The 52,500-nt window shown below is 45.0% G+C and overlaps 2 protein-coding genes across 2 annotated transcripts; both read left to right on the top strand.

Moving 5' to 3' along the window:
- The first annotated feature begins 3,158 nt into the window (after nt 1-3,158).
- LOC147633528 (F-box protein FBW2-like) lies at nt 3,159-47,288 on the top strand. The gene is made up of 3 exons (XM_086806620.1): nt 3,159-3,360; nt 46,092-46,406; nt 46,494-47,288. The coding sequence occupies exons 2-3, from the start codon at nt 46,102-46,104 to the stop codon at nt 46,972-46,974; spliced, it is 786 nt and encodes a 261-aa protein (XP_086662746.1). The 5' UTR covers nt 3,159-3,360; nt 46,092-46,101; the 3' UTR covers nt 46,975-47,288.
- LOC147633529 (uncharacterized) lies at nt 22,436-23,245 on the top strand. Its single transcript, XM_086805737.1, has one exon. It carries the CDS (start codon nt 22,436-22,438, stop codon nt 23,243-23,245), a length of 810 nt encoding a protein of 269 aa, XP_086661863.1.
- Nucleotides 47,289-52,500: the final 5,212 nt, after the last annotated feature.

Here is a 52,500-nt window from a genome sequence, read left to right on the forward strand (position 1 = left end):
AAGCTTAAAATCCAATAGATCAATCGGTACCTCTAATTATGTGAATATTGAAAGTTCGACCAATTCTAATGAGAGTCTACTATACAAAAGATATCTATATTAGATGTAGTGCCTCTCTATACACATAATTACCCAATCATGAAGTACTTTCATCCTTGAAATCGAAAAGCACTATAGAGTTTTTGTAGAACATGAGAAAGGAGAACACTTTAACAAAGCTAGTGAGACATATACCACGGGTGTTTCAGGTGAATGAGCTTCCTAGATTCTATGATGGGGATGTAATATTTAAGTTTCCTGCCACCATGGGTGCTGGAGCAAGAATGGATGGCATGGATCATAAGTACGATGGTCACATGTGGACAAAGGCAGCCACCTCGAATGTCAACTTTCTAGGGGTGTGTAGGATAAGCCATTGCATTGGTGAAATACATTGTTTACACGTTACATACCCTTGGTATTTGAACAATGGCTTCCCCAATGACATTAGTTTCAAAGGGTGCATAAAGAAAACTTGTACAGTTGGAGTCCTAGCCATTAATGATGGAAACCTCAATTGTCACTATTGCCAAAAGCCACCTACTTGTAAGGCATCTTATGCATGTTATGTGTATTATGTCATGCCTAGTGATGACTAAATAACATGGCTTCTAATACACACCAGAATTCAATCACATGGTGTCTAGGCTGGAACATCAAAGGCATTGCTTGATAAGACTAAAGCAATGGTTGAAAGAGTAATTAAAGTTGATGCAGGTGTTGGTCCAAGGAGGTGCAGATGTGTGTTTCCCCAAGGAGTTGGTGCTAACTTCATTAGTCCGAGAAGGAGATCAAGGACATGATCTTCGAGATAAAGAATTCAATAATGTGCTAGAAGAGCTTGGACCACTAGTTGAGAACAAGTGGTGAGTTAAATTAGAGAAGCATCTGTTAAGGCCATATATAGAAAGTGATTAAGGTTTTCTTGTAGGTTTCGAAGGTTAGTAGCTCATACATGCCAAGGACCACCCAAGTCATCATTTGGCTATGATGACTTGCTACTCCAAGCCCAGCACGAGTTCTGAGGATAGTAAAGAGTACCACTTTAGGTACAGTCATGTATAAGGCCCCAACTCCTTTGGCGGGTGATCGGGAATCAACCCGACACAAGAGACAACAATGTAATGTAATTGATGTGGATGATGATGCTAGTTATAGACCTCAGTACAATGTGCATGTGAGAGATAGGAAGTCTATTGGACGTCGCAGGAAAATACAATTCATGGATGAAGATGTGGACACAAGAAATGAATCGAGTGACAAAATCATAATGGAAGCACCCATATACGACATTCTGGGCAATTAGGAGAACTCCAAAGGGTAGTAGAGTAAAGTGTTTGGGTTATATAGGTAGTAGTAAGTGTGGTCGCATGATTGTAGGATGTGCAAAAGGAGTACAACAAGGTCCCATGCTGTTGGGAAGACTAGTTAAATGATGTGGTTTTGCAATAATGACATCATGCATACATGGGCTATGGACAAGAACATTGACCATCCCCCACACAATGTGCCTACTATATGGCTGGTGGTTGAAGGCACAAATCTGACAGTTGAAGAGGTAGACGCATTGGTACTTGCACGTTACAACTTACCGAGTAAGCCATTGTTGGGAATGGAGCAATAAACTCCATTGAGCTCAAGTCAACCAGAAGTGCCAAGAGGAGAAACAAACACATTCAAAAATGATATGTCACAAGATGGTCATCGCACAAGATACAGAATAGGCATTTCAGAAGAAGCTGTAAAAAGGATCAAGAAAGCACTAGATATAAATGCACAAGTGCAGGTGTTTCAATCCTCCAAACATGAGGCTTTCACCATTGAGACGTTTGGAGAAGGTTCTCATGTGGGAAGTTATAATGTACATATCAAAATACATCCATCATGCTCATGTCTAGATTTTCTGGGGAGGGTCAACAAGCAAAAACCCTACTTAACATGCAAGCACTTGTACTTTGTGTACATGAGAGTCATGGGATTGAGCCAAAATGAAAATATGTTTATTCACCCACCAATTTTGATAGAAAGGGAGGTAATTGAATGTCTATGCAGAGAACGAACCTACCCTGAATTGGTTTAGTGGACAACTCATGTTCCTAATTCAACTTTAGAAATGTATGGGATGTGCAAAAATGTTCGGGGGTATCATTTTATTGGAACAATTTCCATGGAGTAATTTTATTTGAGCTTGTATCATTTTATTGGAGAAATTATATTTTTCTAATGAGAGAGATAGATAAGAGAGACAAAAATAGAGAGAGAGAGAGAGAGAGAGAGAGAGAGAGAGAGAGAGAGAGAGAGAGAGAGAAAGAGAAAGAGAGTGAGACAGATAAAGAGAGAGAGAGATAAAAGAGAGAGAGAAATAGAAAGAGACGTAGACAGATAAATAGAGGTTGAAAGAGAGAGAGATAGAGCTATAGACTGAGAGCCTCCCATTATTAAAAACCTGCTCGCCATATTTGGTTCTATGCTCGCCCGTAATTGCTTGCAAAAAAAAAATCCCCCTAATATAATCCATATAAGCTTCAAAAGCTTTAAACTAGGTAACAGGCAAAAACCAGGAAAATAAGAGAGAGAGAGAGAGAGAGAGAGAGAGAGAGAGAGAGAGAGAGAGAGAGAGAGAGAGAGAGAGAGAGAGAGAGAGAGAGGGATGGCTTACTAGACAAGCGTGGCGTTCTGAGGAGGAAGGGGTCGCGTGAGAGATAAAAACGACGCTGAATTCAAATTCAAAATCCCACATTGAAGGAGTCACCATGCGACTTGTGAGGAAAGCTCTACATGCAGTCATGGCCCTGCAACCTGCAAGGGCAGCTCTGTAACTTACGCGGGCAGCTCTGCATGGAAAGAAGGCAACGTACCTAATGAACCTCACGGTCCATGTGGCGACAGCTCGACAAAGAGCAACTTCAAAAAAAGATGCCACGTGCGCAAGGGTATAGCCCGATAAGAAATAGAAAGAAAAGTGAGGCTCTATGTGACTACCCTATTGTGTGGAGGACCATCAACATTTATCAGCTTGTTACACGGCCGATTTGGGGGCCCAAGTTTGAAAGAAGCTAAGTGACAAAAGGGGCCACGCCGGCACTAGGTTAAAGTTTTTTTGTTGGGTACTGAATAGCTATTAAGGGTAACTGAGAGGCGGATTTTCTCCTAGAAAAATAATTGACGTTTTCTCCTAGAAAAATGATTTGCGTCTCTGAAAAATTGCAGGTTTGAGCCACCAAGGCTATTGGATTAGAGAGTTTCCACGGCGAAGCCTTTCAAGTTCAACAACAAGTCTGATGCTGAGAAAGCTAATCAAATCAGCATGCTTCAATGAAGGTACTCTTCCTCTTGCAACCACTCTTTTGATACTCGGAGATAAATGCTGCCTCTAAGGTGGATTCTGAAGAGAGAGATCCTAGCACCCTGACCCCCTTACCGGTTTTCTTAACCCTTGTGAGATAAGGAGTTGTGCAAACCTAGTGCCGTAGAGAAGCGGAGATAGAGAGGCATCCTGAAAGTGAGAGAGAAGCGCCGCATTGCCTTGTTGAGCTTAGGAAGATATATATGTGTGTGTGTGTGTGTGTGAGAGAGAGAGAGAGAGAGAGAGTTTCTGATTACTGTGAGCGTCAGAGAGAGAATGAGAGGGAGAAACGTAGATTTGCACACATTTTCTACATTCCCTTTTTTTGGAAACGCAAAAAGGGGGGAAGGGGGGGCATGTTGATTTAATCTCTTATGTGTGCTTTTCTTCATAGTGACACATGATTATCTGGATTTAGTGTGGCACCTTCTTTGCATATGTGGCTCTCTGCATTCACATACAACAGCAGAGTAGTAGTTGCTTCCACTGTATGTTCTCTTGTAGAACATCTCTCTTTATTCTTGTATATAGGTAGTTCAGGATTTTGCTGCATCTGAGTGTGTCTTCTGCCATTGCCTATGTTCTCTCTTTAAATTGAATAGGTTTGCATGGTGTATATGGATGTGAAATTACTGTCTTACTGTCTAGTTGGTGGCCACCTTCTCTTCCCTTATAGGAGTCACATGAGCATAGTCACAAGGGATGCCCGTCCCAGGCCTTGGGGACGGGGGAATGCCGTCCCGGCCTCCCTTTCACACGGGGACACATCCCTCTGCAGGGGGGACGTCTCATGTCCTGTCCCTCACCAGGGGTCGGCTGTCCCCTATCAAGGGACGCCTTATAAACATGTGGGACGGCTGGTTGGAAACGGGAAGGGAAAAAAACGAACGGGCATCGGGATCGCCTCATTTTATGTTTTTTTTTTTGTAAAAAAGAAGGCCCAGTCGTGCGAGCGTCAAGCGATCTCTGCTCTCCTCCGTCTCTACTGTGTGCGATCGAGTGTTCTCCAGAGTCCAGACTCCTCCGTCTCTGCTGTGACCTGTCACCTGTGCACTTGCTCTCCTCCTCCTCTGCTCTTCCATCTCTGCTCTCCTCCGTCTGGGTCTGTGCTGTTGTATGCTTTCCAGGTTCCTCCGTCTCTGCTATCACCTGTGCACACTTGCTCTCAGCCTCTCCTCCGTCTCTGCTCCTCCATCTTTGCTCTGCAGTGTGCAGTGACTGCACAGCAGGCTGCAGCACAAGTTCTTTCCACAGGCCTTCAAAGCTCAAAGTTCAATCACAATGGCCTCTTCCTCTCACGAGCACCAGCAGCCCGTGTTGGGGGCAAGGGTTCAAATTGGTCTTGGTGGGAAGAGGTGAATGCCCAGAGACCAGGAAGCGGGGGAGGTTCACGTCAATGGTGCTGCAAGTTATGCTCATACACACGAACAAGTGGGGCAAACAAGGTGAGAGCTCACCTTCTCCATGAGTCAGGGCATGAGGAGTAGTTTTGCCCAAATGTAAGCCAAGAGAAGAGGACGGAGCTCTTAGAGCCATAGTCACAAGGAAACTCCGTTTTGGGGCCTATCAGATTGGAAACTCCGTTTCCAATGTCACCCGTTTCTCGTTTCCTTTGTGCCATTTCTTGACGAAACTCTTAAGGTTGCATACAAAATATAACTATGTTGTTTCCAAGAAGCCGTTTCTTATCCGTTTCCATTTCCAAGATTAAGTCGTTTCCGTTTTCGATAGCCTTGTCGTTCTTGTTCCGTTTCCCGTTTCATGTGACTATGCTTAGAGCGGGCTGCAGCACAAGCGTCTCTTTACAGCAAGGAGGGCGGCACGTCTTGTGGCAGTTGACCCCGCAGCATTTGTCAGGCCACCTGTATCACAGGCATGTAGTAGAGCTTGTAGAGCTTCTGCATCACCATCAGCTAGCCATACATCGTCCACACCACATGCGTCCTTTAGCATGCCATCCACAGTTCCTGCACGTCGACAGAGCACCCTTGATCAGAAATGGGATCCCAAGAGAAAGGAGGATGTTGATACGGCAAAGGCTTGCTTCTTTTTTCATGATCATATTGAAAGAGTGCATAGAGTGGAAGCAATAGAGCACTAGAGTGTGCTGAATAGAGAGTGCAAGAGAGAGAGAGATATGGAGCATCTATGCTGAATATACTGAAGCAATACAGTCCCAAGCAAGAGACACAAGCACTCTCATAAGTGAGGGAGCAAAAGATATACAAGGCATGAAACCGGCCTTTAGAAATCTGACGGGCGGTGGAACAAACACACACACAAAACACCTCATCACCCATGGGAACCTAGAAAAGGAAAACGAACAGGGGAGCTAGAATGCTCCTGCAAATAGTACAAGGACACAGATTGGCCCCAAAACGCAGTGGCGCTCCTTGCGGTATTTCTTTATTTGAACAAATATGAGTACAAAGTACAAATTGTCGAATCCTTTACCAATAGGATTCCTTTTAGCTTTTCACCCAAGACTTTCCAAATAAGAACTCTCGCTATTACAACAAAGCATTCCATAGAGAGGCACACCTGTACGTTGCTAGAAAAGGTCTTCTCCATCTCAACCATGGATCCCACGAGCTCTTTCCCAAACAGCAATAGGGCTGTACCAAACCATGTCCTTCCTAGAGTCTCAGCTTGCGTGTAACCTCGAGAAAACTAGAACATGTTTACATGAATCGAGAGGCATGCTTTCCACACGAAACCAAAGACCTGTATCTGATAAACCATAGGCCTGTATCCATAAACCATAGGCCTGTATCCTCGATACCAAAGTCTTGTTTCTTCATGAAAGACCAATGTCCCCTTGGCTGTCAGTCCCTTGGTACCTCCTTCAGCTCACCTTCTACCCAGAGAGAGAGAGTCGTGCTGTCCAACCCAACAATCGCCTTGAGATGTCTCTGTTGGCTGCTTCCACACATGCAACTTGCCTGCATCCACCTGGCTCTTGTTGCTAACTGCAGCCCATATGCACAGCCACTTGGTCTTCCACACGTGCAACCTCTACCTGAAACCTGCCTGGCTGCCCGACTGGCAGTAGCCCATAGATGTAGTCGCTTGGTCGCTTTTTACTTGGTAGTAGCCCATGCTCAACCACCTAATCACCTGCCTGGCTGCCCATGTGCAGTAGCGCCTTGCTGTAGGCCATGCGTATTAGCACCTTGTCAGCGCCTAGCAGCAGTACTCGGCAGCAACCCATGCGTGCAAGTGCAGCAACACTCGTCAGTAGCAATACCCGCTTGCAGCAGCAGCACTCGACGGAGGTGGCAGTAGTACTCGGCCGCGGCGGCAGTAACAGCAGCACCAGCGGCGGCAGTAGCTCCTGGTGGCGGCGGCAGCAACAGATTCTGGCGGTCAGCAGTACTCGTGGCGGCAGCAACAGATTCTGGCGGTGGTAGTAGCTCTTGGTGGCGGCGGCAGCAACAGTTGCCTGGCTTCTGTGTAGCAGCACCACCCGCCGCTTGTAGCCATATGTGCAGCAGCGCCACCCGTCGCTTATAACTCATGCGTAGCGGAGTTGATTCCCACAGGCGACTCCCACACGGCGATCTCCCATACGGCCACTTCATGCTCACCACCCTTCGCTCTTTTTAAAGAGGCTATGCGCTTTTCATTAAAAACGCCAAAAAGCAAAGATTAAAAGAAACGCATGCTTTTCCAAATAATAAGATTTTCTTTTTTTAAGCCTTCAAAGGTTACTAAACCTTATAAACTTAAAATCTCTTTTGTCTCCTTTCACACTTGGGCTGGCCATTAACATTGAAAAGATGCAAGGGGGAAGAGAGCTTGAGCTCTTGCAAGCACACACACACACACTCACAAAACCCTAATAGAGAACACACAAGGTGAGAGGCTGAAAATCTTCTTCTTCTATACTCAACACTCAACACACCATATACAAGATAAGAGTACACAATAATATGAAAGGTACTCAACCAAATACATACACGGGTTCTCTATAGTGTGAACCCGACTAAATGAGCTGGCGCTATAACTATGCCAGTCTCTAGAATGGCTGTCACACAGCCTGTCATCCCACTGGCCGCATATCACCCAAGATCTCACCAACCATGCCAGTGGTGTAAGTGTGGGGCCTATCCCCCAGGCGGGTCATCAGTGGCCACCGCCTCACTAGACGAGCTCGATATCTCAACACTCCCCCTCGAGCTCAACTCCATCTCATGTACACCAAGCGAAGCCCTGAATCTGCGGAGCTTCTCTGTACCCAATGCTTTGGTGAAGATGTCAGCTACCTGATCCTCTGTGCTGACATAAACAAGGTCAAGGTCTCCTGCCAAGACCTTCTCTCTGACGAAGTGGTAGTGGACCTCTATGTGCTTCGTACGAGCATGAAAGACTGGGTTCCTGGCCAACTGTATACTGCTAATGTTGTCACAGAAAATGACAACTTGTCTATCCACAGATAGACCCAAATCTGCAAGTAGCTTTCTCAACCAAGCTACCTCACATGCTGCCATAGCAGCTCCTCTGTACTCGGCCTCTGTACTCGATAGAGCAACCGTAGGCTGCTTCTTGCTGCTCCAAGTCACAGCAGCACTCCCCAAAGAAAACATGAATCCACTGGTAGATCTTCTGTCTGAGATACTACCAGCCCAATTAGCATTTGTGTACCCATGTACACATATCTCTGTCCCAGTCTCATAGAATAGTCCACAATGCAAAGTAGACCTCACATACCTCAGTATGCGTCTCACTGCATCTAAATGCGGTTTCCGTGGAACCTGCATAAACTGACTCACCAACCCAACAGCATAGCTCAAATCTGGTCTGGTGATCGTCATGTAGATCAAACTTCCTACTATGCTCCTGTACATAGTAGGATCCTCCAAGATCTCTCCTGAATCTGCACTCAACTTGCCATTCTGATCTAATGGCACAGAAATAGGCTTACAGCCTGTCATACCATACTTGGACAACATGTCCAAGCCATACTGTCTCTGCCATAATCCAATACCATGTGGTGACCCAATCACCTCAATGCCCAAGAAATATCTGAGCTCCCCCAGATCCTTCATCTCAAACTTCTGTCTAAGCAAGATCTTTACATCAAAGATCTCTGCATCATGGTCCCCCGTAATGATCAAGTCATCTACATGGATGACAACAAGCACAACTCCTCTATCACCATGTCTCACATACAGCGAGAAATCTGCATTGGCTACATGAAAGCCAATAGTGACAAGATATTCAGAAATCTTGTCAGACCATGCTCTTGGTGCTTGCTTTAAGCCATACAAGGCTTTCTTCAACCTGCAAACATGTTCGGGGTGACCCACATCCTCATAACCAGGTGGCTGTAGCATATACACCTCTTCTTGCAAATCCCCATGCAAGAATGCATTCTTTACATCCATCTGATGTAAAGACCATTGCTTTGATGCAGCCACTGCTATCACAACTCTCACCGTTGCCATCTTGGCAACTGGGCTGAAAGTTTCCTCATAATCAATCCCATATGTCTGCGCATATCCTTTGGCTACCAATCTAGCCTTGTACCTGTTTATGCTTCCATCACTGTTATGTTTAACTTTGTACACCCACGTGCATCCAATGGCTTTCTTGCCTTCAGGCAATTGCACTAAATCCCAAGTTTCATTTCCATATAGTGCATCCATCTCCTCATCCATAGCTTTCTCCCAACACACATTTCCAACAGCCTCATCAATGCATGTGGGCTCAACAACCTGCACAACCTTTGCCATATATGCATAGTGATGTGCCACATAACCATCATAAGTAAACCTCTGCACAGGGTTCTTCACTCTCCCAGATCTTCGCAGCTTTTCATTCATGGCTTCCATAGCCTTCTTTACACCAGGTGTTCTCATAGCTGGGATCCCAAGCTCCTCATCAAGGCTCATATCTGAGCCACTAGACTCTCCATCAACATGAGAATGCCCTGCAGAAATGTCAGGCATACCAAGGGGCTCAACCACTTTCTCTTTTCCTTTACGTGATGTAGTAATCACATTTGGAGGACTGGTATTATGACGCAGCCTGCCACTCCATGGTCTATCAACAGACCCACTAGATGAGGACTCTCCTGGTCCACTCAAGGACTGTGATTGCTGACCTGCATTCTGTGCAACCACACTTCCACTCACATCAGCCCCAACAGCTTCTTTTTTAGCAGCATACCAGCTGCTCATCTCATCAAAAACAACATCCCTGCTTACCCTCAGCTCACGTGTAGCAGGGTTATAACACCTGTATCCCTTTTGCTCAAGGGAATATCCAATAAACACACATTTTTCAGCTTTTGGATCCAGCTTAGTTCTCAGCTCATCTGGCACATGCACATATGCAATGCATCCAAAAACTTTCAGATGAGACAAATCTGGTTTTCTGCCAGTAAACCTCTCCTCTGGAGTTACATCATGTATGGCTGCAGTTGGAGTTCTGTTCATGATGTATACTGCTGTAGAAACAGCCTCAGCCCAATAGCAATGCGGCATATTCTTCTCTTCCATCAATGCTCGCGCAATCTTAGCAATGTGCCTGTTTTTCCGCTCAGCAACTCCATTTTGCTGCGGAGTGTATCTGCATGTAAACTGTCTCCGAATACCATTCTTCTTCAAAAATTCAGAGAACTCATTGGAGAAGTATTCTCCCCCTCCATCTGACCTTAAGCACTTGACATATTTTCCTGTTTGCTTTTCAACCAAAACTCTGAAATTCTGAAAGTGAGTGAACACCTCACTCTTCTCTTTCATGAAATATACCCACACTTTCCTTGTGTGGTCATCAATGAAAGTGACATAGTACCTGCAGCCTCCCATAGACACGGTCTTCGTAGGACCCCATACATCTGAATGCACAACATCTAGTGCATTTCTGCTCACATATCTGTTATGTGGAAACACATGCTTTGTTTGCTTCCCAAATTGGCATGCTTCACATATTTTCTGCATACCTTCCACTTTAAATTTTGGCAGCCCTGTCACAATTCCTTTTGTCTGCATAGACTTTAATCTCTGCACATTTACATGTCCAATTCTTTTATGCCATATGTCTGTGTCTGCAACAACTCCTGAACCATTTGCAAACATCGCAGCACTCATTTCAGGCATGTCTACATTCAACGTAAACATTCTGCCCACTCTGTTGCCTTTTGCAACCAACCTGCACTTGTCTTTGAAATCTTCAACATAACATCCATCAGGGTTAAACCGAACCTGCAAACCCTGCTCAATCATCTGGCCAACTGAAACCAGATTCTTTGTTATGTTCGGTACATGAAGTACATCTACAAGGTACTTCACTTTGCCATCCTGCATAGACAATGGGACATCTCCAACGTGGGCAATTGGATGAGCAGTGTCATCCCTTGTTTCCACAAAACCTGGTCTTTCCGGGTTTTTCATCTCCTTGAACCACTCTCCATGACTCGTCATGTGGTTCGAAGCGCCTGAATCCACATACCATACATTATCTTTTTGTGCTGCATCAACATTTTCAGACATGGCATTCACGACATGCTGCATAACAAACAACCTTTCATTATCCTTATTATTTCTGCTTGAGGATGCATAGTTGTTTTGCTGCACTTTCCCATTTTGCATGTCAGCCTGCTTCTTATAACATTCTGACTGCACATGTCCAGGCTTACCACAATAATAGCATTCACGTGCATCATTATATTGTCTTTAACAATTTCCACGGCCTCTTTGACTCCCCCTGCCTCTGAATTTGCCTCTTCCACCTGCGTGTTGTTGTTGTTGTTGATTTTGGGACTGTTGTTGTTGCTGCTGTGCTGGCCATAATTCTGATTACCTGTTCGGCCACCTCCTTGACCGCGTCCACGGCCTCCTCTACCTCGTCCTCTTCCTGAACTCGTGTAGAAGGCCTGTTGCTCTGAACTGTTTTTACTGTGTGAAGACTGTTGGTCTTCACCCAGGTTCTTCTCTTCGATAATCAGCATAGACACCAAATCTGTAAAGTTGGGAATGTTTTCCCGAGTCTGAATAGACGTCTTGAACGCCTTGTATTGTGGCCCGAGACCACGTAGACAGACTTCCACCTTGTCATCATCATCTACTGAGACACCAATAGATGCAAGGGATTCCACAATACCCTTTATCTTCAACGCATAGTCATTCACAGACATGCTCTTTTTCTCCACAGTATGAAGTTCATTCTTCAACTGTATCTTACGTGCCTTGGTATTTGTTTCATAAAGCTTTACCAAGGTGTCCCACGCCTCCTTGGGGGACTTGGCATCCTGAATGTGCCCAATCATGGTGTCCTGTATACTAATGGAGAGCCAATACATAACCTTTCTGGCTCCTTGGTTCCAGTCTTTAAACTCTTTCACATCTGCAGCAGTCGGATTTATATCCGGTATCTCCGGTGCCTCTTCATGCTCACCTTCTATATAGTCCCAATAGCCTTTTCCCATCAGGAAATTCGTCAACCTGAACCTCCAAGCATGGAAGTTATTCTTGTCCAGCTTCTCAGCCACAATCTGTGTTATGCCATCATTAGACATCTTGCCAAACACACAATTTTACCAGAAACTGCACTCTGGTTTTTTCTGCACAACTGCTGTATTTCCTGCAGCGGTACTGTAGTACTCTCAAATGTCACAACCCGTGACTTCAATGTGCATACATATACCCAATGGCAACTGTAGACCTCTTTGCAGCACCCACTGTGTCTGCACAGTCAATCTGTCTTCCTGCAGTTCTTAAAACAGAGTTCTGCAGAGAATCGATGACTTATCCGCAGTGCTCGAAATCGCCTGCTTTCTGAAAAACGGAGGTCCAGACACGCCCGAAACGCGTTTTCGGCCGAGAAAATTCTGTCCTATAGCTTTACTCCCGCGAAGAAAGCTCCTCAATCAGAGACCGTTTGCCGGTGCCTCCCGTAGAGCTCCGGACAAGGGTGTAGTCACCAACACAAATAGGGAAGAGTAGTTGCAGCTCTTACCCTCGTACCGCTTCCTGTGGTTCTCTTGCTTGCAGCTCAGCCCTTAGCACGAACCAGGCTCTGATACCATGAAAAGATGCAGGGGGGAAGAGAGCTTGAGCTCTTGCAAGCACACACACACACTCACAAAACCCTAATAGAGAACACACAAGGTGAGAGGCTGAAAATCTTCTTCTTCTCTACTCAACACTCAACACACCATATACAAGATAAGAGTACACAATAATATGAAAGGTACTCAACCAAATACATACACGGGTTCTCTATAGTGTGAACCCGACTAAATGAGCTGGCGCTATAACTATGCCAGTCTCTAGAATGACTGTCATACAGCCTGTCATCCCACTGGCCGCATATCACCCAAGATCTCACCAACCATGCCAGTGGTGTAAGTGTGGGGCCTATCCCCCAGGCGGGTCATCAGTGGCCACCGCCTCACTAGACGAGCTCGATATCTCAACAAACATGGGTTTCCTTTTCACATTCAGTTGATGCCTGTCCACACTGTGCGTCCCGTGCCCGTGCCCACTTGCTTGTTGTCCAGAGGGAAAAACACAGGGTCGTAACATACCCCCCTCTTGAAAAATGGCAAGCGTCCTCGATTGCACTCAATAACACAGTAAGCATCCAATGAAGAAAGATACCCCATATGACCGAAGCAAAGTCCCTCCAGTGCATCTGGGTGATGAAACAATCATCCTGAACAATAAGGTCACACTGTCACGTCGAAGTGACAAACAACTCTTGCTTGTTTCTTCAGAACCTGTAGCAAAAAGTGTGAGGATTATGTTGTTAATCCCTCATATTGTTTACTAATTACTACTTAAGTAATTAACTTAGAGAACAAGAACCTTCAGGAGAACACTTGAGAGAAGATTGAATTGACTTGAATTGAATTGATTAAACTGAGTACAATAGGTCTCTTATATAGGAGATGAAGAGACACATTTAAAGAGGCATGTTCTTTGACGAAAGGACATGACTATAGATGAAAGGATACAACTTTAGGCTAAGGGATGTGTCTATTCGATGTAGAGGCACAACCATTCATCAAGGGATACAACCATTCGTCGAAGGGATGTGGCTATTCGATGAAGAGGTACATCCTTTGGCGAAGAGTCGCAACCAATCAAGGGTAGGGGTTCCCTTGGCTGGTTACTCCTTGCATCTGCAACAGGAATCAGCAATGAAGAGAGTATCTGATACATACATACGTCACAATTGTGACATTCCCTCCCATTTAAAATAAAACCCATGTGTCAAATGATAGACATCCGTTTGTCAAAGAACTCCTGAAGAAGATTAGGGTACTGCTGCATTTCTTCATCTGTTTGCCAAGTGAAATCAGACTCATCCAAATCCATCCACTTCACAAGAAATTCTGTAGTCAACTTTCTTCTTGTTTCTTTCTGTCGCACATCAAGAATTACTTCTGGAACAAGGATAATATGGTCATCTTCAATTTCTGGTACATATGAAGATAAGTCTGGAATAGGCGAATCTCCTTGAACATACTGTTTGAGCCAAGAAATGTGAAAAGTCTGATGAACCTTCCCCCATGAAGGTGGAAGTTACAACTTGTAACTGACAACTGAATTTTTCTTAAGAATCTTGAAAGGCCCATAGAAGCGAGGTCGCAACTTTGGAAAAACTGACTTTACTGTTTTGTAGCGGTGAGGTGCCACATATAATAAGACCAAATCTCTTGAAAATCTGCATGTCGACGATGCTTGTTGGCTTGTTTTTGATATGTTTGTTGCACATGGACCAATTTATCTCGAACTTGCACAAGCATATCTTGCATCTTCTGAACCAACTGATCTGCCAACGCCACTTTGTGTTCTAAAACAAAGTTTGTAGGCACAAGAGGAGTATGCCCATATGCTGCTTGAAATGGAGTTAATCCAATGGTTGAATGATGGGAATTATTATAAGCAAATTCCACGAGTGGCAAATAATCTTCCCATGATGCCAAATGGGATTGAATGTAATGTCGAATCATTTCTTCCAAAATCTGATTGACTCTTTCAGTCTGTCCATCTGTTTGAGGATGATAGGCTGAAGTGAACAATAAATTCGTGCCAAGAGATTTGAACAAAGACGTCCAAAAATGTCCAGTGAACTTTGGATCTCTGATAGAGATGACGGTCTTCAGCAAACCATGTAATTTGAAGACATGTTGCATGAACAATGATTCCACATGTGGGGCTGAAGCAGCTTTCTTGCAAGGAATGAAATGCGCCATTTTGGAAAATCGATCAACCACCACAAGAATCTGAGCATTGCCTTTGGATGAACGAGGCAAAGTGGTGATAAAATCCATACTGATACTTTCCCATCTCTCATTGGGAACTGGCAACGGTTGAAGTAACCCTTGAGGAAGTTGTCGAGATGCTTTCATTATCTGACATGAATGACAAGTTTTGACAAATTTGATAACATCTTGCTGCATCTGAGCAAGGTGGTACCAAACGTTATGTACTGTACGGATCCGTACGTACCGAGAAGAGGGGTGGACGAGGGAGTACCGCGGAGAGGGTGAGGGCTTCACAACCCACGGGTAGGAAAAAATTTTGCTCTGATACCACTGTGAGGATTATGTTGTTAATCCCTCATATTGTGTACTAATTACTACTTAAGTAATTAACTTAGAGAACAAGAACCTTAAGGAGAACACTTGAGAGAAGATTGAATTGACTTGAATTGAATTGATTAAACTGAGTACAATAGGTCTCTTATATAGGAGATGAAGAGACATGTCCTTTGACGAAAGGACATGACTATAGACGAAAGGATACAACTTTAGGTTAAGGGATGTGTCTATTCGATGTAGAGGCACAACCATTCATCAAGGGATACAACCATTCGTCAAAGGGATGTGGCTATTCGATGAAGAGGTACATCCTTTGGCGTAGAGTCGCAACCAATCGAGGGTAGGGGGTTCCCTTGGCTGGTTACTTCTTGCATCTGCAACAGGAATCAGCAATGAAGAGAGTATCTAATACATACATACGTCACAATCGTGACAAAAAGTCTAAAATCAAGTGGAAACACGTAACCTGTGTTAACCAAAAACAAAACCATGCATCATTCAACATATGACAAACATACGCATGACACATATATGCATTTGCAAACAATATGCTCCTCAAGATGCTCTACCCACTCCAAAATACAGTTTCAGGGTTGCTCGCAAGCCTTACACCCATGTATATCCCGTAGGACCCACGACTGATGGTACAACATGAGCATATGAAAGCACTCAATGCATCTAAACTATACATCCGCTAAGTACTTCCCACATATGTCCTTCTTAATGCTTTACCCACTCTGCACATGGCCATCCCGCAAGAGCCACATTCAATGATACACCATGAACATGGTAAAGTACCTGATGTATCATACCAATATACATGCATCTTATCCTGACACATCCAGAGTATTACCCATGTATCCCCAAGGGTACCAGGATCCAATGGCACCAGAATACAATAATACCTTAGAAAGTGTATAAACATATGCACAGATAAAGTTCAATCCATATATATCAATGAACCAAACCAACTCTACGACTACTCGCAAGACTTATGCCCATAAAGTCTCGAAGTGTTAGCTTAGGTTGCTGCAAACTTTGAGCTCAACCAAACCATGCCATTCCAAAGGAGACCAACTCCACAAATAGCATCATCTCAATATCCAATTGACCGATCCTGTGGTCAAGAACAGCCAGAACCATATGACAAAGATCAATGTCCCAATCTTCCTCAGTCATACCTTAGTTCCAAAGGCAAAAACCATCCATAGTTGCAGTTATAGTTCAAGGTGCGGCCGACTGTGAACCATACCCAACTTTACCATCTCATGTGACTAGTACACAATATCATAGCAGTCCCACAAGCAGATGTACTGTCAGCTATCAGTACCTTCGGGTGAATACAAAGATGTCACCAAGCGACTCCTAGATGAAAACTGAGCCTGTCTATAACAAGGGAGCGGAGGTGCTACCCCCCTCTTGAGCATCAGGCAATGCTCCAGACCCATGCTTTGCTGAACCTGAATGAGCCGTCGCAAGAATTGGCTCCAACTCAAAAGCATCAAGATAAAGTTGCAATACCTTAGGTGAATCTGCTAAGTCACCCTCCTCCATCCACTTTGCATCCATCGGTGAACAGTTCTTGAACTTGACAAGATAGCGACGGGAAACTTTACCTCGTACCTTTCTTTCCTTATGTGCCAGTATCTGCCCGGGAATAAGAACCTTATCAAGTTCCTCCACTTCCAACTGAGCCTCATTTGATACATCCACAGGCACCCAAAACCTGCTTGCACTCCACCCAAGTGGTAAACACAAGTTCCTGATGAAGCATAGTAGATCATCACTGCTAAACATAGAAAGAAGTTGCCTTCCGAACCCATGAAGCTTCCGTGAAGATACCACTGGTGACAAAATGTCGAAAGCCATAGCCTTTAACCCATCTCTTGCACCATAACACTTCAACTGCTTCTTGTTCCTGGCCGACTACTTCCTGTCCTTGGTGTCTTTTCTCCTGAGCTTCATCTTTAGCTTTTGCTCTTCTTCCCATATAGGCAAAGACTCATAATCCTTCACTGTCTCCTGTACTTCCTTTCCACTTTCCTCATGTAGAAGCTTTTGATGTGATGCGCCTCCTTGAGAAAGTCGACGATATCCCGACGATGGAACCATGAAACCGGCCTTCAGAAATCTGACTGGCGGTGGAACAAACACTCGCACACAAAACACTTCATCACCCATGGGAACTTGAAAAAGGAAAACAAACAGGGGAGCTAGAATGCTCCTGCAAATAGTACAAGGACACAGATTGGCCCCAAAACGCAGTGGCGCCCCTTGCGGTATTTCTTTATTTGAACAAATACGAGTACAAAGTACAACTTGTTGAATCCTTTACCAATAGGATCCCTTTTAGCTTTTCACCCAGGACTTTCCAAATAAGAACACTCGCGAAAAGGTCTTCTCCATCTCAACCATGGATCCCACGAACCCTTTCCCAAACAGCAGTAGGGCTGTACCAAACCATGTCTCCCCCCCCCCCCCGAGAAAAGATCCTTTCATTAGTTATATAAAAACGCCCGTAGGGCTACAAAAGATCCTCTCCTGCTCACAAGAAAAACAGAGCAGTGAACAAAGCAAGGCAACCCGGGAGACTCTCCCTAGGTGCTGAAAAGTACAAGCATCAGTACAAAGAACTGAGGGGCTAAATCATACAATAGGAGGGGGGAAAAGCCAAACAGGTGGCCTATAATGCCAACGGGGGGACCCCGCGTGTAGGGTATAGAAGGGGCCGCTGCGCCAGGTGGTGTGAAAGGCCTGGCGCCGCAAGATCGCCTCATCCGAGTCGCCCCGGATGCGGTCATACTGTCCTTGCAGGGTGTGGATTAACTCCTGCCAAATCCCCCGTACAGTCTCTACTGGTGGCTCCAGTCTCCCCTCAAAGGCCCTGAAACACCGGGCCCTCCAGGTGAACCAGATGGTGAGGCTGTTGAGGAGCTCCCATCGTAGATCCCTCTCCTGTGTCCAGCTGGCGGACGAGAAATCCAGTGAAGGAACAAGGCGAGGCTGGCCCCTAATGAATCTGATGGCCTGACTGTCCTGCTCCGTCTCATAGCCCATAGAAGGCCCTGACGAAGTCGACCAAGCAGCGGCACCCCACGTAAACATACCCTCTGGAGACAGGGGGGCCAGAATACGCAGCATCCGTAGCCAAATCTACTGCGCCTGAGGGCAATCCCATAGGCAATGTCTCTGTGTCTCCATAGGGTGGCCGCATCGGACGCAAGCCGCCGGAAGACCGCTGTAGACAAGCCAGGTGCCAACTGCTGAGCCCCTGTGGGGGGCGACCACCACTGGAAAGTCGAGATCCTGTGGGCCTGTCGACTAGCCCAGAGCCGGGCCCAAAAATCCTCCAGGAACTCCTGTGAAAGTCCCTGTAGCCGCCAGTGCCCCGCTTCAGCTGGAAAGACCATCCTCCTTGCCGTCAAAATATGCCGCCCCAGCCGAACAGTATACTGGAAAAAGGTGATCTCTGTGGCCTCAAGGGATGCATAAGGATCATGCCACTCGTACTCCCCAGGGTCCCACTGTAGCCGGGCCAAGGGGCGCACTACAAATGCCCATATGCGCCAATCCGGGAGCACATCTGCAGGATCTAGGTCAATATGCCACTTCCGAGAAGCGGCGGCCACTACCCGTATCCTCTGAAAGGTGCACTCTGCAACCAAAGGCGACTCCACCTCCACTCTCTGAAGTCTGCTCTCATCCTGAATCTCATAGTAGAGGCATCTGCCATCCTCAGTGCAAGCTTTGACAGCAATCAGGATCTCCAACTGTGTAAAGGCTCCCATCCACCGTGGGGCCGCTAGCTCGGGAGGCGTGAACCACTCCTCTGTGAGTGCCTCCTGAATATCCTCCCTCATAATCAACCCCCCTCTGAAGTGACTCTTCCTCTCCACCTGGATCTCCTCTGGGAGACTGCAAAAGGCCTGCCAGTCTCCAAAGCTACGTGCTGGGCTTGCCGCCAAAGGTCCCCAGGCTAGACGAGGCCGAGAACCCAGCATATGACCCTGCTCTGTGCGAACTACTGGGCTCCAGATGAGCGGCTGTCTGGCCCGCTACTCAACACACGAAGGAGGTCTCTGAGAGAGCCCCGGTCTCAGCAGCTCCCAAGCTCTCAGGATGCTCAAAGCAAATCTGTCCTCCCATCCTCTACTGAGGCCTGTCCTCCTCATCTCTATGAAGATCCATCGAATCTCTGGTGCTCGAGTGCCCCCTGCTGGGGGAGCTCGAGCCTGTAGCCGCTGCAAAAGCAGCTCTTTCCAAGGCTCAGCGCCTGGAAGCAGCCCCCGAACAATAAGCTTCCCCAATAAGGCTCTACTCTGATCGACTGGATCTATAATGCCCAAGCCTCCCTGGGCCAGCGAAAGTGTAATAACTGCCCAAGCAACCTTTGCCCGAGCTGACTTATCATCCCGCCCGGACCAAAGAAAGTTCCTGATCAGCCTCTGTACCTGGCTGATGCAAGAGCTTGAGAAGATCCAGCAAGACGTAATGTACCACAGGTCGCTAAAAGCACCTGATTTGCCACCACCACCCTCCCAGCCATGGATAGCCGAGCTGTACTCCAATACAAAAGCTTCTTCCGAATGCTCAGAAGAAGCGGGGCAATCTGTTGCTCAGGTGACAAATCTAGTCCAATCTGGCATCCCAAATATCGCACTGCTGTGCCAGGAGGAATCCATCTAAAACCGGGGTCTAGGCTCCATGCCGGAGTGGGAGCGCTACTAATCCAAAAGGCCACTGTCTTGCGCCAATTGATCAATGCTCCTGAAGCTGCACTAAAAACCTTGAGCGACTGCTCTGCCCGAAGAAGATTGGCCTCCCGGCCATGCAAAAATAAGCTCGTGTCGTTAGCAAACTCAGCATCGAGCAGGTCCCCCCCCCGGGCTGGGTGCTGGAGTCCTCTCAAACCAACCTCCTCTGTCGTCAAATACATGCTCATAGCCTCAGCAAAGAAGAGAAATAGAAACGGGGCGAGAGGACACCCCTGTCGGACTGATCTGGTCAGCTCAAAACTTAGCCCCCGACCTCCTGCAATCAACACCTGGCTACGAGCTGTGGAATATAGAGCCGCCACCCCTCTAATCCAACCTGGCTCAAAGCCCAGGCGAAGCATAGTGCCCTCTAAGAAACCCCAATCGACTCTATCGTATGCCTTCTCAAAATCGAGAAGCATCACGACCAAGTCCTCACCAAGAAATCTAGCTCGGGCCGTCGCCTCCCAGAAGGTGAAAATGTTGTCAAGGATACTACGCTCCTTGACGAATCCTGTCTGGGTAGCATGAATCAACTCACCCAGGAAGGGCTGGATCCTCAAACTCAAGGCCTTTGTCAAGACCTTGTAGACAGTATTGAGGATCGTAATAGGTCTCCAATGCCGAATATCATCTGATACTCCCTCCCCCTTGGGGATAAGAAAGATCAAGCCATCTGAAAAGCTCTGTGGCATCATCCCAGTGTCCAAAACATACTGAAAGCCCCTGCGGAGGCCTGGCCCCAAAAGGTCCCAATAGCGTGTAAAAAAGGCAGGCGTCAATCCGTCCTCCCCTGGGCAACTATGGCGCGGCAGGACCTTCAAGGCCTCAGCAAGCTCAACCTCTGAAAGAGGCTCACCCAGAACTGTACGCATACGATCTGTGACCCTCCTGCACATGGGCCCACACAGTCTGTTTGCAAGCATCCCGAGCCTCAGTGGTTGGCTCCGCTGAAAGCAGGTCTCTATAGAACCTAGTGGCAATGGATCTGATCTCCCCGGGCTCAGTAGCTACCGATCTGTCCGGCCTCCCAAGCTGGCGGACTCCTGCTCGAGCATGGCGGGGTCCAGTGATCTCAAAAAACTCCCCAGTCACTCTATCACCAAGCTGTGTCCACTGAGAGGCCTAGCGACGATAGTAAAACTCATGTCTCTGCTCCTCTGCCTCTCTAACCTCCTGGCGTGCCTGGCTCAGCTGGGACGCCACCCACTCACATGCAGGCTGCTGCTCCTGAAGGCGCTGAAGCGAAGCAAGGCTGCGTCTCAGCCGATGCTCCCGCTCGCGAGTCTCTCTCAGCCGTGTCAAAGTTGCAGCGTGCAGAAAAGAGCTAAGCTCGATGAGTCCCTGGGCACATTGGCCTGCTGCATCCTGGTCAGAGCACTGACTATCATGCCAGATCCTCTCAATGTCCTCAGTGAGACTAGGATCTGTAAGTACCCTCTCTGGGATCCTCAACTGCAGGCTGGGCTCCCGTGTGCTCTCCTCAAGTGTCAAAATAACTGGCGCATGGTCTGAAAATGAGGTGCCAACGAGAATGCCAACGGAGCCCCCTCGCTCCCCTAACCAGTCGCCCACATAAAAGCGATCAATCCGAGATAGATTAGTCCCTCCCTGTCGGCGATCCAATCGAGAGAAACTAAGATTGTCCTGAGAGCGGGAGAAGGCCCCATGCTGCTATGCATCAGTGATCCTGAGTGACATGCAAAATCGCTCCCAAGCTGCAAGCTCCGTGCCGTGCACTGTAACATGAGTGCCTCCCACCCTATCGGCCGGGTCCTCAAGCATGTTGAAGTCTCCCCCGACACACCAATGTGCGGCCTCTGGCAATGCATCCGTAACCTGGGTCCAGAACTCTGCTCTGGCACTAGCATGGTTGGGCGCATAGATGTTGAGCAACGCCCAAGAGCTCATCATGCATCCTCAGAATGATGTATTGTGCTCTACCAGGCACAATGATCCCTCGATCCACAATGGCCTCCCACCATACATATGCAATGACCATGCATACTCCTCCCTGTCCACCCAAAGGGCCAAACCCTGCAGACCAAAAGGTGTCCCATCTACCAGGCATCACCGAACCATATCTCCGGATCCTGCTCTCACCCAAGTGGTGCTCCTGCATCATCAAAATATCAATACTGCCACACCAACCAGGCATCTCTGCAGCTCTTGCGTCAAGCAACCACGATAGCGTATATAATGTGCTCCGCCAAGGCCCTGTACATTCCATGAGATGATCCTCATGGATGACCTGCTGAGGTGGATGTTGTCTCAGCCGTACGGCGGGCCTTCGCAAGCGGCTTGGATGGCGAATAGTCCCCATCCGAGCGGCTACGAATCTGCCCACCCGGTGTGCTGCAAGAATCACGGATCAGGCGCCAGTGGCTGTGTCACATGGCGACTGCCTCCCTCTCCGACAGAGCAACCTCGTGTATGCATACATATCCGGGGTCGCGTGCTAAGTCTGCCACTATGCGAACGACCAAATGACGAATCCCTGAGGCATCCACACTCCTGGGATCCAAGAAAAAATGAGCCAACTCCCATAGTCGGCCTATCACATCTGTCACCTCCAGATCGCTCACATGGTGGGAAAACTCAACTGCCTGAGTCCTCAAAGTGCTAAGAGCGAGCTCCAGAGTCCACTCCCGGTCGCATGGGCCACAGAGAGGGAACGAGAAGGCCACCGCTGAATCAAGTGCCTCCTCCCCGCGGGCCAGAGGTATCACTACATGAACTCGGATGGGTGCTGGCTCATGGGGGCAATCAAGCAAGCAGCTCTTGAAGTACTCGGAGACATGGTTTGCGTATAACTTTCTGATGTTGGGCCGGCTGAGTACCTGTAGTGCCGCATTGAGGCAGGTTTTCATTAGTGATGAGTTCACTACATCTCCGTTAGTCTCTACTATTGGAGGGTGGAAATGCAAAGATGATGCTGAAGATCTTGAGTTTTGGGAGCATGTGCGTCGCATTGATGCAATGATGCAACCCATAATGCATTTGTTGAGACTTGTGGATGGCATGATGCCATGCATTGGGAAAGTGTATGAGGCCATGGACAGGATGATTGAGAAATTGAAAGAGCTCATTAAAGAGCAAGAGCAATTTGATCATGATGACGAGGATGAGGAGGACACTCTCAAGAGCAAGTATGAGATGGTTCAGGATCTGTGTGTCAAAAGATGGAATGCATATCATTCTCCTTTGCATGCATCAGCATACATTTTGGACCCCGAATTTCAAGGCAGGGGTCAAGAAAATGATCGAGAGGTGAATAGTGGTTGGTGGATTATCTTAGAGAGATTGGTGCCAGAGCCTAGTGCAAGGCGCAAAATAAGAGACTCACTTGCAGAGTATAGATCTTTTCGTGGCATGTATGGTTGCCCCGATGCACAGGAGGATCGGACTTGGGTTGGGGCAGCTTTGTGGTGGGAGGATTTTGGATCAGATGGACCAGAGTTACAGCAACTGGCTATTCCCATTCTCAGCCAGGCTGTGAGCTCCTCTTGTTTGGAGCAACTTTGGAGCTCCTATAGTCACACTGCATCATAGAAGAGAAACTGCCTTGGCGTTTAAAAAGCCCGTGATTTGGTTTTTGCAAGTGCCAACTTGCGTATGCTGGGCAAGAGGGTGATTGCAAAAGCTGATCCTTTTGTGAAGTGGGAGCAGCAACAAGAGAAGGAGAATGAGCAGGTTGTGGTCACAGAGACTGATGTTGATGACAATGAGGCCAGTGTTTCCTCCGTACAGATTTCCGAAGAAAAACAACAAAACCGAGAAAAGAACGAAGTTGTTTCACTGTTTTGAATTTTTTTTTTCTGTCCCTTCGGAAATAACACCGCTGGCTGCCTGCGAACGTCACCATGCTGATGCCGTCGCCGCCTGTACTGCCTGTGCTGCCTGCGCCAGCCTCGCGTAGGCCTTGCCACAAGGCGGCGTGGGCCTAGGCTTCTGCCTCGCTTGGCCTGGGCGCCTGCGTAGGCTTGGCCTGGGCGCTTGCCCGCTTGGCCTAGGCGACTGCGTAGGCCTTGGCTGGGCGCCTGCCCGCCTTTGCCAACTCGCTTCAGTAGCCCACGACCAGCACGAGCATGTGACCCCGCGGAATCAACCGAATACTTCTCTCGCTCTCTCTCTCTCGTTCAACAAAAAAACGAATATGCTTTTTTTTTCTGTTTTCTCCCAACGGTTCATGCGACTGCACAAACGATTCTTCAGCCTACTTCTTACAAAGCAAATCGAGCCTTCGTATACCACCATCTCCATCATCATGGGTTTGTTTGATGAAAAAAAACACATACTGAATCTGAAAACAGTAGTATGCACAGAAAAAACAGCAAGCTTTTTGAACACATACCTTTCTTCGACCTCCTCTTCTCTCCCTACCGACTTGCTCGTTCACGAGGCATGCTCTAATACCATTGTCAAATTCCCACCGGATCTCCTCGTGATCATTCCTGGTATGAGGCTCGAAACCTGCAAACAAACAAACAAACAACAAGGGAATGCAGTCCTGACTCACCTCCCAATCATGACAGCCGTGGGCAAGCCCACAGTCTTGGCTGTCCCCACTGAGTCACGAGCTGAGCTAACTAGGTTGACGTACCGACCAGCCTCTACCACGTGACGTCCCATACCGCCACGAGGCTACCCTCACGGGTCTCGAGACTGTTGCCGGTCTCGGTTGCATAAAGCAGGTGCACGTTTGCACTAGATCCAGGCTCCAAGACCATAGAGCTCTCACAAACTCGCGAGACTCTCTATATCTCAATAACTAACCTTGGCCACCCTTTTATAGGCTCTTGGCCGGTCATCGGGCGTCCACACTTGGGCGCCTGCTTGTCCATACTTGGGTGCCCGCCCGTTAGTTTATCCCTAACTCAGCTCGTCAATCAGCCTGCCTAGCTCCAAGCTTCCCCAAACCTCGAAGCTAGTCTTGCGTGCGTGTAGCACACGGTAGATACACATTGTGCACATGACAGTAGGTCACTCGTAGAAACAACACGAGGGTTGAGCATTGAGCAAATTCTTTTTCAACATCCCTTCTCAATGTCCACCCGTAGGTGAATTACCTCTTTGGTCCAACGCAGAGTCGATGAAGATGGCGCTCTAGCAAATCTCTCCCCAAAGCCTTTGTGAAAATGTCTGCACAATTCTCCGTCATTGGACAATAGACAAGCTTCATGGCTCCATTGATGATAGGGCTTGGCCACATATGTTGGGAACTATCATTCGAGGTGTGGTATCATGACACACCATTGGCGGTGTAGCATCTCTTGGTTTCCTAGATGGTATCAAAGTAAAAGTATGCAAGAGAAATTTGAAGGCATTTGCCATGGCTGAGTACAAGTCAGTGGTTACACCCATGGAGGTTGATGCGAAGCTTTCAATGAAAGATGCTTCTCCACTTGTGGATATAAAGGAGTACAGGAAGTTGATGGGGAGTTTGATCTTTTTATCCAATACACGGCCTGACATCAGCTTTGCACTTGGTATCCTTAGCACGTTCTCAGATCGACCTCGAGAGAAACATCACTGGAAGGCAAGGATATGGGTGTTAAAGTACATCAAAGGTACCATTGGGTATGGCATCACTTACACATCAAGCAATTCCTTGACTGGATTTTGTGACTCGGATTGGGCAGGAGATTGTCATAGCATGAAATCTATTTCTAATCACAATTTTCTTATTGGGACTAGAATTACATCCTGGATTTGCAAGCAGCAGCATATAGTGGCACTTTCTTCTACAAAGGCTAAGTACAAGGCAGCATGCTTTGCTTTATGTAAAGCAATCTAGTTGAGAAGGATCTTAGGAGATATGGGTGTTGCTCAAAATAGCCTTTTTTGGGCGCATACAACACTCCCACTCGACTTCGTGCCTACCTAACCAACACTCCAGTCTTCCACAAAAGACAAGCTTGGGGGAGTTGAAGATAGGAGGATTCCCTTTGGACTATATATGCCCTTTCATCTTCCAAACTGCCTTGGCATGTGGAATTACTTGGCAACCCGTTTTCCATTTTGCAATCTCCATTACTCATGCAAGATTTGCACCTCCAACACTCCCCTCCAATCGAGCACGGAGGGAAGTGGCCTGGAGCCATGAATCGGAGCTTTGCTACCATGTTTGAATACACAACAACAGAAGCAAGATCAACACAATACAAAGCATTGAATTGTAGAAAGAAGTGGAGAGTAAACAATATTATTGTTTGCAAACCTAAAATTGATGGCGTCCGCCCACCCGTGTGCTCCGAGTAAGGAGCTTTGATGGCGATCTAGATAAACTCTAGATGGAGGATGTCTTGCTTACAAGAGTGCTTGAACAAAATGAACTCGATGATGAACTAAGGCTACCAAACTAGTCTATATATAGTACCCAGGGTTAGCATGGACATAAGTCGGCCAAGTCGGCCTACCTGACCATATCATCCGACTAGGACCATGTTAGACTACAACACGGCCTGGTAGGGACTTTGCACAGCTCCCACGGCTATCTGACACCATCTGGATCCTCAAATAGGTTCCACAACCCAAGAACAGTGTGTCCTTGGTTTGCTGTCTCGGCGGAACATCTAATCCCAAACATGGCATTCCGAGCATGAACACGTCAAGTCCCAGTGGAAGATCACATGACAGGTGTTGATCCCATGCATAAGCATAAACCAATAGCCATGGACGCCAGTCCAATGCGTACACAGTGGGAAAATCATGTACAACAACACAGTTCCAATGAACTCACCAAAGTATCAAGTCTTTCGATCCCATACCACAAAAAATATTGGTTTATAATGCCGGCAATCCGTAGATCCATATTGGCATGGTCAATGGATATGAGTTGTCATACCAAACCATTACCATAACTCTACCATAGGCTTCGTACTGGCCACACACCTTGGAGTAGAGGTGGACTTATAGTTTATCAACATTTTAGTCGTCGATAGAAAAATCCATAAAAGCATCATATTCATGAGATATCCAAATATTTCTTCTCCATAAACTTGGACAGATTCGTCCATAGAAATTGCGTGCGAAGCCCAATATCTATATAAATCTCATCCAAGAAAGAAATCTCCATAGGTATATCCAAATAATCCATGAACGTGGTCCGTAGTTCAAATAAAAATTGCTTCCATAGAGTAATGCATCATATCCCATCTGTTGAAGGTCATAAGAAACCATATAGTCAATGCTTTCCTGAAACACACTCAAGAAAACATACCATTTTCTCCTTGCAAAGATACAAGGGTATGGCATTCAAAAATCCCATGTAACAATCTTGCAAGAAAAAGATTTCTTGGCTAGTTCGTCATAGATGTATCTCCATGCAGGTTGTCTTGAGCTTGATGAAATGATCCATGATATCAATATAGAGGAGAATACCCAAGAGGCATAATAAAGCCAAGTCAATGCTTCCATGATAGATTCCACGAATCCACGAATCCATAGACCATGTTGACTTATGCTTATGCTCTTGATGCATGATTGCTCCCATAAGTGGATAGGTTGATCGTATTTAACTACACTAATAGTCAATTTTTATAACCCAACATGATCGTCTTCACACGAGTGTGAAAGAGCCAATGCTCTGATACCAAAGTCATGTGCAGGCTATTCCCTTAAGGGAAGCAAGATAAAGAATAAGATTAGAACCAGATTAGGACTTGATTCCAGCTAGGTGTGGAGTGGGAAGACACTGGAGCAACCCAAGGAGTTGTTGGCCAGTATTTATGAAGACTATTTGAGTTGGCTACAACAAATGCAAAGGACTTGTCCAAGGATCTGGCCGACAGCAGGTCGGCCAGTTCACATTGGTTTTTCCAGGCTATAAATAGCATTGTGTTGAGTTCTTGTGGGTCATTCAGTCCTTCTTGGCTTGAGTCATAGATTAGGGTTTTGATTAGGTGTTTCCACCTTTTGAGCGGTAGGCAAGGGCTAGCCAAGACTTGTACATCCTTTTTGTACGATATGAATATACTGAATTGTCATGACCCTGTGAAAATGGAACAGCACAAGTGTGGGCATGGTGGTTGCAGAGCAAAAGCAAAATAAATATTAAATGATTCATATTTGGGATGCCCGGACAAAGGAAATGATGTGTGGACATCCTCAGGTGTGAAGGGGGACCAAGAACATTAACATTTTTAATGTTTTGACCTTGGGATGGCCCCTAGGAAACTTTAATAAACATTAAAGTAAGGGGCCTAGATATTTTTGGAGAGAGGCAACTCCACTTTTGGAGTTACACGCCTCTCTCATCTCTCTCTCTCTTGCTTTTGGGAATACATGCAAGAAACCTGCGTGGAGGAGAGGAAGAGTCGACTGGACTGGTTGCTGCTGTGTGTGTGAGAAAAACAGGCCGTACAGAGCTGTATGATTGCAGGTACAAGTGGCGCTGACAGGGTACCGTACATCAGGTACCGGCGGCGGTTGTTGCAGGCGCAAGACTGTGCAACCTAGTACAGTCGGGTACAGCAGGCAGAGACTGTACGGACAGCAAGTACAGTCCATACTTTTGATTGCAGTACGAACTGCAGGACGACTGCAAGTACAGGGTGGTTGCGCACAAGCTAGTACAGGCGATGGAATCTGCAGGTACAGAAATAGTACGGGCAGGTACAGTAGGCTGACCTGTACGGACAGGTGCCGGCTTCCGTACTGTTCAGTCCTGAACAGACTGCAGATGGTGCATCTCCTGCTGTAGCAGTTGTAGGCAGAGCTTTTTCAGAGATCAGTTGGTGCATCAGTCAAGTGGTTGCAGGGAGGAAAGTACAGACAGTTTCTTGCAAGTACAAACTGGTACGATTGGCCTCACGAGTGCAGAACCACGCACTGATTTGGTAAGCTCTGAACTTGTCCATCTTTCTTTCTTTCCATTGGCTTATGTCTGCTGCAAAGTTGTGTTATCTGGCCGCTTGTGAGAGGAGGGGTATGGCAGATTGAAAGGGTGGAAACAGAGATTGGACAGTGAATGTATGTTTGTACTGAATTGTGGAACCATGTACTTGGGATATGCCAGATGTGTGCTCAAGGCTGCCCTGCTGAATGGTCTTGGCTGATTAGAGGGAAACACAGAGTGTTGCTTTTGTGGGACACAGATCTGTGTGTGAATCCTCTGTGCTAAGAGGTCTTGTGGGCTGCCAGATTGGACATACAGGTGTATTCTCCTGGCTTGTTTTGTTGTACTCAGCTTTACATCACTTTGAATTTGAATAAAGAAATACCGAAAGGGGCGCCAAGCTTTGGGGCCAACTGGTGTCGTTCTCATTTCAGATTTGGGACACTCGAGCTCCAATTAAATTTGTTTTTATATTTGGACTACAAGTGGAAGGGTGACTGCTAGTCTACCGCACTTTGGTTTCTACCAGAGGCCGGTTTCAAGGTTCCGTTGCCGGGACCCATCATCAACTTTCTTAAGGGGGTGAGCTCGTGGTTGACTCGAGGAAAGTCATCGCTGAAAAATTCAGTAGCATGTCTGATACAGAAGACGAATATTTTTATCATGAAGAGGAAGAGCAAGAGACCTCTCCTGAGAGAAATGAATCTGAGGAAAATCTTGCAGGAGAACAGGCTGCAGATGATGAGCAATATCAGGATGTAACACAGCCAGAAGATATGCCTAGTAATGTCACATGCACTCTGCACTCAGTGCATGGTGACAAGATGGCTCATCATCAGAAGTGCAGCAGTTGTACAGTTGTAGAACCCAGTAGGATGATATTTGTCGTACGCCGTGACCCCATTGTACATCCTCAGTCCAGGATAAGTCAGGCACGAGCTACGTAGGTCATTCCTCAGCCTTAGTGGGTCAGTCAGTCAGTCAAGTCCCTTAACCCACTTGGAGAGAATCATTCATGCATGTAGAGTCAGTAGAAGCCTTAGGGTTTGCATCAGAAAGCACTCTGCATCTTGCATAATATGCATACATATGCCTGTGCATCATTTAGAACATCCCCAAAGCCTTAGGGAATTTACTGGGATTTATCTGGTATTTTTTCCATATTTATTAGTATTTATTTATCATTATTTGCATTATTGGGCATTTATAAATATTAACTTTATTAAATGACCAACCTCCAGTTAGTATAAATAGGCTTGCCTAGAGCCTCTTTTCCTCATTCAGTCTTCATTGTGCTAAGAGCTCTCCTCTCTCTTGCTTTCAGCCCAAGACTAATCCAACCCTAGAGCCCATAAGCTTGCTTCTCCAGCCCTTGAGAAACCCTAGCTTCATTCAGCCCTAGGTGCTTGCATTCAGCCCTGAATTCAGCACTCAGTTCAGGCCCAGATTCAGCATACCCTTCACCTTCAGTTCAACGCCAGTTTGCAGCTTGTATTCACCTGCGTTTTCTGATCCAGCAACAGTGCTGCGTTTCTGTCCCAGCCGTACAGCAGCAGCTCCTGCAGTCCCAGATTCACATGCGTTTCAGTCCTCAGCCCTCCCCACAGCTCAGCGTTTCTGTCCACAGCGGATTCCAGCCCTGAAGCAACAGTCTACAGCAGTTTCCAGCCCTGAAACTGTTGTTTGCATCAGTGTCCAGCCTTCTGTGCATCATCAACACATTCAGGAGTCATCTGGTGAAGGTAACACAGCATTCATATGTGTTTTCAGCATTCTAACAGTGTGTAGAACAGTCCACCTTCTTCTTCTTTGAGCCTCAGGTGTGCAGCCCTTCCTCAAATATGTATGGGGGCATGCAGCCCGGTATGCATAACGGTATGTTTGGAAACATGGCTGGAATGTATGGCATGCCAGGTGTGGGAATTGGTAATGTTGACCCTATGATGGGCATGAATGCTGGGGGTAGCAATCTTGTGAAGCCACTTCCTTACGACAATCTAACGCCTATGGGTAAGGCGAAGGATTATAAGGAAGGGGGAGCTGCTGTGAAATTTGATACATTCAGTGGAGTCAAAGATAAGTTAAAGGCACTTACCTTCTTACAGCAGTTTGATGCTGCTTTTTCTGGTGGTAATTACATGGAGTCCTCTAAGGTGAGAAAAGCTGCGACTTTTCTCAAAGGCAATGCATTGCAGTGGTGGTCTACTCTTCTTTTGCAGGGCATAGCACCATCTACTTGGGTACAATTTAAACAGGTGTTCTCTTCCGTATGGCTCACATCTACTTTTGAAGTGGATGTAATGATAGCATGGCACAAGTTGGATGCATCAAAGTGTGACAATCTTGAAGATTATAACAAGAAGTTTTGGGAAGCTTTACTCCCAGTTACTTCTTACCGTGCAGTGCCTTTGTCTGAGCAGGTAGAGAAGTATTGTTGTGGGCTGCCCAAGGAAGTGCGTGACTATTGCATCAAGACTCGAGTAACAAACATGTCACAGATGATAGAGAATGCTATGACAGCTAATGCGTTACTCACTGGAGTCTCATCTGGATTTAAAGGCAGTAAGAACTCGAGCAAGAAATCTGAAAAGTCTGGGCATGCTTCGCGTGATGCAAAAGGGTCAACAGAGACGCGGTATAAGAAGTTGCCAATGCCCAAGAGAACTCATGAGGAGAGACAGGCTTTGAGGGATGCTCGGAAATGTTTCTACTGTACAGAAGAGGGACATATGTCTTTTTAATTGTCCCAAGCGAAAGTCTCAAAAGGACTCTGACAATAAAGGAGAGCCCAAGTCAAAGAAACCAAGACCTTCTGCAGGGTTAGTTTCTGATCTTGTTGGGGAACAGCCAGGTGGTGAAGAGTCTGAGTTGTGTAGGGCATGGGGCAAAGTGAGAGATCAAAATGCCTTGATATTCTTTGACACAGGTGCTAGAGCCAACTTTATTTCACCAGATTTGGCTGGCAGATTGGGGATTCGTGCAGAGGAGATGGGGCCGTTATATGAGGCTAACATGGCTTGTCCAGGGTATGTTGAACCCGTCACTCCTATTATTGGGAAGCTTAGGCTTCATTTGCAGGGTTATGTGGACAACGAAGAGTTTTTCATCATGCCACTTGATGGATGTGATGTTTTGTTGGGTATGCCATGGTGCCACAGAGTACATGCGGTGGTGGATACATACAATAGGAAGATCACTTTGACTCATAGAGGGAAAGAACATGTTTTGGATGTAAAACTTAAAGGGGAATCTGTTCCTATTGTATCAGCTTCGGCAATTTCATCAGTAATGAAAAAGCATCTTTCCGCGTACTTGATTTATGTAAAGGATGCAAAAGATGATGAGTCTAAGTCTAATTTGTCTATGTTAGATAAGGATAGGACTGATTTCTTATGTGGGTTTCAAGATTGTTTTTCCAAGTCATTGCCAGGAGAACTTTCTCCGGAGAGGCCAGAAGATCATGCCATTGATCTAATCCTTGGTAGTACTCCACCAAATAGACCGCCGTACCGTGTTAGTGCAGCCCAACAAGAAGAAATTACGAGTCAGGTACAGGAGCTTTTGAATAAAGGGTTGATACAGCCTAGCTCATCACCCTTTTGCTCACTTGTACTCTTAGTGCAAAAGAAGAATGGTTCTTGGCGCATGTGTATTGATTACAGGGCGCTGAACAAGAATACCATCAAGAATCGATTTCCCATTCCGAGGATCGATGACATCTTGGACCGCTTACAGGGCTCCACAGTTTTTAGTTGGATTGACTTGAAAAGCGGGTATCATCAGATACGTATTAGACCCGAAGATGTGCATAAGATGGCATTTCGAACCACGTTTGGGTTGTATGAGTTTTTGGTTATGCCCTTTGGTTTGACAAATGCACCTACCACATTTAACAGAATGATGGACAGGATTTTTCGGCCTCATAGAGCGTTTGTGGGCACATTCTTTGATTATATGATTGTGCATTCACAAACTGAGGAGGAGCATAGAAGGCATTTGGCCATTGTGTTTGCAGAACTCCGGAACCATAGGTCGGTTATTAATGGCAAGAAGAGTGAGTTTTTCTTGCAAGAGATACGCTTCTTGGGGTATATTGTGTCTAAGCATGGAGTCCGTATGGATCCATCGAAGGTGGAAGCTATTCTTAATTGGCCAGATTTGAGAACCGTGCATGATGTACGCAGTTTTTTGGGATTGTGTTCCTATTACAGGCGGTACATACGGTATTTTGCTGAAATTGCTTCGCCCCTTCATGCCTTAACAAAGAAAGCAACTCCGTTTAGATGGGCTGATCAGGAAATTACAGCCTTCAAAAAGCTTAAAGAAAAGCTTACTTCGGATCCAGTATTGGTATTACCGGACCTCCGAAAGTCTTTTGTTGTCCAGTGTGATGCATGTGGAAGTAGCATTGGGGCAGTTCTCATGCAGGAGGGACATGTGATAGCCTATGAGAGTAGAATATTGCAAGATGCCGAGAAGCATTTATAGGTTTATGAGAAAGAGATGTTGGCTGTAATTCATGCTCTTTCTACATGGAAACACTATTTGCTTGGGGCTGATTTCACTGTGTAGACGGATCATCAGACCTTGCGTTATTTCCTCACGCAAACTAAGCTTTCAGAGAAGCATATGCGATGGGCAAACTTTTTGTCTATGTTTCACTTCCAGATTGTGCATGTGGAAGGCAAAAAGAATGTTGTGGTAGATACTTTGTCACGCAAGCCACAGGTCTCAGCAGTTTCACTTGCTTATCATCATGAGCTTGATGAAATGAAAGAGCAGTATGCCCATGATGAGGACTTTGAAAGGTTGTATGATCAGATATCTGAGGGTCAGCGGCATGAGCACTATACTCTCAGAGATGGGTTTTTGTTGATGCATGGTAGACTGTGTGGTACCAGGCAATTGCGACTCAAGGTTATGATTGAAAGTCATGCTCCACCGTATGTAGGTCATAGAGGTATTGACGCCACGGTAAAAGCAGTGGAGACTTTCTTTTATTGGCCAACCTTGAGAAGAGATGTTGATGCCTTTGTTAGGCAATGCATCGTATGTCAGAAGGTAAAGTTTGACTGTCAAAAGACACCAGGGTTACTACAGCCTTTACCTATTCCAGATAGACCTTGGGAGAGCATTGCCATGGATTTTATATTTGATCTTCCACGGACACAAACGGACAATGATGGCATTTGGACTATCATATGCAGGTTCAGTAAGCAGGCTCATTTTATTCCCATGCGTAAGACGATCAAAGTTGATCATATGGTGAAGTTGTTCATGGCAAACATCTTCAAGTATCATGGCTTGCCTACGTCTATCATTAGTGACCGTGATCCACGGATGACGAGTTTATTCTGGAGAGGGTTGTTTGACAACATGGGTACAACTCTCAAGTTTTCATCTTCGTTTCATCCACAAACAGATGGTCAATCGGAAGAGGCTAACTCTACAGTGTTAGATCTTCTTAAGTGTTATGTGTCAGAGCACAAGCAACAATGGGGAAAGTATCTTCCTTTGGTGGAGTTTGTATATAACAACACTGTCCATACCTCGATGGGCAAGGCGTCTTTTGAGATTGTGGAAGGGGGGAAGAAGGTACCACCCATTTTGCATACAAAGGATAAGATCTTTGAGGTTGATCAGTATGTGGAGAGTATGGATGAAGCTTATTGGAGAGTTAAGTTGGCACTCCAAAAAACTCAGCAGAAGCAAAAGAAAGCAGCAGACCGTCTCACAGACGTGCATTAGAGTTTGCATTGGGTGATTGGGTTCTTTTGCGATTTGAAAAGGCTAGGCTCAAGAAGATGAAGGGTAAAGAGCGCTTATTCCCTAAGCTGAGCATGCGCTATTATGGGCCTTTTCAGGTATTGGAAAAGATTGGTGAGGTGGCCTATCGTTTGAAGCTACCAGATCACTGGAGGATTCACAATGCATTTCACGTGAGTCTCCTTAGACCTTTCCGTGGGGATGTGCCTGAGGATGTATCAGATAAGGCTCAGCCGGAAGTTGAGGAACTTGATGAGGTTCTTATTCCAGAGCAGATACTGGCACATAAGGAAAGAAAGGTATGAGGTAAAGTTTCCCGTCGCTATCTTGTGAAGTTCAAGAACTATTCTCTGATGGATGCGAAGTGGATGGAGGAAGGTGACTTAACAGATTCACCTCAGGTTTTGCAGCTTTATCTCGATGCCTTTGAGTTAGACCCGACTCTTGTTTTGGCTCATTCAGGTTCAGCAGAGCATGGGTCTGGAGCATTGCCTGATGCTCAAGAGGGGTGTAGCACCTCCACTCCCTTGATACAGATAAGCTTAGATGATATCTAGAGGTCGCTTGGTGCAGTTTTTGTCTCACCCGAAGGTACTGATGGCTGACAGTACATCTGTTTATGGGACTTCTATGATATATGTGTACTAGTCACATTGGATGTTGTGGTTGTGTATGGTTCACAATGGTATACAACTTGGACTATTACTACGCCATTGGTTTGCAGTGAATGATGTTACATGTGCATGGCTTAGAGAGATTGGGACGCTGATCTTGCCATATTGTATATTTCACTTTAGGTATTTTGCTGTATCACCAGAATGCAATCGAGGACGCTTGCCATTTTTCAAGAGGGGGGTATGTCATGACCCTGTGAAAATGGAACAGCACAAGTGTGGGCATGGTAGTTGCAGAGCAAAAGCAAAATAAATATTAAATGGTTCATATTTGGGGTGTCCGGACAAAGGAAATGATGTGTGGACATCCTCAGGTGTGAAGGGGGACCAAGAACATTAACATTTTTAATGTTCTAACCTTGGGATGGCCCCTAGGCCTTAGTGGCCCCTAGGAAACTTTAATGAACATTAACGTAAGGGGCCTAGATATTTTTGGAGAGAGGCAACTCCACTTTTGGAGTTAAGTCTTGTAGGTTGTGAGTGAGGTGGCACTTGGGGCACACCCGCCGGAAAGGCTTTCAGGCAATGGTTCCAAGGGAGGATGATCCTCCAAGGGGTGGAGTGAGAGTGCTAGACTCAATACTCAAGAAACGAAGACCAGAGAAAGTGTTTAGGGATAGGGCATGAATGGAAAGGGGACATGATGGAATAGATGTACAGATCTTCATCGGAGTTAGAGTGGATTTGGAGACCGGGCCAGGTTTTCAGTGAAAAGGTTGCCAGGAAGGGAAGGATGATAAGTTGGGACTCCATGAATAGACAATGTGATGATGACAGTCATGCAAGAACAGAGATTGCAATCCCGTCATCAAGTTTAGTAGAGGGGGATGTCATGTGCAAGACATGTGGAGGCAATTCTTAGAGCTATTCCCTTGAAGGGTAGCAAGATAAAGAATAAGATTAGAACCAGATTAGGACTTGATTTCAGCTAGGTGTGGATTGGGAAGACACTGGAGCAACCCAAGGAGCTGTTGGCCAGTATTTATGAAGACTATTTGAGTCAGCTGCAGCAAATGCAGGGGACTTGTCCAGGGATCTGGCTGATAGCACGTCGGCCAGTTCACATTGATTTTTCCAGGCTATAAATAGCATTGTGTTGAGTTCTTGTGAGTACTTCAGCCCTTCTTGGATTGAGTCATAGATTAGGGTTTAGATTAGGTGTTTCCACCTTTTGAGCGGTAGCCAAGGGCTAGCCAAGACTTGTACATCCTTTTTGTACTATATGAATATATTGAATACTGAGCTATCTCTCTCTCTCTCTCTCTTCTCTCTCTTTTGTATGCGTTTTGCATCAAGCATGTTCTGGGATGGTGTTTAGGGCTGAAAGAAGACTCCGGAGGACACGTTGGTTTCGCATAACACTCGACCATTAATGAAATTGGTCACAGCCTTAAACATATGCCACTTAATCCACAAAATTGTAAAATAAAGATTTGTAGAGTTGACACTGCATAGAGGCTGGAGTATTTTATTACCCAAGGAGAAAATATCATGTACAATGATTAAATACCCTTGCCTTTAGTATTTCTTTGCAAAGGAAGCATTCAAAATAGTTCCCAACAGTCGGTATACTTCATGGGCAGCCTTCAAAAGAGAAAGAAAGTTATATTAACGTCTATGGAAGACCCCAAGGACCTATGAGACCAAAAGTAATGCAATGGTACCATGGATATACTGGGCCATGGAAAACTGAAAGAGAAAGTAAAATGAAAACATCTGACAATACATGTGATCAACAGATGATCCTGTGTAGAGTGAGATATGCTGTATCTACGAGCCAGACATCCTCGATCCAAAGCATCAGGACCCTCCACCACACAGAGACAGATTCGTGAGGTTCTCCACCGACATGACACGCTCCCATCACAGAGGCTTAACATTCACTCCACCATCAGATCGGTTCTACCTGAGGCGGGTATCGTCATTAGCTGAAGAGAGCAGCCAGCATTAGGACAGCTTATAATGGTAGTAGATAGGCTATAGCCATAACCTTGGAGTAGAGAACCACCAAGAATAGAGAGGAGTTGGTAGAGGCTAGTTTGTAGTAGTAGAGCCTCCTCCAAATGAAGAGAGAGAGCTCCAATTTATAGATTTGGGCCTCCTAGGAGCTAAAATGGCAAGAGAAGGCTATAATGACAAGTGGAGCGCCACACAATAGTTGAAGTGAGAAGCGTGAGGCCACTTGTCTCACTTTGATCCACTTTCTTGCCACATGTCCCAATCTAAGAGATGGAAACTTTATCTCTAAAAATATCCCAACCGGTAGCCCATTCGTCATAGATACTTTAGCAACTCTTGGTATTTGGTCAATTCCAAACGTAATGACGCAAACATAATTTCCATCGGAGTCAGGCCTCCTAAATTTTAGGAGTGTGATCCTTTGTATTCAAGTTAATCACCCATTCCCAAAGCTTGTACTTTAGACGTTGTGGAGTCTACCAGACCCCTTTCATACTAGGAAATATCCAAGCTGGTGACAAATCTTGCTTGGCTCGAGTGCCCCATCCCTTGTGCACATTATAGCCCACGTACCCCTAGCACTCTTGCTTTTCCTATCTACCATCACAAGGGCAAAATCAAGTTGCGCAAGGAGATGCCTGAGGCCGTCATGGCCTCCCTGCACCAAGGGTGTCTTCAGCATGCATACAAAGGGTGCTTTTCTCCCTTGCTGTGACCTTAGTACATCCGTGCAAGGTGCCTGGCTTTCTGCCACATTCAGCCGGCATGAGGGTACTATCTTGTACATCCTCCATGTCACGGGTTCTAGCACTTGTCAATTCCATGCTCCGATACCAATGTAAGGTCTCTACAGACCTTACATTATCTGACCTAAAACCGAAACCCTAATGAGGTTTCATAGACCTGACATCGTATGCATTGCATGACGACAAATCACCACCCAACCATAGGCTCAATGCCTTGAACCACCGTGAGCTTGCTTGGTATGGATGGCCGCAACTATCACTAGCCTGGATATTTCCCAAGATGAAAGGGGTCTAGTGGACTCTAGGACATAAATATTTGAAAAGTACAAGCTTTGGGAATGGGGGATTATTGTGGAATACAGTGTGTCACACTCCTAAAATCTAGGAGGGTTACTTCTTTTGGACAATCCCGAATGGAAATTCCGTTTGTGTCATTACGTCCGTAAGCTAGGCAAATGGGGGGACTTGGTGAAGCACAGAATGTCTAGGAATTGAGATATTTTTAGAGATGAAGTTTATGCGGGGAACCACCACTTACATTGGACATGTGGCAAGATAGTGGATCAAAGTGAGACAAGTGGCCACTTGTCATTATATAGCCTTCGCTTTCCATTTTCACTCGTGGGAGCTCCATATCTATAAATTGGAGCCCTCTTTCTTCATTTAGGAGGCTCTCTTGTTGTAGGCTCTCTTCTACCATGTTGGTTGCTCGCCGCCTTGTCTGTATCAATGGAGAGTCTACACTACTGCACTTGTAACATGCAACGGAATTATGTGTAGATGTAGAATCCTGTCACGCAAAATCTCACACCACCTTCTTTATCTTGAGTTTCGCGAGTCTTTAGCAATCCACTTTATCACTTCACACTTAAGAGATGAAGAGAGAGAGAGAGAGAGAGAGTTTTTAGACCTTACTGGGTCCCAAATTACCCACTGAAGGGCCCCCTCCTATTGTTAGGAGTATTTGCTTTATTACTCTGAAGAGATTGATAGACTTGGGACTGTAGATAAGCCAAACACAAGACCTTCGGAAGACTGAACTGTACACGGCTGTAGAAGCACGAATGATGTCCAATCTCGAGGCCAATGCACTCTTCCAAGGGGCTGTAGGAAGGCTGCAAACTTTGGCTGTTTTGGGACTGTTCTAGGCTGTGAATATGCAAGATAAATGCATGAATATGCTGCGTTTACCGTCACCCGGGAGGATGGAGCAAACGATGATGAATGCGTATGCAGAAATCTGCCGTAGGCTGAGAAACGCAAGGGCTGAAGCACTTCTCCCTTGGGCTGATTGTTGATGATGTGTTTTATGATGATGTATGCTTCTATGCTCCAAGCGATGACGATCCAAGGGGCTGAATGCTGAATCGATTATGCTTGAATGCTGAGATGGAAGATGAGATGCAAAGCGATGCTATTTATATGGATATGAGGTGCTGGTCGGTTGGCTACAGAGCTGGCCGACTATAGCATTAAATGCTACACGACTTGCTAATGTGATAAATTCTCAATTAATGATGATAATAATGCTGAATAAATGCCAATAAATATGCTAATAATGTTCTAAGGCTTCTGCAATGGTTAACATGCACATGGGGATGAATGCTATGCAAATGCAGATCATGATTTGATGCAAACCCTAAGGCTTCCATTGACTCTACATGCATGAATGATTCTCTTGAAGTGTGTTAAGGGACTTGATTGATTGACTGACACTCTAAGGCTGAGGAATGACTTACGTAGCTCGTGCCTGACATGTCTTCATGCACTACGGTGCAGAGTGCATGTGATAGCACTCCCTTGGATTGAGGATTACAATGGGGCCACGACATATGACACTTTCGTATCCTGAAGGGTCCTACTGCTGTACAATGATGCACTGAGGATGAGCCATCTTGTCACCATGCACTAGAGTGTAGAGTGCATGTGACAGCACTCCCCTCTACAAAAGTGGTTGTACTTGTGGTACAAGCTGTTGTACCGCTTGCACTAGCTCTTGTATACCGGTTGTACCAGCCCTTGTACTTGTTGCACCAACGCTGTGTTGGTTGCACCAGCTCCTGTACCTGCTACAACGAAGATTGTACGAGTTGTACCCACCCTTATGGTTCTATTACAGTAGAGGCAGAGAGGTATTTATGGTGCTGAATATTTGCAGTTTTACTCTAAGAGTTGGAAGGCCTAGTCATTAGGGAAGATTAGTACCCTTGGCAGGTATATTGGCTTCTACATAATACTTCATATGTTCAGGATTCTTGGGCATGAGATGGATAGTCCTATTGTACATTTGTTTATGGTTATGTACATGGATAATCGCGCCGGGGGGGGGGGGGGGTCGGCCTGTTCTGGCCCTAGTGCAAGCGTCTATTTTCAATTTTCAATGGATTTTTCAAGTTTCTATGTTTTATGCAAAGTGATTATGCAAATATGTCAAGGTTGTGGCCAATTTCAATGTTTAATTACATTAATGATCAAGTGTTTTGTGAAACCCCCTTTTGTTGGCCCACTTAGAGTTACACACTCTTGTGTGAAGTTGGGGTATAAACAGACTATTAGTGTAGTTAAATAGGGTCAGCCTATCCACTTATGGGAGCAATCACGCGTCAAGAGCTTGAGCATAAGTCAACAAGGTCTATGGATTCATGGATTCGTGGAATCTATCTTGGAAGTATTGAATTGGCTTGTATTGATACCATGGATCATTTCATCAAAGTTAGACAACTTGTATGGAGAATACATCTATTGGGCTTGGCTTTCCACTAGGTCTGGTACTTCGTGTACTTTCCTGGAAATGTTCTTTGGTCAAGTAGATGCATGTATTCTTGTAAGGCCAATTGGCAAGGGATACCATGTCACCTAGTCCATGATACGTGATAGAGGAAGGGTACTTTGGGGACTTGTGTCCATAGTCACACGAAACGGGGGAAATAGAGGGCAGTCTGCTTCCAATACAACTTTGCGGGTGCCCAGGGTTCACCACTGGCTGCACCTGTTTCTTCCAATACAATATGAAAACAAGAAAACATAACATAAACTGAATTTGTTGACCATTCTCAACTCAACATCATCGTCTTCTTCCTGTTTGGCTCATAGAGCAAGTTGACTAGCCCTCAAAGGCTGTTTTCAGCAGTTAACCAGTCCTCAATAGCCACAGAAGAAAGCGTCCAGCAGTTGTACACAAGCCTGCAAGCTCCCGGTTAGAAGGAAAACTGTCTAGATGCCCACGACCAGCTCTTCCTCTCTGTTTTTATCCTCTGTCCAGCCTCTGTTCAAGCTGTAAATGAGCCGGCCAGCGGTGGAGACCATGCAGAAGGAGTCGGCCCGCACATCCCATGCACTTGTTAGGTTTTTGTTGCGATAGAAGGTTGTAAACAGCAGTCGACTAGCTCCCATGCACCCCGAAAAGCAGATGCCTCACATAAAACTGGAGTATTACTCAAGATTAGAGCTCCTCCGCCAGTTTTAGCTCCCACGTGTGCTTTTTAGGTACAGAAGGGGGTGCCTACTTGAAGGAGGCCCAAATAATGTCGAGTGTCCAGCTTTTGGCCGCACGTGTATTGAATAAGTCTTGCTCAATGTGTACTCACTTATAAGTTGTCCGCCACTTATAAGTGAGTGTGAACCTGCATCAATAATTATTAGCATGTGAACTCATAAAGCTGCAAATTGAGTTTTTGGGAATACTTACCACTTGCAAAACACATGTAGACCACCTGTTAGTCCCAAATAGGTGTGCACATACACGTCCACAGGTTGCCAGGTGTCCTCGGCTCCATGGACAACACATGCGGAAATCTCAGGCATTGTCTAGGCAAACAAGACAAGTCATCCAAAGATAAAATCAAAGTCATGCACACACATGAGTGCAGCTAGATTGGAAGAAACACCCATCTGCTCAGTTGTATTCGATAAAATGTCCAGGGCTCATGATCCTTCCGGAACCTTTCCGGAACCTTCCTAGAACATAAATACAAAAGATCTCCAAGATAGCTAGTCCCAGAGAATTTCATAATGTCAGGCTCCATGGGCCATCCATGTACACCATGTCAAGCCCCACAAGCCACACATGTACTATCATGTCAGGCTACACTAGCCATACATGTACTGTCATATCAGGCTCCATATGCCACACAGACACACCATGTCAGGCTACACCAGCCATACATGTATGTCATGTCAGGCTCCACGTGCCACACATGAACAGTAGAAAAATAGAAGCTGTAAGGAATTTTGTGACATTAGGTCCTCTTGGGACAAGAATGGCATCACACTTATTGGAGATGGGTGGACCGACACTCGGTCCAAATCCATTCATGGTGTCATTGCCTATTCTAGAGGGCAATCTTACTTTTATCTTATCGCATGATACGTCTGTGATAGGAAAGAGTGCAAAAGCACTTTTCCAAGAGTGGTCAACAGTTGTGCAAGCGGTGGGTGAAGAGAAGGTGATTCAGTTTGTAGTTGATGGAGAGAATGTGAACAAGGTAGCTGGCAGATTGTTAACTGACAGGTTTTCTCATAGCACATTTTCTGTATGCATGGTGCATTGCCTCAACAATCTTCTCAAGGACATTGGGAAATTGGATTGTATTGCTCTCATCATAGAGCAAGCCATCTAGATTGTATCCTTCATTTACAGGCACACTTTCTTGCTAGCTGAGCTTAGGAAGAAGTCATCTAGAGATTTGCGCAAGTATTTAGACACATGCTTCGGATACAACTTCCTCATGTTGGGGTCCCTTAACAAGTGTTCTAGTCCCCTAAGCAGTTGATGGTGAGTGATGAGTATGAGACAGATGCTTTGTCTGGAATTGCTGAAGGGAAGGCATGTGAATCAAATATTGGGAACCCTCTTTGGTGGGAGAAGGTGATAGCTTTGGAAACGCCAATCATCCACTTGTTGAGGATGACAGATTCACTTCAGCCATGCATTGGAAAGATTTATGAGGGGATGGACAAGATGGTGGAAAAGTTGGAGCACATCGAGCAAGATGAACAGAAATACCAGGTTTTAAGAAGGCTATGCCAGGATAGATGGGATATGTACCATTCACCTATGCATGTAGTAGGTTTTATGGTCGATCTCCAGTTTCAAAGAGGCAATCAATACACAGATTCGAAGGTGGCAGATGGATGGGACATGATTTTGGAGAGACTTGAGTCTGACATTGCAAAGTAGAGAACTATCAAGGATCAACTGGCAGATTACATGGCTTGCAAGAGGAGGTTTGGAAGAGCCAATGCTTTGGCAGATCGCTTCACCACTGATCCATGTGTTTGGTGGGAGGACTATGGGGCAGACACTCCAAAGTTGCAACAATTTGAATTTGGCTATCAAGATTCTGAGCCAGGGGGTGCGTTCCTCTTGTTTGGAGCAACTATGGATCTCATTTAACCATATCGCTTCAAAGAAGCGAAACCGGCTTGGCACTCAAAGGACCAATGATCTAATTTTTTTGAGCGCCAGTTTGCATCTTCTTGAGCGTAATGAGAGCCCCCAATCTTGGAAGCATTGGTCAGAGGAGGATGAGAAAGGTTTAGAGACAGAGGAGCAAGTCAGTTTATCGCTTGACCGATAGCTAGTTTGGGCGAAGCAAGGGATTGCGGCTCCAACGACTTCCTAGATTATGATGATTTGGGCTCAGATGATGTGCATCTCTCGCAAGTTTGAGTCTACTCATGAGTTCCAAACTTGGCTGATTGCATTGTACTTTCTATTTTAAATTCAACAAGAAATTGACTTGATCTTGAGGTGTCCTTTATGCAAATCTGAGTAAGTCTCGCTGTTGAGTTTGTAATTACTAGTTTTTTGTTTTGTAATTTAATTTACCAAGTATATGTGCTGTTTCCTAGTCGTTTTCGTTTTCCAAAGGTTGTCGTTTCCGTTTCTAAGGGGGTGCCGTTTTTGGTGACTATGCTTGTGCCTGAGCACTCTTTCTATACATTATTTGGTAGGCCGTTCTCATATAGTGGTTTTACGGTGCATACTTGAGTTTGGATATGGAGTTTCCTTGTGGACATCCTTTGGTTATGGACATCTATTGGTTATGGAGCTTCTTTATGGACAGATGGACTTTCTTTGGATTATGGAGCTTCTCTACGTATTGTTGGACTTCCTTATGGAAGTATGGTATACAAGTTTATGGTATATAGGTCTATGAATTCCTAGACTTCTTTTCTAGGGATTTGGATCCATCCTTAGATTTATGGATTATGTTTATGGCTCCCTTTTATTGGGATGGATTATTCTTTTTGGCTCCCTTTATTTGGGATCCATTGGACTTATGGAACTCATGGTTATCTCATGGATCGAGGATTTCTCTTTGGATTTCTACTAGTGGCTGAACTGCGTATAACTATGTGCTACAAAAATGTTTATGGAGAACTAAGATAACTATGTATGTAAGTGATTCTCATCTTATGTTTCACACTTGAGCCCACCTCTCATCCAAGGTGTGTGGTCAGAGTAGCAACATGCAGTGCAAGTGGTAGAGTGGACATGACGCTTTGGTTGGAAGGGGACTTATGTCTACTTCATAGTTATTTTGGGACTTGATTATGATATTTGGACTTATGGGACTGTTTTGTCTCGCCCATTCATTTGGGACATGATTTTGATATTAGTATTATGGAGACTTATTTAGTCTCACCTATGTATTTGGGACATTGATTCTTTCAGTCATATTGAAGCTTAAAGTTATGGACGACTTTTAAGAAGCTTGGGAGGATGTCACGAGCTTGGACATTTCCTAGTATGAAAGGGGTTTGGTGGACTCTAGGACATAAATATTTGGAAAGTACAAACTTTGGGAATGGGGAATTATTTTGGAATACAAAGTGTCACACTCCTAAAATCTAAGAGGGTTATTGTTTTTGGACAACCCCAAATGGAAATTCCGTTTGTGTTATTACGTCCATAAGCTAGGCAAATGGGAGGACTTGTTGAAGCACCTTTGATAGAATATCTACGAATTGAGATTTTTTTAAATGAAGTTTATGGGGGGAACCACCTCTTAGATTGGACATATGGCAAGAAAGTGGATCAAAGTGAGACAGGTGGTCTCACACTTGTTACCTTAGCTCTCCACTTGTCATTATAGCCTTCACTTTCCATTTTCATTCATGTGAGGCCCACGTCTATAAATTGGAGCCCTCTCTCTTCATTTAGGAGGCTTTCTCTTGTTGCAAGCTCTCTTCTACCATATTGGCTGCTCGCTTTCTTGTCTACAGCACTTGATGGAGAGTCTACACTATTGCACTCCCCTCTACAAAAGCCGTTGTACCTGCTGTACAAGCTGTTGTACCGGCTGCACCAGCTTCTATACCAGCTGTACCGGCTGTAGTGAAGATTGTACTAGTTGTAGTTGAAGGCCTGGTCATTGGGGAAGATTAATACCCTTGACAGGTATATTCTAGCAAGAATCTTGGTTATGGGCAAGCCCTCAAAGCTTGTACAAATTTCAAATACTCCTTGGTAATAAAATTATCCTGCAGGGTTTTTGGGGGGGGGGGTGTTGCAACGCCCATTTTGGCCCTAGTGCAAGCGTCTATTTTCAGCTTTCAATGGATGTTATGTTTTATGCAAAGTGATTATGGAAATATGTCAAGACTCTGGCCAATTTCAGTGTTTAATTGCATTAATGGTCAAGTGTTTTGTGAAACCCTCTTTTGCCGGCCCACTCGGAGTTACACCAACCTAGCATCTGATACCATTAGGCCAAGCCACCCACCTTGTAGCTCCATTTCCATGGGGTCTTGCATGCCCTCGGTAGCCCTCTTGTCTACCGCGTGGACCTCAATAACTCATAAGTGTCCCCAAGGTCACTTATATTGCAATAACTTGGCTATTATTGGCTCTTGCTTTATTTATAAGTTTTCATGCTTTATTAGCCCTAGGCTATTAGTTAGAAGCTCTTAGTCAAACTAGACCTTATCTTGCCGGCGCCCTTAACCCACGTGTGAGCCCTTCAGGTCCCCATGTCCTAGCTAAGCCCTAATCCTAACTTGGGTTAGTCCATGTCCCTAGCCATAACCCTAGGCTTGTCGGGATGTAACACTGACCATAGCTTTAGATTGGGGTGTGCACCTGAACTTCCAGCTGGAGAACTATAATGTATTATTGAGTTGGCGGATTTGTGACTGGAAAGCGAACTGAAGTGCTCTTTGTGTGTGGGCAAAGTTGAGCTTGAACTTGCTTGATTTGCCCAAGTTTAGATCAGTGCATATAATGGGATCAAATTGCTTGTTAAAGGGTTTATTATGGTAATTTTATAAGATGGGCAATCTTGAGGCATCGATGAAAATAAGTTGGGAGTGCTTTTATTTGATTAATGTACAATGCATTTGATGGAATAATTTGATTTTATACGGGGCCAAGTCTGTTGCAAAGTTGACTTTTGCGTTGTGCAAACTAGTTGAGTGGCTATGGAGAGGAGGCACTTTGATTGGACAGGAATGATGCCAGATATTTTGGCCAACATCTTTTGCCGGCTCTCCCTAAAGGAGCGACTGCTGAACATCCCAAGGGTCTGCAAGCCATGGAAGCTTGCATCAGAGGATCCTGCTTGCTGGCAAATAGTTGATCTCACCTACTGTTCAAATAGAAAAACACCCATGTGTAAGGCTGAATTCCTGGTGAAGATGGTGATCAATCGAAGTCAGGGCCTTCTTACCCACTTCACACTTCCCTTTCTGATGGATGATGCTTTTTTGATTTTCATAGCCTTCAGGTAAGGACTCTCCTCGTTCCCCTTAAATCAAAGCTGCATAACGAGATTTCTTTCTAGTGCATATAATTGTGCGCTTTGCTCTTGCAGGGCACCTTTGCTTCGAGTGCTTCACATGCCGAACAGTAATTTGTTGACGGATAACTTGGCCACAAGGATTGCTCCCATGATGCGCTTCATCACTGATTTGGATATAAGTGGCTGTAATGGGCTCTCTCACATGACTCTCCAAGCCTTTGGACTGCACTGCAGGCACATAACTCGGCTTCGGAGAAACCGGAATTTTTTCATCACTGCTAATCCGGATGATGAAGAGGCCTATATGATTGCGGAACATTTTCCTCAGCTCGAGCACCTTGAAATGGCTAACTCTTCATTATCATTCGGAGGGTTGGGAGCCATTTTTTATGGTTGTCCGAAGCTCGTGAGTCTTGATCTCAGAGGACACTGCCAACATCTAGAAATGGATGAAGCTTTCATTATGGAATGCAAGAAACGACTTCATGTGTTTCATGAACCTGGTGATGATAGTTTTCTTCTGCTTGATTTACAAGGTCGTGATGATGTGTAACAAAGGAGAAAGAGAGCCAGGGATGGAAGAAGAGGATGAGGCAAGTCCTTTTTTTCCCCCAAGAAAATATCCTTCGTTAGTCGAGGCAAGTCAGCCTCAATGTCCATAACTGCAAGCTATATCGACATGCTCATGTTTCCAAAATAGCATTGCTCAATGCCAAGTTGTAATCATCAAGTTGTATTTGTGATTTTATTTAACACTTGTATATAGATCATGATCCAATAGTTTGATGAATGTATATTCCTAAACTCTAGTGTGCAATACCCCAAGCTATTAAGCTCAATCGATTTATTGATGAGTATTAAAGTGGATGATTTCTTTGACCTCAACTTTTGATGGTCCTCTGAACTTTTACAAGTTGAGCAATGTGCTAAAGCTTGGTGGTGTTTCTATAGCTAAATATGATATCTTTCACCAAATGGTGATGTCAAGGTTGGAGCCTCATGAGATGAGGAAGCTATCACTTGTAGACCTGGTGTTGTGATCTGATTCTGATAATCAAAGGTGATCTAGGGTTTTTTGCCAAACCTTCAATCCAATTCTCTTGGTTGCTGAGAGAGTAGAGATATCAGTGTTGTTACAAGAGTTTAATCTCAAAATAACATTTGATCACGTATTGATAAGATCCCAACCAGGTGAGAACATGGATAAATCTCAAGATGCTATATGGTTGGAATTAAGAGGGCCACCTGCATTGGCATCCTATCAGGCCAAATTTTCAAACTAGGGAATTGACTTTTATGGGTTTTTTAAGAGACTCGTCGAGTATGTTAGAGATAATAAGACATAATATGTTGCTTAATGCCTATAGCAAGTCATCATTGTAAGGTATGGATGCTATAATAAATTTGGTGAGTTAAAGGTAGGCATTTCATTAATGCTATAATCAAAAATTTGACCCACACATGGTTCTTTATAATAAGTTATCAGTGTAATACCCACACCTTACAAGCTATAACTTTAGTTTAATAGAATAATAATTAAAGTTCTTAAAAAATAGCACATGATAATGAAGATGATGGGGATTCAAAAATTTATATCCTGTACATCGGGCATGAAAAATAACATTGGTTGTTCTCCTACATATTGAGTTGGCACATGTGATGTATATGAAATTTGTGGTGCCAAGTCTATGAACTGATATGTTTGAAAACGGATAGATGAAGTATGTTATTAAATGTACACAATCGTTCATGGTCTTCTTGTAATAATAGATGGGCCATGCCAAGATTTAAGGTTTGGAAATTGCTCGAGCTATGGCTTTCCATTCTACATGCATGTCTTCAATGTCTTGTCGCTTCCTTTGTAGACATGTATGTACCACTTCTATTGCTTTACTGTCATGTGCCTATGCTCATAGGAAGGTTTCCAACAGACAATCCTTGAGAACACTAAATGCATACTTGGGCAAACAGTGTAAACTTAAAGATATCTATCTACAATGGTTAATAGTTGTTTGAAGCTCCTGGTGTGTAAGTTTTATTTCATTTCTAACTATTGACAATGCGCTAAAGTGTGACTCATTTCTAGGCACGCATGATGAATCTTATTAGGTGCATTTCATGTCCTCTGAATGTTGCCATATGATGAAATAAAGTACAACACCACTAAGATAAATGGTAAGTTGTCTACCATTTCTCACCTTACAAACACCGCTAAGGTAAATGGTAAGTTGTCTACCATCTCTCACCTTACAAACAACGCATGTTTGCCAAGTAAGAAGTGTTTAGAGATGTGTTTTCCCATGCCTCTAATCAAAAACCTTCTACTTGCATAAAGAGGGGGCGTTTATAGAGGTAAACACCGGAAAGAGGAGGCTTGGTGTGCTGGATTCAACCTTCAATGGTGGTCTTCATGGAACATCAACCGCAATTGCTTACACAACTAGTATTTCATCTACACAACCATCTTAATCCGTACTACTCATATGTTTTGTAAAATTATATACTTGGAAAAGAGTAAGCTCATGTTTTGCATTGCATTTATAGAAAAGAAGCCTTAAGAAGTCTCCCAAGCTTCCAAATCAGAAACCTCCAAGGGGAGTAAACATGATGGCATGTACTATAGATGAGAGGGCCAAACATATGGGAGAGGCTACCATGATAGAGCAAAAGAAGTCTTAACAAGTCTGCCAAGCTTCCAATCAAAAACCTCCAAGGGGAGTAAACATGATGCATGTATTGTAGATGAGAGGGTTGGTGAGGAGCCAAACATATGGGAGAGGCTACCATGATAGAGCAAAACTATTTGTTATAGTATAAGGCAAAGAAAAACAAAAACATCAACTCTTGAATCTATGGAGTGTGTTGTTTGAGGGACCTTGGTGGAGGGATCTTTTACTCACACCTCTTCTCTTAAAAACGTGGACATCTCTCTCCAGTCCCTCCACCACCACCTCCAGCCTTGCCCCCACCACTACCTCCTACAACCTCCACCACCACCTAGAAGGCCCAGCCCACCATCTTCCCTCTAGCCCAACTTAGGTCCTCTCTCTCTCTCTCTCTCTCTCTCTTTCTCAATCTCCCACCCTCTTCTCTCTCTCTCTCTCTCTCTCTCTCTCTCCCTCTCCCTCTCCCATCCTCTTCCCCCTCTCACTCCCTATCCCTTATCCATCCTCTCTCTCACTTTCTCTCCTTCCCTCTCTTTCTCTCTCTCTCTCCCAACCTCTTCCCTCTCTCCTTCCTTGCCCTCTCCCGCTCCCTCCCACCCTATGCATAATCTCTCCCTCCCTCTCCCTTCCTATGCATAATCTCTCCTTCCCTCTCTCTCTCTCTCTCTCTCTCTCTCTCTCTCTTCCAACCTCGTTCTTTCTTTCTCCCTCTCCCTCTCCCTCCCTCCCTCCCTCTGTCTCTTCTTCTCTCTCTCCTTCCTTGCCATCTCCCTCCTCACCCTTCCTATGCATAATCTCTCTCTCATTCCTTGCCATCTCCCTCCTCACCCTTCCTATGCATAATCTCTCTGTCTCTCTCCCTTACTCTCCCTCCCCCTCCCCCTCCCCCTCCCACCCTCTTCCCTCTCTCTATCTCCTTCCTCTCTCACCCTCTACCCTCACTCCTTCCTTGCCCTCTCCCTCCCACACTCTCCCTATGCATAATCTTTCCTTCCCTCTCTCTCACTCTTCCTCTCTATCCTACCCTCCCTCTCTCTCTGTCCTTCCCTCTCTCTACTTATCTCCCAACATCTCTCCCACCCTCTTCCCTCTTTCTCTCCTTGTCACTCTCCCAACACTGTCCTCTTTCATTCTCCCATCCTCCCTCCCTCTCTCTCTCTCTCTCTCTCTCTCTCTCTCTCTCCCCCCTTACTCTATGTCGTATGCCAATGCATGTATAAGCCATTATAATACATTGCATTTCATGGCATGTCATAGCATTGAGATGTTATTACATATGCATGGTACTTTATAATGCATATTATTGCTTGTAATTTCATGTCGTTTCATGCACTTCAGAAGTATTGCACGTCATTATGCACATGCGCATGTCATTGCATGCCTTTGCGTGTGACCTCGGGTCATTAAAAACAATGAACAATGTAAAATTGAAAAGGATAATATTGTAGCCAATTGTGGGCAAAATATAATTTTATTCCCCAAAAGAAATTACATCGAGATCACATACTGTTTCCTAAAAACAACAAACAATGTAAAATTTGACAACGCGTATAATAAAAATGACAAGGCGAATTATAGTTAAAAGAAGACTTTATTCCAGAAAGGTTGTTCATCATCCTTGCATACTGTTTACTAAAGACAACATGACAGCCTCACGTAACTACATAAGGGTTCCTATAGAGAAAAGATAATTATTTGCAAAGATTTGCAGAACAAAGTAATTATCATTCCTATGTAACTTCAATTACCCATGTACTTTTGATCCAAGACAATGTACTTTTTTATATTATCAACACTTTTGATTGCAAGACAATGTACATCATTTTTATATTATCAGTACTTCTTTTTTATATTAGTAGCAATGAAAGAAAGCTTGCAATGTATACGAGTCATCACTTTGCTTTATAAGAAATTACTTCAATTAAATGGATTGTTTTTTACATATTTTGAAAATGTGCAGAAAAATCGTACAAGCCTTTTAAATAAGGAATTAGTGTCTGTTCCAAAAACCTATCATCTACATCTCCCTCAAAAGGTAGGAGTGATATACAAGTGTGCTCTCGATTAAATATCCCCTTCTCAGGGGTATCATCTATCAACAAAGTATTATGTATGTTAATAGGTAGTTAGATAATGGCAAAGGGCTTAGTGTACAATGGCACTCCCTCTTTGCGTGGATGAAACATACTGGGATACACTTCACAAGCCCTTTGATCGTAGATAAAATAAAAGTCGCTTGGCTCAAAACCTATTTCTGTGCAAAGCACTCTAATCATAGGTTCCAAGTTCTGCGGGGGCCATTGAGGACCAAATGGTAGCCTGAAAAAAATAGAGCACAAACTTGACAAAATCTGCCACTTCTGGGGCCTCAGCATCATGTGCATATACCCTATACGAAATGTTCTCGCCTCGCTAATATTGAAAGGAACAGACTTCCTTTTGAGAAGCAGACCATTTACGTCTAGAATGATCAGTCTCTGAATTCTGAAAACATTTCAATTAGTTTGATAAGAAATGTTACAAACCTTCACTACTTATAAATGTAGTGGGCATGTCTTTAAAGAATGTTACAAATAAATTGTCTACTGGCTCACATCAATATATTGAGGTGTATGTTCCACATCTCCATCTGTGTCCTTGAGCTCAACTCCCTCCTCCTCTTCCAGCTCCTTGTTCTGGTCTTTTGCAAAATTCTCATCCTTCTTCTCCTCCTCAACCATATTCTCCACCTCACACTTCTCTTCCCTGCCCTTCTCACCCTTCTCCTCCTCATCCATCTTCTCCTTCTCATCCATCTTCTCCTTCTCATCCATCTTCTCCTTCTCACCCTTCTCTTCCCTGCCCTCCTCAACCATCTGTCCTTTTCCCTCCTTATCCTCACCCTTCTCTTCTCTGCCCTCCTCCTCCTTCTCTCCTTTTCCCTCCTCACCGTTCTTCTCTTGCTCAACACTCTTCTTTGCCGCCTTCCCCTGGAAAGAGGTTGTCGTATCTTTCAATAGTTGACTGCAGTGAAAGGAAAAAAAATCATCAAGTTTAGTAGAGCATAAATTTATGATTGCTGAGGTAGAAATGATTAACAAGGGTTATTACCTTGGTCCATGTAGGGTTATGTAGGTACGCTGCATGTATAATAGTTCTCTAGCCACACGAATAGCCATCTGTTTGATATGGCACATATATTTCCTTGATTGCAGAGTAAAAAATGCCTTCAACAAGGCAAATAGGGCCAATGGCTGTAAGCATTCTCTTAATACAACTGTCAAGGCATACAAATTTAATAAGACACTAGAAATTGATTGAATGTCATACGGACACATTTTAATATCACGTTCGGATTTAAATAGCATGGCCCAATAAACTATTCTCACGCAAACTCAGGGACCTAGTTTTTTGCTTGAAATCTCTCTAAGGTT

Source organism: Cibotium barometz, chromosome 12 (assembly GCF_041138505.1).
Source record: "Cibotium barometz isolate CiBa-2024 chromosome 12, ASM4113850v1, whole genome shotgun sequence".
Classification (NCBI taxonomy): domain Eukaryota; kingdom Viridiplantae; phylum Streptophyta; class Polypodiopsida; order Cyatheales; family Cibotiaceae; genus Cibotium; species Cibotium barometz.

What these genes read in the sequence shown, in the direction of transcription:
- LOC147633529 (XM_086805737.1), top strand. Translation starts at nt 22,436, where the DNA reads ATGGGTGCTGGCTCATGGGGGCAATCAAGCAAGCAGCTCTTGAAGTAC.
- LOC147633528 (XM_086806620.1), top strand. Translation starts at nt 46,102, where the DNA reads ATGGAGAGGAGGCACTTTGATTGGACAGGAATGATGCCAGATATTTTG. An exon ending in TTGATTTTCATAGCCTTCAG is followed by an intron (nt 46,407 to 46,493) that starts GTAAGGACTCTC and finishes TTGCTCTTGCAG; the next exon opens with GGCACCTTTGCTTCGAGTGC.